Consider the following 72,089-nt stretch of genomic DNA (forward strand, 5'->3'; position numbering starts at 1 on the left):
ATAACTTTTTGTCATTACATCACACCAATCATCTACACTAAACAAATTCGCTCGCAAGTTTAACTCTCTACAAAAAAAAGTACAGCCATTTTTTATGCTCCTTATAAGATTTGTGACCTATATTACATTCTTATGACACTAAAAAAAAGGGCCACCGGGCCATAATTTTTCCCAAGTTAACAATACCATCACTATTAAAACATTCCAACCTTTCTAGCCAACATATTTTTCGATGATTTATAGTCTACACAACATTTTAAATTTTAGCTTCTTTTTGGCCCATACAGAAAATAAGCATTGAATATTCCCAAAAATTAGTGCACGTTCAATAGATACGTATACAATAAAGTACATGCAATAACATTGTTAAACAAAGTCTGCCAAGGAAAAAGTTGTGAACCAGGATATCCTTCTTCATCTGTTGGCTCTTTCAATTAATTGGTCTTCTGACACTTGCATGCTCCCACTCATCTTTTAAAATAAAATGAGCACAAAAGACAGTCCAATTTACGAACAATAATTTGCAACAAACATAAATAAAAAACATTAAATTAACCGGTATCTATGTACAGTATATAGTAACATTAAGTACCATCGACAAGCAGACACCACTACTATTGTGTGATAGAAACATCCTTGCCAATATAACAATGCTCAACAAAGTCAATTCAGAAGGCAGAATCAAATCTTAGCAAAGGCATGTTACAAAACTTGAATATCATACCACTCCATATGTACTCTAGCGTTCACAGATTGATGACCTAACCAGTTCTTACACTGGTGCTCAGCCATGTGTAGATCGCCGGCAACAATGTGCAAAAGTTCTGTATCATTTCACTACATGTACTAATCCTGCAGGAGGCTAAATTAGAATGATATAAACTGCAAATGAATGTAGTGTGTTTAGTCTTACTTGAAAGAAATGACAATGTATACTTTCCATCTTGCAGGGATGTAATACTCATGGTGATAGCAGATGTATCATTTCCAAAATGATCATGCGTAGAGCTAGCTATCTTGTGAATCCAAATTTATAGCCACAAATAGTATATACATATGTACCATATCTCGCCGCGCGGGTATGGCTAGTAAATTTACTACACTAAGATTGGTAGTCTAGTAGTATAATTTAGTACCTCGAAATTCCACAAGGGCATGTGAAACCAGAAAGTTTTGTTGTCTGCCAGGACAAGCAAGACTTGTCAGATGAGTGTAGTAGTGTATTATAAACACATCAAAGCTTGTGCCTTGAATCTTCCTCAGGCCAGTCCCTAGCAATGCATAATGTACTCAAATTGACATTAGCATCTGAGTATCTGAATTCATGCTTCTGGAGTGGAATCCAGGACAGTGCTCGCTGCTACAAATCAAATGGGGGATCCCAATTAAGCACACTGATTGAACAAGCACGAACTAAGGGAAACCATGGGATCCACAAATTTTAGAAAAATGATGCAAGTAAAAATAGGGTTTGTATGTGTCACCATTAAGGGTTGGCCCGTCATTATGAGCAGATCCTGGACTGTCTTTGGGCTCCCTGAGAAGGAACGGGCTGGAGCACTTGAAATTGGAAGGCATAAGAAGAGAACGGAATCTGCGGTTTGCAGGGGAATTTCAGTGAGGCGCTGCCATGCGTCAAACACCGTTGTGGCAATCCCACACATCGATTTTCCAACTTGCCACGGACGCCAATATCTTCGTGGGCGAGGCCCTTAGATCTTGCCCTCTAGCGATATACTTCATGCGGTCCCTCGACCCAGCTGAAGAGGCCAGCTAGGCCGACCTCGTGGCCAAGCTCGGCTCCAGACAGCTCAGCTTGGGGGTTGATTCTGTCACCTGGAGCTTAGCAGCCTTACAAAATTTATCGGTCAAATCGCTTTACAATTAGCTCACCGAGGGCAACTCGCTGGACATAGCCAGGGGGCTATGGAAGGCTACCCTGCCACTCAAAATTTTTAAAAAAGTTTGTGGCAAATGTTTAGAAACTGCTTACCGACGTCAGATAATGTGGCCAAACGTAACGGACCGACCGATGGCTCTTGTCCGTTTGCGGACTAGGGGAGGACGCGAACCATGTTTACTTTCACTGCTTCCTAGCTAGGTTTGCGTGAAACGCCGTTAGAGAAACGTTCAGTCGGAACTGAAATCCCCTCTCGGGAGGGAACCTGCTTTCCTCGTTGCAATGACAGCGGGGCGCTTATGCAAGGATCGCTTGGCGATGCGTAGGGGCACTTTTGTGGTCTTTATGAACGACCCAAAACAAAATTCGATTGAGAAGAAATTCCCCGCTCATCCAGCTGATGTTATTTTCAAATGTCATCTCTTCTTATAGATATAGACACCGTTGGGGAAGCAACATGATGCTGAGCGCATGCTGGAGATCATGGAGAAGATTAAAAGCACCCTCACGCTGGCTCGGCAGACCACACCGACAGATTGTGCTTTTGGTGTCTTCGTCCGCGAGGGAGGTAGGCCTGATGATCACCTAGTTTAATCCTGTTGTGCCTATGCTTCTGGCTGTTTCGAACATGACGCGTATTTGGACAGTGTTGTGTCGTTTATTTTGGTTTATGGGTTTGTAAGCTTAAAAACCTTGTTTGGATGCTGCATGATGGCTTTATTAATTTAAAACCGGACATTTCTAGTGTCTTCGTTTAAAAAAAAAAAGCACCGCCGCACAAGCCGTCTGGGCAGGGGCCTAGATAGTGTTGTGCCTGCCTGTTTTTTTTAGAACATTGTGCCTGCCTGCTGCGTGCAGACTCTGCAGAGGGGCCTTCGTGTAAGTACGGGCCGGGCTTCGTGAGGGCAGGCTGCATTGTAAACTAGCGCAGCCTGCAGTACTTTGGAATGAACCTTTTTTCCAGGGTTCCTTATTCGGCGCGCAGGTCTCCCGCAAGCGACCTGCCGCGCACCCCCCGTCACACCTGTCTTTTCTTTCTTTTTAAATATTCTGTTTTCCTTTCTATTTTTTATTTTTCTTCTCGAACATTTTTTCGTCGAATTCCAAAAATGTTCATCAATGTCAAAAGATGTTCAGCAATTCAATTTTTTGTTCATCATTTTCAAAATTTCTTCATCCATTTTTCAAATACAAGTTTTGTTCATCAAGTTAAAAAAATATTCATCGATTTCGATTTTTTTCAGAAAATACAAAGAAATGTTCATGCTTATTAAAAAAATACTCATAAAAATGCTCACAAGAATAAAAAATGATCATTAAAATTCAAAAAAGGTTCATTCCTTTGAAGCCACAAACATTTTTTAATTCAGGAACTATTTTTGAATATTCACAACTTTTAAAAAATTTATTACTTTTTGTAATCCTGAAATATATAATAAAACAAAAAGTAGAATAAAAAAGAAAAATTAAAACGAAAGGGGGGTGGGGGGCAATGGGCCGTCCCGGCCGCCCCGCGCATGGGTGCGGGGTGCGCGTTTCCGCATCCTAGGGCGCATATAGGTTGCCAAATAGGACCTCCCCTTTGTCCCCGTTTCAACGAAAACTGAAGCAAGACTGAAAAAAGGAAAATTGAAGCTGAATGCAGCACACAAATAGCTTTTCTTATTCTTAGAACAATTTGTATGCTCCTTTGAAGCATATCGCAGGATATATATTTAACAGATTCATCCTCACTATGCTATTAATCTTGACATGCGGCCTATCCATCTCGTCATGATGTTTTTTCTATTAAAACAGTATCATTTTTTTCCCGGGAGAACTGTGTCTAGCATTTACCGGTTGCCCATCTACCTCTTGATCTTCCAATGCAGCAGCTCAATTTGTAGAACTAGCGCAGCAATGTCAAGAGACATGACCATTATTTACCTTCTTTGGGAATGAAATCGTTAATACCAACTTCAGGTGCACCACACATCATCATCCACTTCGAATCCTGGTCGACGCGGATGGGTTAGGGAGGAGAGTAGAGAGGAAGAGCGGCGGCACGCGGGGGTGGGATGATTGCATCTCGGAGCTCCCCAACGCACCACGGCTGCCGCTTAAGTAAGCAATGCGCACCGGTGCTCTAGCTCACGGGTGCCCAACCTCTGAGAGCAGCGTGCAGCCCGTGTCCTCCTCACAGTGATTCTATTATCATTGCTCATTCCATTAAAATTATTGCCGTCATTAGTTAGTCAAAAAACGTGTAATACATCGGTGAAACTGCTAGCAGGCTGCCACAGTACAGATGGCTGTCCGAAGTTGGTCAGTGGTGCACATCTGAAACATGCAAAATCCTAGACAACAGTTTCCGCATAACAATTTTCTTACACAGTACTAATGACGGCTTTGACATGTTTCAAAAAACTATGGGACAAAAAGCTTGAATCACCTTACCTCCCTTATTACAGTTCCAAACTAAATCGTCACTTGAAAGTTCAAATGCAATACACTGAGAAATTTTAGTTTCAAGACACATCGTGCCCTGAAAATTAATTGTTAAACACCGATGGTTGAATAATCAGCAACTCACACAAAGATAGAACAACTTCTTCCGTTCTTGGAATAGCTTGGGAAGGCAGGACTGTGCCTTGATCTAGGTATTACTGTGCTGAAATTCTGCTCAGCTCCACTATCCTTCCTAGAGTCCCTGTGATTTCATCCGGTTCAGAATTGGATGAAGGGAACCATTGTGAGGAAGAGCTCGTCACCTCCGGCCCCAAAGGAGTTCACCAGTATTTCCTATAACATTGAGTATTGCTCGCGCATGATCCCTTAGCAAGTGACCCATCCAACACTTCACCAAGCCATCCAGCTTCCCATGACGGTCACGAGTGCATGGCTGGCTGGCTGCATGAGGTGATCTGACTTTGAAGCACGGAAACACGACGTGGCGGCAGAGTAGGATAGATATATACAATGATTATGAAGACAAAAGGGTGCGTTCTACATTTACGCTTATTCCTGGTGCCTTCTATGCCTATCCCTAACAAGTTTAAATCGTAGAGATACAACAAATAATGCACGAAATGATATCGGATGATTCTAAGACCAATTTTTTTTTGACAAATAAGGCAGTTCATCTTTTACTAAGGGAATCCTTGCTCTTTGTAAGAGACTTGGGTGATAGGCATTGATATGAACTCAGTAGCCCTCCGGTAGATCAATAGCCGAGGATCCATTTGTTATAAGTTTGGTCCTTAGGTAGGTCGGACACACGGAAGATGTAAATAAACTATGCATTTATTTGCCTTTGCATCAATGCACGTATCTAACACGCAATTTTGTAGTACAAAGTTCATGAAAACGAAGTTGTTCCCACCAGCTAACTTTGGTGGCATGCATGTGAGGTTTCGTTCGCATTTAGGTAGTTCAGGTAGGCCCTTGTTTTTGAGGTTAAGAGTGCCACCCACCTAATACGGACCGAAGTACATATCACCTAATCCTCATCTGCGCCAAAGTGAATATGCAAGCCAATGTCTTTCAAGCATTTGTTCATCAGAAGGAACTTTGTCATGCAGAACCATGTTTTGCGCTATTACTGTCTGAGTTGCTAAAAATGTTGCACAGAGCAGAGTCTTTCCAATTAATACACATCTGAAACATGTAAAAACAGTTTCAGTGATCCTTTCTGAGCTATGGACGGCCAAAAATACAATAAATTCTATAAAGATGCAGTTGAGCGCTCTCTAGAAGTGAAGTTCATCCTCAGGTTCAACGCACAACACCGGACCGGACTATATCACGTGTCCTGGCAACATGGCTGCAGAAGGCACACGATTCAGTTCCAAGCATCTGAGCGAACGAATCCATATACAATACATACATCACAAGTTCCAAGGATCGGTCCGTCAAAATGTAGGTTCTTCAAAGTGAAAAAGATAGAAATAAGAGAAAATAGGTACTCCACTTCAGAAAATTGGGAGACTCCAAAATGGATAATAGAGGCATCGAAGGTATGTAAATCAAACTGATCAAAGGGCTGAATCATAGATAAAAGCACAATAGTTTTTCTTACATAGTACTACTGACGGGTTTGACGCATTTCAGGAAAACCCACTGTTTGTACCTTGTCGTATACAAACTACGGGACAAAAAACCTGAAGCGTGCCACTAGCCTGTTATTACAGTTCCAAATCTGAAGCATACCTAGTGGTCAATCCGGACTTCAAATACAATACACTGAGAAATTTCAATATATAGATGACATACAGCGAGGGAAGTCTTGGTGAACATGCACCAGCAAATTACACAAGCACAGAACAGCTTCTTCATCTCAATGGAATCTGCAAGGGAAAGCAATTCTTCTTTATTCTCATTATATTGCATGGGGATCCCTAAATGATGAACGGATGAAGGAATTGAGAAAAGAATCATAGTGTGAGAGATCAATAATTTGTATGTTCAGAAAAAGTATATATGATAAGTCATGGATACAATAACAAATTTCCTCTAAATGATTAGAGGTAACTAATCTGCTCAGCTGATATGAACTAGTATCATTTATGTTCTTATTAAACGAGTAAAGCACAATTTTGTGAGTTCCTCATGGTGATTGCTTATGATTCATATTCATGTGGTCCACAGAAAATTAAAGTGAGAAAATGTTTCACAGCAGAAGAAAATTTGGTGAAATCGTAAATAAATAAATAGAAACTTACATTTTTACTAGCGGCGCCTGCATCATTGGCGAAGGCGATGAAGTATCAGGGGTATATGCTTGGTACAGTCTTGTTCTTGTACCATAGTCATAAATTCTACAGGCATGTCCATGAGGACTATCTGTTGGAGTGAGGTTAAATTTTGAAATCCTGCTGGAACAACGAGCATACTTTTCAGACCAGTGAGCTGCATATAATTAAGGATCGGCATGGTCCCAGCCTCCACATCAATGCAACTGAGCTGCTCCATGTCAGCTAAGTACAGTTTCTCGAGCTTTGGAAACCAACCTGTCCTGAAAGTCATGATCTGCCCCTCATAGACTCTGTAAAGGTGAAGTTCAACCAGATGCGATAAGTTTGCAAATGAAGGAATTGGATCTGCTTGCAACCTGGACCACCCCATGCGTAGGTCTCTGAGTTTTCTGAAACCGCTGAATATTGTTGGGATAACACCTCCGTGCAACTTGCCTTTCAGGTAAAACCATTCCAGATTTGGCAAAGGATCTAAGTTTTCCAGATCAAGAACTTCTTCCTTCGCATATGAGATTATATCAAGATTAGAAAGGTGCGACAATCTTGTGATGGAGGTCCATAATTCCTTAATGTGCTCACGCTTGACTTTTGTTATTTCAAGTCTTCGGAGTAACGTCAAGTTGCAAAGATTGACGACTAAATCTTTGTTTGCTTCCACATATCCCAGTTCTTGCATATCCTTTAGAAGACAAATCCCGGAATGAACTTTAGGGCCTTGGAAGCAATCAAATATTCTTGCATCATAATCATGGATGACAGAAATTCGCAGAAACCGGAGCTTAGTCAGCTTCTTTATTTCAACCGGCAGTTCCACCACACGAGTTGCCCGAAGATCTAGCATCTGTAGTTTGGTCAACTTACACGATGCTTTGGGAACCACTTCCAGATTTGTGTAAGACAAATCAAGGTAGTGCAAATTGAACAGAGTGGTCACAACATCAGGGAGCTTCGTTATCTCTGCAAATTGTAAGGACAAGACTCTTAGCAATTTGAAATTTCCAGTAGCAGTTTCTACCCACAAGGATGATACGTATTGATCGAACAAAATGAAGGATCGTATCTTTTCTCCACCATCAAGGGTATCTTCAATGCTGTCAGCTTTCAGTACTGAAACACGTCGTGCTTCTCCACTATGCATTGTATCACGATAGTTATCCAGAAGAAGAGAGAATTTCCCACTTGCACACACTTGCTTACAACTATATCTCTTACAAGGTCATGCATTTGGAATATTTGTGCCATGCCATCAGCATCCCTGTGAACCACTTGAAGAAGCGAACGCTGAGCGATTTCATTGAGATATTCGTTCCCTACTTCCTCCATAGTTATACCTGGCCCCCTTTCTTCTATGAATCCTTCCGCTATCCATAACCTAATAAGGTATTCTCTTCGAATCAGATAGTCTTCAGGAAATATACCACAGTATAGAAAGCAGTTCTTCAGATTTCCTGGTAAATGGTTGATGCTAAGGTCCAGGGCATTCCTCACGGAGCTGAGCTCTGCATTGTTACCTATCTGCCAATCCAGCTGATGATAGAAGCATTTCCATTCATTTTCAGATAGCCTCTTGCGCATCAGCAAACTTCCAATGGCAACAATAGCTAGTGGCAACCCTTCACACTTGTCCACAATCTTTTCTGCCCAATAAATTAGACTCTGGGGACATGTTTTCCCTTCTAATCTTGGAAAGGCTTTTCTACAGAAGAGGTCCCATGCTTCTTCCTTTCCAAGAGTTTTAAGCTGAATGCCATGCTCATCATCAGCCAATGAAGCAACATCTTCATTTCTTGTAGTTATGATGATCCTGCTTCCGTTTTTGCTTATACCCAGTGCATGATTCAATAATACCCACGTTTCTGCTCCGGTGCTCCCCCCTGGGCTGAACGCGAGTGGGAAAAACACAAGGACGGTCCAGATGCGTCGATGGCGGTTCGTAATTAGGGGCACGATGGTCATTTCAGGTGGGTGTATAGTGCGCATAGACAAGTCGTAGAGCCCTGTATGAGCCCGCGCCGGCCCGTGTACTATTGTACACTGGGCGTGTACGTGTATTATACGCTGGCGGTTGCGTTTCCCCGCGGTCGTGCGCGTGCACGTGTTCGTGGGTAGTTTCCAAAAAAAGCCCCCTAGTATAAGAGGAGGGGAACGGGCACCGGCCGCATCACCCACCCCATTTCCCCCAAATCGCCTCCCTCTCCCTCCTCTCTGCTCTGCCTCATCGTCTCCCTCACCGACCACCCCACCTGCTCGCTCACCACCGCCACGTCCCTCTCTTCTCCTGCTTGCTTCTGGCTCGGATGGAGCAAGGCCGTCGCGAAGCCGCCGTCGCGGGCGGAGATCTGCAGAAGACGGGCGCGGAGACCGTGGCAGGTGCCGTGCAGACCCTCGTCGGCAGCGCGGGTGCAGGAGCTGCTGCATCCCCACGCGCTGGATCGGTCACTGCGGCGGTGGATCTGGAGGAGAAGAAGGTGGTCGTGGCGGACTCAGCCGTGCCGGTGCTTGGCGTGACGGCGTCGAGCGGCCCGTCTGATGGACCTGCGGAGGCCGGCGGCGAGCACATGGACCTGCAGGTAATCCTTGCCAGCAGTCCCCTCCGTTGCTAGTTACCCCCGTTAAGTAGTAGTTTTGGGTGTTAGTGTTTTTTGTCGTTGCTAGTTGCTGCATCCCCTTCTGATAGTTAGGGTTTTTAGATGTTTGATTGATTTATATGGTGAAGGTTAAGTTTCGATTCTGTGATTGAATCATCCAGTAGATCAAGTAGTTAGGGTTTTTTAATGAGATGTTAAGTTGGGGATTTTTGTATTGGATTCAATTAGAGGCACAGATATGTTGTATCTGTGATTGAATCACATCCAGTAGATGTACTAGTTAGGGTTTCTTAATTAGATGTTTAGTTGATTCTGTGATCGAATCATCCAGTAGATCAAGTAGTTAGGGTTTTTTAATGAGATGTTAAGTTGGGGATTTTTTGTATTGGATTCAATTAGAGGCACAGATATGTTGTATCTGTGATTGAATCACATCCAATAGATGTACTAGTTAGGGTTTCTTAATTCGATGTTTTAGTTGATTCTGTGATTGAACATTGTGTAGATCAAGTAGTTAGGGTTTTTTAATGAGATGTTAAGTTGGGGATTTTTTGTATTGGATTCAATTAGAGCCATAGATATGTCGTATCTGTGATTGAATCACATCCAGTAGATGTACTAGTTAGGGTTTCTTAATTAGATGTTTAGTTAGTGTTTATTTGTATTGGATTCATTTATAGCCTCTGATATGTAGAATGTGTGAATGAATCACATCCAGTAGATGTAGTAGTTAGGGCTTTTTAATTAGATGTTTAGTTGGGGATTTTTTGTACTGGATTCAATTAGAGCCACTGATAAGTAGAATTTGTGATTGAATCACATCCAGTAGATGTAGTAGTTATGGTTTTTAAGGTTTATTTGTATTGGATTCAATTATAGGCAGATATATACAGAATCTGTGATTGAATCATCTAGTAGATGTAGTAGTTAGGGTTTTTTAATTAGATGTTTACTTAGGGTTTTCTTGTATTGGATTCATTTATAGCCAGTTATATGTAGGATGTATGACTGAATAATCCAGTAGATGTAGTAGTTATGGTTTTTTTAATTAGTTGGTTAGTTAAGGTTTATTTGTATTATTCATTTATATATAGACAGTTATATAGATTCTGTGATTGAATGATGTAGTAGATGTACTAGTTAGTGTTTCTTAATTAGATGTTTAGTTAGGTTTCTTTTGTATTGGATTCATTTATAGGTAGAGATAAATGTAATTAAATGGTGTGACTGAATGATGCAGTAGAAGTAAGAGTTATGATATTTTAATTAGATGTATGAGTTAGTGTTATTTGTAGTGGATCCATTTATATCCAATGATATATGTACGTAAATTTTGTGATTCAATGTTCCAGTGGTTGTAGGAGTTAGTGTTTTTTAATTAGATGTTGGAGTTAGGGTATTTTAATTAGATGTAGGAGTTAGGCTTCACCATTTCACTTATTCTGACTTATGAGTGATCATTGAGAACTGCTCTGAACTAAATATTTATTAAGATTTACAAATGAAATGAAAACCTGACATGTTTGTGAAGTTATATATATAAAGGTCCTATTTGCATTGTCTGTCAAAAACTACTATATCATGGGTTAATAAGAGAGGAATGATATTCATTTATACCTTCATATGCATGTTCAAAAGCAAAAACTGAAATTGTATGTCAATATGAATGAACTTGTATTTTCATAAACCAATTGTTTAGTATGTATATAGCTTCATATATAGTGTATGAAATATAGTTAGGAGCTTTCCATCATTATGCAAAATCAACTTGTTTGTAATGACATTATTTGAACTGCAATTCAATTCCTTGTAAATGACTTGCTTGGTTGACAATATAGCAGAAGGAGGATCTTGTTGGCAAGAAGAGGAAGTGGGACTCATCTGGCTACTACCCTTATGAAAGTGATGAGGATGAGCCGTACGAGGTAAGGCCTAGCTGAAATGTTATTTGTGCATTGACTTAGTGTTAGATGTTTGTAGTATTTGAATGCATAATGTATTAATGTCAGTCATTAATGTGTGCAGTATCAATCTGGAGATGATGTGGTCGAGGGGAACGTCAAGTCGTTTGAAGAGAAGGAGGTGCTGAAGATCAGGGCCCAAGGATCTGCTAGGTACTACAACTTGAGGTCTGGCAAGTACCGGTGCCCCTACTGCAGCTGGCCCAAGCCCAGGTCTAGGTTGCTAGAGCATCTGATGGAGCATTGTCGGGCTACATCCATCAGCAGTCATGACTACAAGTCATATACAAAAACATAAGCCAGTTTTTGAACATACATGATTTTTTCCACCACCTCCAAATCACCCAAATTTTCTTGTACATGGTGACCCACATGTGCGAAACATGGCTATGAAATAAAATTTGGAAAATTAATATTTACAAGGCCCCCTTGAGGTATAGACCGATGGTTTGACCAGTCAGTCTAGAGGGCATTATAAATTACTAAAAATTCAAAAAAAATATAAAACCTTGGAAAACTAGCTTTGTTTTTGCAAGAGATCATGTGTGCCAAAATAGGGGTGACTTGGAGGTGGTCGAAAAAATCATCGCATTCCGGAGGGGCCATTTGGTCAACTTAAGCCAGTTTTTGTATATACGTGATTTTTTCCACCACCTCCAAATCACCCAAATTTTCTTGTACATGGTGACCCACATGTTCCAAACATGGCTATGAAAGAAAATTTGGAAAATTAATACCTTACAATGCCCGCTTGAGGTATAGACCGATGGTTTGACCAGTCAGTCTAGAGGGCATTATAAATTACTAAAAAATTCAAAAAAATATAAAATCTTGGAAAACTAGCTTTGTTTGTGCAAGATATCATATGTGCCAAAATAGGGGTGATTTGGAGGTGGTCCTGACATGTGTGCCAAATTTGACATGTGACATATGCAAAAAAATTGACACGTGACATATTTTGTTTCAAACTTGTGTGCAAAATTAGACATTTGACATATGCAAAAAATTGAATACAAATTAAAAAAATTACTTTGGGTATCCTCACATGGTGGAAATGTTTGGTCCAAATATTTTAAATATTTTGTAAAATTTATATTTAATTTAAAATTTGAAAAATTAATGCTTCAAACTTGTTTGCAAAATTTGACATGTGACATATGCAAAAAAATTGACATGTGACATATTTTGTTTCAAACTTGTGTGCAAAATTAGACATTTGACATATGCAAAAAATTGAATACAAATTAAAAAAATTACTTTTGGTATCATCACATGGTGGAAATGTTTGGTCCAAATATTTTAAATATTTTGTAAAATTTATATTTAATTTAAAATTTGAAAAATTAATGCTTCAAACTTGTTTGCAAAATTTGACATGTGACATATGCAAAAAAGTTGACATGTGACATATTTTGTTTCAAACTTGTGTGCAAAATTAGACATTTGACATATGCAAAAAATTGAATACAAATTTAAAAAATTACTTTGGGTATCCTCACATGGTGGAAATGTTTGGTCCAAATATTTTAAATATTTTGTAAAATTTATATTTAATTTAAAATTTGAAAATTTAATGCTTTAAACTTGTTTGCAAAATGTGACATGTGACATATGCAAAAAAATTAGACATGTGACATATGCAAAAAAAGAAATAAATAATAAAAATGCCAGCCTACCCAACCGCATTTATATGAAACCCCATGACCTGCATATGACTAGTAACCCATTGGGCCAGGATGCAGGCCCGCGGTGAATGTATATAAGTTGCCGGTAGGCCCAACGGGGCAGAGAGAGATTGGTTAGGGAATGAGCTGCCTGCTTTAGATAGGAACTTGAGATGATTAGCTCAGGTGGGTTTATAAACCGGTGCGAGCTCCTCTCCGTTGGCGAGGTGGGACTAAACTCCCACCACCCCGAGACAGTGCCCGCCGCGGCTTTGATTTGGGCCTAATTTGGGTGGGCCGTACCAGGCCGGCCTCACACGCGGTTATCAGCTGGAGAGGGGAAAAATTCCCCATTTCATCTGGCAGATACGAACCCTAGGTATTTGCTTCTGTTCCCCATTCACTCCGTGAGCTCAAATCTCACATCTGGCGTCGCCAGCGATGGGGGCCAAGAAGGGAAGGAGGTCGCGGTCGGCAAGTGATTGCCGCCGCGCGCAAGAAAAGTGGGAGGAGGCAGTTGGGAAGTTCTGTCAGGGCGATCTGGAGAAGAGGGCGAATGTGGAGGAGATCTGCAGCTGGTTTCCCAGCTTGCAGATGTTCATCGACCACGATAGGGGTCTCATCAAGGTGCTTACGGGAAATGAGAAGAAATCGTTGTTTGGTCCTGCTCGAGGAGTTGTTCCAGTCCAGGTTTTCCTCTGGGCTATGAACGAAGTACTCCCCGGATCCGCGTCAGCGTGCGAGGTGGTACATGTACCGCTCGCGCCGCCACGCCCCTCCTATTCCAATGCCAGATCTTGTCGGAGTGTTGCTCGCAGTGCCTGCTCCGGTTGATCAGTCCAATGTTCACTCTGTCAGTGATGTGGAGCAGAGCAAGGATGACAGTGATAGTGAAGATGTGGAGCATAGCGAGGATGAGAGTGATAGCGAAGATGTGGAGCAGAGCAAGGATGAGAGCGGGGAAGAGGAGGTTGTTCTGCTGCTGGACGACAGTGCTGGAGAGGAGGAGCAGGATGATGTTGTCCAGGAGCAGCCGGCGGACGTGCAGATTATGGGCCAAGGATCCCGCAGCTCGGAGACAGGACCATGCCGATTGAAGCGGAGACCTACATCCGTATGGGAATTCGTCACTCAGAGCGCATCAACAAGTTGAAGGACAAGAAAATAGAGTGATGGCATGTCAGTGTTTTCAGTTAGTCTATCTGAGTGAGTCAGTTTGGACCCGTTTGATAGCATACTATGTTCTAAGTTCTTTGAGAATACTTCAGTATTTGAGATTATGTTAGTTGTATTTACAGTGAGCTGTTTGGTTGCCCCTAATAAATGTGATTTTACTACTGCAGTATTGGGAAAATATAGTTATTTCTCTGCATGAAAAATGTAGCCTCTTTTTAAAAAACAGAGTTTGTGAGTGCTTAAATGCAATGGCTATGCAGCACAATTTACAGCATACCAAACAGTTGTATGTATTGTGAATACTCCAGAAATCTCTGTTTTAGTCAAACCATGTTATCTCATATGTATACGCAAGAATACTGTAGTTTTTAATACGTTGGTTCATATAGTACCATGTTACCAAACCCAGAGAACTACAGTAAGTGTTAAGTTATGTAATGATGAAGTTTAGATAGTGCAAATGTGATGTGTTCAAACTGTTAAGTTATGTAATGCAGTTGTTAATGTAATGCATGTGTTATCCTTTTATTTTCATAAATAATCCCATTTCTACTTTCTCTATAATAAAACTAATGAGCCATTGGATTGTTGATTGATCTATTTTTCAGACAAAGGAGCCACAAAAAAGTGCTGGAGGTGGGAGCAAGACTGGGGTGGAGAATCAACGGGGCAAGACTGGAAGGATAAAAAAGAAGACTCTACTTCCTGCTGAAGATGTGGCCTTTACTTTGTTGCGATGTTTTAGTAGTTGTTGCTATTATTTTGCGGTGCTCATGAACTTTGTAAGCCTAGGATGATGGGTTAGGCAGACTGCAGGCCATGCTGGATTTTGGTTATATAGGTTTATGCTGGCTTGAAGTGAAAATAGAGCATTATTATTGATATATGGATTAGCAACTTCTTCAACTCTAAGGTTGCGTTAATTTGGTTCTAGATTCTAATACATAGCTTAACCCTGCAAGGTTATCATAATCTCACATTTGTGTTTGGAAACAATCCTAGTTAGCCTAAATTACTGGTTGCAATGGAAATGTGTGCATTGCCATGATGTTTACGTATTTCATTTCTTATATATATTTCAAATATTTTAAAATCAAATCTATTTCTCCTCTTTATTAATTCCGACAGCTTTACAATTCAAATTATGCAAGATAATGCGTTCTCTTTCATTTCACTTGTTAAATAAAATATTTATTTTTAGTTTTATCTTTGAAAAAATTTAAATCACATATATATTTTTCTGTATTACTTGTTCTAACAGTTAGAAAATTCATGAATGTGCGAAAAATTGTTGTGTTATATTCTTTTATGAGGTGATTTGAAGAACAACAAATAATGGTGACAAATGCAAAAAGTGAAATATGACAAAAAAAGCCCGCCTACTAGTTGCATACTACACAATTCAACGGCCAGCATAAGACCAGCAACCCAATCATTTATTGGGCCAGGATGCAGGCCTGCCAGATTGTGATAATAGGCAGCTAGTAGGCCCCACTGGGCAGAGACGGACGGGGTTAGGCATGTGCTGCCCGCTTTAGAAAGGAACTTGAGAAGGGAAGCTCAGCCCGCTATATAAACCGGTGCGAGCTCCCCTCGCTTGGCGAGGTGGGACTAAACTCCCAGCACCGCTGGGATGTGCCCGGCGCGACGCTCGCTTGGGCCTAATTCGGGTGGGCCGTCGCAGGCCAGCCTCACCCGCGCGCAGATTAGTACCACATTTAAAACCGAACTGCTTCAATGTGTTATATTTCACTTATTCAATGTGTACCAAAAATTAATGTCTTATAGTTCATTTATTTAATGAAATATTTATTTTCTTTTTATATGTACAATAATTTAAAATCTAATATAGTTTTACTCCTTCAGTTATTCTCGCACTATTAAAATTCAAAAAATGCAATATAATATGTTTCATCTTTATTATAATATATCTTTTCTGTTTTCTATTTCAAAAAAGGTATATCAAATATATTTTTTTCTTTGTTATGTCTTCTTAGAGTTTTAAATTTGAAGTATATGTTTTGTATTTTATTTCTTATTATAGTTATAAAAATCAAAATTCCATGAATGTATGTTGTCTTCTGTTTCACTTCTTAAATATAATTTTCATTCTATTTTCAAAATTCCATTTGGTTGACTCTAGAAAAACAACGTCCTTCGGGCTCCCCCTCCGGCAGACCCGAATGATGGTGATTGCATATTTGGTATGTGCTGACCTGCATGAAATGACACCAAACTTTGGCACCATGTGAGGATGCCCAATGTAGGCCCCCATGCAACATGTGAGCCATTCCTGACACCGAACGAACGTTGCGTCACGTCCGGGCAGCGTTTCGGGTTCTTTTCGCCGGCAAAATCCTAGTAAATGCATTGAGTGCCGGAAATCGATGAGAATTGGCATGCATGATGTCCATGGTCTTCCCATTGTGTGAAAAAAATTGGGACCATTTGGTTGAGTCCAGAAAAACAACGTCCTTCGGGCTCCCCCTCCGGCAGACCCGAATGATGGTGATTGCACATGTGCTATGTGCTGGCCTGCATGAAATGACACCAAACTTTGGCACCATGTGAGGATGCCCAATGTAGGCCCCCATGCAACATGTGAGCCATTCCTGACACCGAACGAACGTTGCGTCACGTCCGGGCAGCGTTTCGGGTTCTTTTTGCCGGCAAAATCCTAGTAAATGCATCGAGTGTCGGAAATCGATGAGAATTGGCATGCATGATGTCCACGGTCATCCCATTGTGTGAAAAAAATTTAGGACCATTTGGTTGAGTCTAGAAAAACAACGTCCTTCGGGCTCCCCCTCCGGCAGACCCGAATGATGGTGATTGCACATGTGCTGTGTGCTGGCCTGCATGAAATTACACCAAAGTTTGGCACCATGTGAGGATGCCCAATGTAGGCCCCCATGCAACATGTGAGCCATTCCTGACACCGAACGAACGTTGTGTCATGTCCGGGCAGCGTTTCGGGTTCTTTTCGCCGGCAAAATCCTAGTAAATGCATCGAGTGTCGGAAATCGATGAGAATTTGCATGCATGATGTCCATGGTCATCCCATTATCTGAAAAAAAATTAGGACCATTTGGTTGAGTCGAGAAAAACAACGTCCTTCGGGCTCCCCCTTCGGCAGACCCGAATGATAGTGATTGCACATGTGCTATGTGCTGGCCTGCATGAAACTACACCAAAGTTTGGCACCATGTGAGGATGCCCAATGTAGGCCTCCATGCAATATGTGAGCCATTCGTGACACCGAACGAACGTTGCGTCATGTCCGGGCAGCGTTTCGGGTTCTTTTCGCCGGCAAAATCCTAGTAAATGCATCGAGTGTCGGAAATCGATGAGAATTGGCATGCATGATGTCCATGGTCATCCCATTGTGTGAAAAAAAATTGGGGCCATTTGATTAACTTGAAATAATTATTTGATATCAAAATTTTGTAATATGAGAAAAAAGAAAAAAAAAGTACATGAAACGAGCCCCTCGTCGCTCAAAGAGAGGAGCACCTGTGATTTGTTACACAAATCCCGGATCGGAATCTACAAAAAAACTCGAGCGCGGGAAGCCTATCCCTTTAATTTAGGAGCACGTACTGCCTCTCCTCAACCAAGGAAGGCAAAGATCACGGACGCACTTTCCCTGGTGGTTACGACGACCTAGGAGATCCTCCTCCTCCTATATAGTCTCGGCATCGTCTTTCATGTCGTCTACGACGGATCCTACCGTCGAGTCGACGACAGCTGCGTCCCTAGCATCGGCCCAACTCCAGCAAGATCGTCGAGAACAACCAGATCGTCAGCGCGTGCTGGCCGTCATGGACGAATTGTGTCCACGTTACAACGCGGACAACTTCCATCTTCATCGAGCGATCCAGTATGTTGGCAACCGTACCGCATCCATGATGCTTTTCTTTGTGCGTATATTAGATTAGATAAGATCCAGTATCTTCGCATTACATCTGTTGGAGTAGATGTTTTTTGTTTGTGCGTGTATTACATTAGATAAGCCTATGACACTAGATTTGTTTGTGTGTGTATTAGATTAGACAGCCCTACGATTGCAAGTTTCTGCATGTTGTTTCTTGTCTTTCACTTGTAGGTTGGATTGATGAATAAACAACAATTTTAAATCAGTGTTAGTTATAGCATAGTCACTTTAAGTTATAGCAATGCCCTAAGACATGCATGTTGCAACTATGAGACGCCCACTAATATTGTATGTGTTGCACGTTTGTTTGATGCATGTTTCAGTAGGCATAATTTCGTTTTTTTCTTTTCGATTTACTGTTAATTAGGCATTGTCACCGATTCTTATATCTATTTGTACAGTACCATATGAAAATAAATGATTAGATAAATAATGTTACTTTTGATTATGAAGCTAATTGGTTAAATAAGTACTTGTTAAACTGTCATTTTATGTGTTGCACATGTCTCTACTGAATGTTTCAGTATGAATAAATTATGTTCTATAGTTTTCTATATACTGTGGGATAGTGTATTCCATTATTATGTTGTATGCAACAATATGTTAGGAAAAAAGTTGATTACATAATTTATGGGATTGTAACCAAGTATATTTTTTAACAGGATGGATGAACTGAACGGAGAAATTGTTTGCGCCGTTGAAAAATGGTGCAAACTTATTGCCGGTCTATCTTCCGGTCAACAGGCCGCACTTGCTGAAACACCACTCCGTAGCATGCTTCAGATACCTTCACTGAAGATGCGTACACTGCTGATCAGGTACATGGTTGAGATTTTTGATCCTAGTGTTGGGGAACGTAGTAATTTCAAAAAAATTCCTACGCACACGCAAGATCATGGTGATGCATAGCAAGAGAGGGGTGAGTGTTGTCTACGTACCCACGCAGACCGACTGCGGAAGCGTTGACGCAACGTAGAGGAAGTAGTCGTACGTCTTCCCGATCCGACCGATCCAAGCGCCGTTACTCCGGCACCTCCGAGTTCTTAGCACACGTACAGCTCGATGACGCTCCCCGGGCTCCGATCCAGCAAAGCTTCGGGGATGAGTTTCGTCAGCACAACGGCGTGGTGACGATGATGATGTTCTACCGACGCAGGGCTTTGCCTAAGCACTACAACGATATGATCGAGGTGGAATATGGTGGCAGGGGCACCGCACACGGCTAAGGAACGATCGCGTGGATCAACTTGTGTGTCTATGGGGTGCCCCCTGCCCCCGTATATAAAGGAGCAAGGGGAGGAGGCAGCCGGCCAGGGTGTGGCGCGCCAAGGGGAGTCCTACTCCCACCGGGAGTAGGACTCCTAGTTGGACTAGGAGAGAGAGGGGGAAATAGGAGGAAGAGAGGAAGGAAAGGGGGGGCGCCGCCCCCCTTCCCTTGTCCTATTCGGAGTAGGAAGGGGAGGGGCGCGCGGCCACCTCTTGCCTCCTCTCCTCTTCTCCCTTAAGGCCCATGTAGGCCCAATAACCCCCGGGGGGGTTCCGGTAACCCCCGGTACTCCGGTAAAATGCCGATTTCACCCGGAACAATTCCGATGTCCAAATATAGGCTTCCAATATATCAATCTTTATGTGTCGACCATTTTGAGACTCCTCGTCATGCACGTGATCACATCCGGGACTCCGAACTAACTTAGGTACATCAAAATGCATAAACTCATAATAACTGTCATCGTAATGTTAAGCGTGCGGACCCTACGGTTCGAGAACAATCTAGACATGACTGAGACTCATCTCTGGTCAATAACCAATAGCGGGAGCTGGATGCCCATATTGGCTCCTACATATTCTACGAAGATCTTTATCGGTCAGACCGCATAACAACATACGTTGTTCCCTTTGTCATCGGTATGTTACTTGCCCGAGATTCGATCGTCGGTATCCAATACCTAGTTCAATCTCGTTACCGGCAAGTCTCTTTACTCGTTTCGTAATACATCATCCCGCAACTAACTCATTAGTTGCAATGCTTGCAAGGCTTAAGTGATGTGCATTACCGAGAGGGCCCAAAGATACCTCTCCGACATTCGGAGTGACAAATCCTAATCTCGAAATACGCCAACCCAACATGTACCTTTGGAGACACCTGTAGAGCTCCTTTATAATCACCCAGTTACGTTGTGACGTTTGGTAGCACACAAAGTGTTCCTCCGGCAAACGGGAGTTGCATAATCTCACAGTCATAGGAACATGTATAAGTCAGGAAGAAAGCAACAGCAACATACTAAACGATCGGGTGCTAAGCTAATGGAATGGGTCATGTCAATCAGATCATTCAACTAATGATGTGATCCCGTTAATCAAATAACAACTCTTTGTCCATGGTTAGGAAACATAACCATCTTTGATTAACGAGCTAGTCAAGTAGAGGCATACTAGTGACATTATGTTTGTCTATGTATTCACACATGTATTATGTTTCCGGTTAATACAATTCTAGCATGAATAATGAACATTTATCATGATATAAGGAAATAAATAATAACTTTATTATTGCCTCTAGGGCATATTTCCTTCACCTAGCAAGGGCAGATTCATTGTACAAGACTTGGTTGGCGAAGTGTCTCTCGGTCCCGTGGATGTTGAGTGCATCTTGGCCTTGGAGAACCACAGACTGTCGGCAGAAGGTATTCTCGGTGAGGAAGGTGAGGATGTTAAAGATCGAGTGCCGTCTCAATTCCTGAGCAAGACCACAGGTAACATAGTTATCGATGATCTGATTGTGGACATCACAAAAAATAAATCTGCCGACGACGATTTCCTTCGGAGAGTTGTCCTCATGTTGCTTGGAACAGTTCTTGCTCCCATGTCAAGCAAGACTGTACCAAAGCAATATTACGCATTGGTGGAGGATGTGAAGCGTATATCCAAGATTAATTGGAATGCATTCACCCTCCGGGTTCTGCTGGACTGCCTTCGCAACGTGAGGAAAGGCAAACACCTCCGCCAATGGCCGAGAGGGAACTTAGCTCTCCTGCAGGTACACCTTTCAGACTTGTACCATTGCAAAAAAAGTATGATTGCTAATTTACCTGCTGTATAGTACTAAATGTAATTTTTCATATTCATGCAGTACCTGTACTGGAGAAGGTTCAGCCTCTGGAAGGTGAATGCGCATTCAATCCTAGCTTGTCCATGGAACCTCTAATGAGAAATTGGACTGAAGCTGCAGCCTCAAGGAGAGACAAGTTTGATTATGACCACGGACATGGCCGTGGTAACATCAAGGTAATTCATTACGTTGGGTACTTCTTAAATCTTTTATATAACATAATTAGTTGTATTAATATTTTTATTGATCACATATACTTGTATTTCACATGCAGATTGAAGACAACATAACCAAGGAGTATAGGGCGCAGGAGCGCAAAGTACCCGAACCAGAAAAGCCAAAAATGAAGCCCGCCGTTGGTGCGGTAAAGAAGTCCAAGTTAGCCTCAAACGCGGACGAGATGATGAACCTCATCATGAAGCGGTGTATGGATTACATACGCAGCCAAATGAAGGAAATACCGGAACAAGTAGCTGAGGTGACACACCCTTAATTCTATGTTTACAACATTTTTGAAGTTGCAAAACCATGCCGACATTAATTAATATTTTTTATGTAATGCAGAGATTGTTAGAGAAGTTGAACCAAAATGGTGTGATGTACAAGCCAGCGGCTGCTCCGGCTTCCGGCAACAACGATGCAGACCTAGAAGTGGATTCCTTTGAGAATGGTCTGCCAGAAAAAAAAGAATTCGTGTACAAGGATGACTCTGACGGTCTAGAGCCGACGATTGATTTGACACAGCCTGACGAGCCTGTTGTCAACAAGAACAACGATGATGAGGTAGTATGTTTTTATTTATTTCTCTTCATTTATCTCAATTATGCATCTTCATTTTCGTTAACTGAACCTATCACATTGTTTCTTTGTTAACCAGAAAACACCTGCCAAGTTAAATGTTGACAAGACAACGGAGTGCGGCGCAACACCGGAGAACCCTTGGATTGTAGGTAATTCTCCTCGAGCAGAATCGTCCGACATTGACATTTCTGCAAGTTCTATCGACAGGATGGTGGGTAAGAGCAAGGGGAAAAAGTCTGCAGCAACCGCAAAAGAAGACGATGTTATATCCGGGAAGCGCCGACGGACTGTTCCCAAGTAATTTGAATCCCCCTTTAAACTTGACAAGCCCAGCAAGCGAAGCGCTCGTGGTACTAAGCCATCCGGCAACACTACCACAACTATAGGTACCGTTAGTAGCTATCTTAGTGCTTAATTTACTACCATTTCATGTACTCACCGTTCATGACATTCGTAATTTATCATGCAGCTTTGTTTAGTAACAATGACGTGGAAGGCTCTGCTAAGGACGATCTCACACCGGAACTCATTGATGTTGTTGTTAGGTTTGTGGAGGCAGCTACTCAGTCTGAGAAGAATATGAATAAAAGAGTTTACTATAATGAACGTGGCACCTCTGTGACTGTGGAGAGTATACGACCGGTACTTGAGCATACATGGCTGGCGGATGACGTAAGATCTATTACCATGTCCTGCTATTTAAGTGCATAATCTAGGTGTCACCTATGAAAATAAAATGTTCTATTATTTTACACAGATTATCGATGCTTATCAGACACATTTGGCTGTGCGCGTTGGTCATGATCGGCACCTCTGTCCAGCCTGGAGGTCCAAATACCTTGTTGATCGTGCTAAGGCACGAGACAACCCTAAACCGTCGATATACAACATGGATAGTGCGTTGAGCAGAGCTGGAGCAGTACGTAGGGTTCTGGACAAGTATACCGTCCGTGATAAGGTACGATATGTTCTTACTAGTTCATTAACACTCATTTCAACAAGCATAATTGCATCTGATTACAAATGTGCTCCACATTTTAGTCGTTTCTCCCGTTGAACATCGGCAATACACACTGGATCACCGTGGTGATGCACAACCGCAAGAAAGAATTCTGAGTTTTTGATTTGCTCTATCCTCTCGAGTTCTCTCTCGACACTGTGAAAGCACTGGTACTCTCCCCAACATTGAGCATTCTTCATATGAAATGTCATATGGTTTCTCACTACTACTTTCTTTCAAATAGCGACTAGCAGTAGCAATTGATATGGAAGAGGCAAACCATATTACACCTGGCAAATATCCAGACGTCACTAAGTGGCCTATCTTACCTCAGATCGACATGCCACTACAAGAGGACGGGTGAGTTACGCTTCATCATTTTCTACTTACGAAATACATGTTCGTGTGCACGGTGACTAATGTTTGCATACATATTAGGAACTCTTGTGGCCATTTTGTGATTCAAGTTATGGAGCATTGGGACGGGGATCGATGGACCACCGATTTTACCCAGGTAATTTATCCTCTCTTTTCGTACACTTGTACAATTGTCGTATAATACCAACTTCTATTCATTAAACATTGTTCTAAAAATTGCAGGCCACGGTTAATGCAAGGAGAAGGCGTCTTGTCACCGAGTTGGTTCTCTCACCTACCAACACGCTCGAATGTGTGAAGAACAAAATCCGCGACATCGCAAAGAAAAGCAAGGCGTGAAGACATCATACATGATTCAAGATTCTAGTTTTAGCCGTTTGTTTTAAGTCCGGAAGCACGTTTCCCGGCATGGACAACTTTGATTTTCAATCATTCATGTAATAAGCACGATACCATGGATTTTGTGTGGATTTTTGGTTGCTCACACATACTTGTGTATGTGTAATACAGTCAGACTATACGTTTTGTACCAATAAATTTTTGCTTCCCTTCATTTGTTCTACCTTAATGTTTTTTGTTGCTGTGTTCATTCTTTTCTTCCATGGAAGAGTAATTCATTTCCTTTTTACTTTTGCATATTTTTTTGATTTGATTTGGCATTATTCAACAATAAGAAAAAAATGATAAATTCTTTTTTGTTTGCCTGAGAATCAACCTCGACTGTCGTGCCATCCGGTGTGGGATCCCGCGCTCGAGACAATGACAGATCCGGTCCCCGCGCGGGTGACCTAGTCGATGAGCGCCAGTTGGCGCGGGGCGACGCGCCAGGTCTGGACCCGCCCAACCGCTCGGTGGAGACAGCCCGCGTGTCAGACGCAGACGGGCCACTCGTGGATCCTACAGTTGGTGGAGTAGGCAGATCCGCCTAGGATCCCGTGTGCATGATTGCCGCTGGATCTCTCGGGATCGGCATCCGCAGGTGGATCTTCCTCGTGTCTTGCGCCAGACTCCCTTGGCGTTATCTGTTGCTTCAAATCACGTTGCACAGTTCTTTTTTGCTACATTTTTGTTAGCCTTTTCCTTTTCTACATCATGAAGATCAGGATCGGTAGCACCATCAATCACATGATCAACTACTCTTTCGCCCCCTTGATCAGTACGATTTAGAGCTCCGGTGGGGGCAAAAGAATTTCAGTGCTTAGCCGAGAACCCGCATTAGGATGCAGGTCAAACAAGAGCAAACTATTTCGAAAGTGATATAATTTATTGGTTAATATAATATATTTAGACCTTACACAAATAAACTGGCCACAATGCAGATAGGGCTTGATCATTCAGTTCAACAATAAACCACAAAACATACTTAAAATTCATCACAAATCTCCTTCAGCTTCTTGATCTTATCAACGTACCCATGTTTCTGTTTGAGAAAATCTGCAATAATATACTCCAGTTTTTTCTTCTCTTGCTTCAGCTGGTCCCTCTCTCTCATCACTTGGTCTCTCTCTAGCACCACCCGGTCCCGGTCTTTCTCAGCCTTTACCCTCAGGACCTGATGTAGATTGGCACGACCATGGTCTGCCATCTTATTCTTCTCCAGCTCCTCTTTGAGATCGCTAAGTGACAATCTTGCATTGCCCAACTGCGTGAGAGCATCCTCCTTATCGGCCACCAGTTTAGCAAAGTCCATTTTGAAAAATCTCAGCTCTTCCTCCGTCCTCCTCTTTTCTCCAATTAACATGCATTTGTCTTCAGCATTCTTAATATTCTGTCTCAACTTCTCGTCATACATGCTCCATAGTTTTCTCAGGCAGAACCATAGTTTTCTCAGGCAGAACTTCGTAGCCACTGACCACTCCGGGTCTACCCATTCCACATAGTTACATTTCACTTCTTCCTACAGTATGAAAAAATATGGTCTCAATCATATATGCACAAATGCAATACAATTACATGCAATGCACTAAAAATATGGTCTCAATCATATAAACACAAAATGTAGCATGCAATGATATACAAAACATAAATACAAGTATATGCTATTAGGCCCCAATTAACTACAAGTATATGCTATTATATGCTAAAACAAATATTAGACCATGAAAAAGACAACATAAATATGGAATTTGTAAATGCACAAATTAATTTAAATTGTACGCAATTTTTGGCAGATCAATGGATTACCGCGAAGTAAGTCGAGCACGAGGTAATGTAAACATATATTTACAGTACGGAACAACATACCTTCTGACCACAGGCAAGAAAACGTCTGCCAGTGTCCAAGGAATCAAAAGCAACTAGCCTGACGCAAGGTTCTCGATGCAGACAACGAGAAGGCAGATCGTAAGCAATGCCACTCCATTCATAGCACGGGATAGTCGTACGAAGCTAAACGAAACAACAGAGATAATGCACAAATCGACGCCCTGCGTTAAATACCGGAAATGAAGAACCCTAACCCTAAGCCTAGCACTATCTGGAGATTATATAGTAGGAGCATACCTGCAGGCTAGTCACGGATTCGCCATCCGAAGAAGAGCTCGACTCGTTGCTCCACAAAACCATGGCGTAACGTGACCGGCGGCAAGACGTGGATCGGTGGCGGTGGCGGCGGCGGTCGCAGTGGATAGACAGTGTTGGAAATATGCCCTAGAGGCAATAATAAAATGGTTATTATTATATTTCTTTGTTCATGATAATTGTCTATTGTTCATGCTATAATTGTGTTATCCGGAAATCGTAATACATGTGTGAATACATAGACCACAACACGTCCCTAGTGAGCCTCTAGTTGACTAGCTCGTTGATCAAAAGATAGTCATGGTTTCCTGACTATGGACATTGGATGTCATTGATAACGGGATCACATCATTAGGAGAATGATGTGATGGAAAAGACCCAATCCTAAGCTTAGCTCAAAGATCGTGTAGTTCGTTTGCTGTAGCTTTTCTGAATGTCAAGTATCATTTCCTTAGACCATGAGATTGTGCAACTCCCGGATACCGTAGGAGTGCCTTGGGTGTGCCAAACGTCACAACATAACTGGGTGACTATAAAGGTACATTACAGGTATCTCCGAAAGTGTCTGTTGGGTTGGCACGAATCGAGACTGGGATTTGTCACTCCGTATGACGGAGAGGTATCTCTGGGCCCACTCGGTAATGCATCATCATAATGAGCTCAATGTGATCAAGTGGTTGATCACGGGATCATGCATTACGGTACGAGTAAAGTGACTTGCCGGCAACGAGACTGAACAAGGTATTGGGATACCGACGATCGAGTCTCGGGCAAGTAATGTACCGATTGACAAAGGGAATTGTATACGGATTGATTGAATCCTCGACATCGTGGTTCATCCGATGAGATCATCATGGAGCATGTGGGAGCCAGCATGGGTATCCAGATCTCGTTGTTGGTTATTGACCGCAGAGGCTTCTCGGTCATGTCTGCATGTCTCCCGAACCCGTAGGGTCTACACACTTAAGGTTCGGTGACGCTAGGGTTGTAGAGATATTAGCACACGGTTACCCGAAAGTTGTTCATAGTCCCGGATGAGATCCCGGATGTCATGAGGAGTTCTGGGATGGTCCGGAGGTAAAGATTCATATATAGGAAGTCCAGTTTCGGCCATCGGGAAGGTTTTAGGGGTCACCGGTATTGTACCGGGACCACCAGAAGGGTCCCGGGGGTCCACCGGGTGGGGCCACCTATCCCGGAGGGCCCCATGGGTTGAAGTGGGAGGGGAACCAGCCCCTAGTGGGCTGGTGCGCCCCCCCTTGGGCCTCCCCCTGCGCCTAGGGTTAGAAACCCTAGGGGTGGGGGCGCCACCCTTGCCTTGGGGGGCAAGGCACCCCCTTGGCCACCGCCCCCCTAGGAGATTGGATCTCCTAGGGCCGGCGCCCCCCCTTAGGCACCCTATATATAGTGGGGGGAGGGAGGGCTGCGCACCCAAGCCCCTGGCCTCTCCCTCTCCCTCCCGTGACACTCCTCCGTCTCCCAGCGCTTGGCGAAGCCCTGCCGAGATCATCGTTGCTTCCACCACCACACCGTCGTGCTGCTGGATCATCATCAACCTCTCATTCCCCCTTGCTGGATCAAGAAGGAGGAGACGTCTCCCAACCGTACGTGTGTTGAACGCGGAGGTGTCGTTCGTTCGGCACTTGGTCATCGGTGATTTGAATCACGTCGAGTACGACTCCATCAACCCCGTTCTCTTGAACGCTTCCGCTCGTGATCTACAAGGGTATGTAGATGCACTCCTCTTTCCCTCGTTGCTAGATGACTCCATAGATTGATCTTGGTGATGCATAGAAAATTTTAAAATTTTGCTACGTTCCCCGACAGTGGCATCATGAGCTAGGTCTATGCGTAGTTACTATGCACGAGTAGAACACAAAGTAGTTGTGGGCGTCGGTATTGTCAATTTGCTTGCCGTTACTAGTCTTATCTTGATTCGGCGACATCGTGGGATGAAGCGGCCCGGACCAACCTTACACGTACGCTTACGTAAGACCGGTTCCACCGACTGACATGCACTAGTTGCATAAGGTGGCTGGCGGGTGTCTGTCTCTCCCACTTTAGTCGGATCGGATTCGATGAACAGGGTCCTTATGAAGGGTAAATAGAAATTGGCAATTCACGTTGTGGTGTTGGCGTAGGTAAGAAACGTTCTTGCTAGAAACCTATAGCAGCCACGTAAAAACTTGCAACAACAATTAGAGGACGTCTAACTTGTTTTTGCAGAAAGTGTTTTGTGATGTGATATGGCCAAAGGTTGTGATGAATGATGAATGATATATGTGATGTATGAGATTGATCATGTTCTTGTAATAGGAATCACGACTTGCATGTCGATGAGTATGACAACCGGCAGGAGCCATAGGAGTTGTCTTTATTTACTTATGACCTGCGTCAACATAAACGTCATGTAATTACTTTACTTTATTGCTAAAGCGTTAGCCATAGTAGTAGAAGTAATAGATGACGAGACAAATTCAAGAAGATACGATGATGGAGATCATGATGATGGAGATCATGATGATGGAGATCATGATGATGGAGATCATGGTGTCATGCCGGTGACAACGATGATCATGGAGCCCCGAAGATGGAGATCAAAGGAGCAAATGATATTGGCCATATCATGCCAGCATGTGATGTTTATCATGTTTTACATCTTATTTGCTTAGAACGACGGTAGCTTAAATAATATGATCCCTCGTAATAATTTCAAGAAAGTGTTTCCCTAACTGTGCACCGTTGCGAAGGTTCATTGTTTCGAAGCACCATGTGATGATCGCGTGTGATAGATTTTAGCGTTCGAATACAACGGGTGTAAGCCAGATTTACACACGCAATACACTTAGGTTGACTTGACGAGCCTAGCATGTACAGACATGGCCTCGGAACACAGAAGACCAAAAGGTCAAGCATGAGTCGTATAGAAGATACGATCAACATGAAGATGTTCACCGATGTTGACTAGTCCGTCTCACGTGATGATCGGACACGGCCTAGTCAACTCGGATCATGTTATACTTAGATGACTGGAGGGATGTCTATCTGAGTGGGAGTTCATTGAATAATTTGATTAGATGAACTTAATTATCATGAACTTAGTCTAAAATCTTTACAATATGTCTTCTAGATCAAATGGCCCACGTTGTCCTCAAATTCAACGCGTTCCTAGAGAAAACCAAGCTGAAAGACGATGGCAGCAACTATACGGACTGGGTCCGGAACCTGAGGATCATCCTCATAGCTGCCAAGAAAGATTATGTCCTAGAAGCACCGCTAGGTGACGCACCCGTCCCACAGAACCAAGACGTTATGAACGCTTGGCAGACATGTGCTGATGATTACTCCCTCGTTCAGTGCGGCATGCTTTACAGCTTAGAACCGGGGCTCCAAAAGCGTTTTGAGAGACACGGAGCATATGAGATGTTCGAAGAACTGAAAATGATTTTTTAAGCTCATGCCCGGGTCGAGAGATATGAAGTCTCCGACAAGTTCTTCAGCTGTAAGATGGAGGAAAATAGTTCTGTCAGTGAGCACATACTCAAAATGTCTGGGTTGCATAACCGCTTGACTCAGCTAGGAGTTAATCTCCCGGATGACGCGGTCATTGATAGAATCCTTCAGTCGCTTCCACCGAGCTACAAGAGCTTTGTGATGAAATTCAATATGCAGGGGATGGAAAAGACCATTCCTGAAGTATTTTCAATGTTGAAATCAGCAGAGGTAGAAGTCAAAAAGGAACATCAAGTGTTGATGGTGAATAAAACCACTAAGTTGAAGAAAGGCAAGGGTAAGAAGAACTTCAAGAAGGACGGCCAGGGAGTTGCCGCGCCCGGTAAGCAAGCTGCCGGGAAGAAGCCAAAGAATGGACCCAAGCCCGAGACTGAGTACTTTTATTGCAAGGGAAGTGGTCACTGGAAGCGGAACTGCCCCAAATACTTAGCGGACAAGAAGGCCAGCATCACGAAAGGTATATGTGATATACATGTAATTGATGTGTACCTTACCAGTACTCGTAGTAGCTCCTGGGTATTTGATACCAGTGCGGTTGCTCACATTTGTAACTCAAAGCAGGAGCTACGGAATAAACGGAGACTGGCGAAGGACGAGGTGACGATGCGCGTCGGGAATGGTTCCAAGGTCGATGTGATCGCCGTCGGCACGCTACCTCTACATTTACCTACGGGGTTAGTTTTAAACCTCAATAATTGTTATTTAGTGCCAGCTTTGAGCATGAACATTGTATCAGGATCTCGTTTAATACGAGATGGCTACTCATTTAAATCCGAGAATAATGGTTGTTCTATTTATATGAGAGATATGTTTTATGGTCATGCTCCGATGGTGAATGGTTTATTCTTAATGAATCTCGAGCGTAATGCTACACATATTCATAGTGTGAATACCAAAAGATGTAAGGTTGATAATGATAGTCCCACATACTTGTGGCACTGCCACCTTGGTCACATAGGTGTCAAACGCATGAAGAAGCTCCATGCAGATGGACTTTTAGAGTCTCTTGATTAAGAATCATTTGACACATGCGAACCATGCCTCATGGGTAAAATGACCAAGACTCCGTTCTCAGGAACAATGGAGCGAGCAACCAACTTATTGGAAATCATACATACTGACGTGTGCGGTCCAATGAGTGTTGAGGCTCGCGGTGGCTATCGTTATGTTCTCACCCTCACTGATGACTTGAGTAGATATGGGTATGTCTACTTAATGAAACACAAGTCTGAGACCTTTGAAAAGTTCAAGGAATTTCATAGTGAGGTTGAGAATCAACGTGACAGGAAAATCAAGTTCTTGCGATCAGATCGTGGGGGAGAATACTTGAGTCACGAATTTGGCACACACTTAAGAAAATGTGGAATAGTTTCACAACTCACGCCTCCTGGAACACCTCAGCGTAATGGTGTGTCCGAACATCGTAATCGCACTCTATTGGATATGGTGCGATCTATGATGTCTCTTACCGATTTACCGCTGTCATTTTGGGGCTATGCTTTAGAGACTGCCGCATTCACTTTAAATAGGGCTCCGTCGAAATCCGTTGAGACGACACCGTATGAATTATGGTTTGGGAAGAAACCTAAGCTGTCGTTTCTAAAAGTTTGGGGATGCGATGCTTATGTCAAGAAACTTCAACCTGAAAAGCTCGAACCCAAGTCGGAAAAATGTGTCTTCATAGGATACCCTAAAGAAACTGTTGGGTATACCTTCTACCTCAGATCCGAAGGCAAGATCTTTGTTGCCAAGAATGGGTCCTTTCTAGAGAAAGAGTTTCTCTCGAAAGAAATAAGTGGGAGGAAGGTAGAACTTGATGAAGTATTACCTCTTGAACCGGTAAGTGGCGCAGCTCAAGAAAATGTTCCTGAGGTGCCTGCACCGACTAGAGAGGAAGTTGATGATGATCATGAAACTTTAGATCAAGTTGCTACTGAACTTCGTAGGTCCACAAGGACACGTTCCGCACCAGAGTGGTACGGTAACCCTGTCTTGGAAATCATGTTGTTAGACAATGGTGAACCTTCGAACTATGAAGAAGCGATGGCGGGCCCGGATTCCAACAAATGGCTGGAAGCCATGAAAACCGAGATAGGATCCATGTATGAAAACGAAGTATGGACTTTGACTGACTTGCCCGTTGATCGGCGAGCCATAGAAAATAAATGGATCTTTAAGAAGAAGACAGACGCGGATGGTAATGTGACCATCTATAAAGCTCGGCTTGTCGCTAAGGGTTATCGACAAGTTCAAGGGGTTGACTACGATGAGACTTTCTCACCCGTAGCGAAGCTGAAGTCCGTCTGAATCATGTTAGCAATTGCCGCATTCTATGATTATGAGATATGGAAAATGGACGGCAAAACGGCATTCCTTAATGGTTTCCTTAAGGAAGAATTGTATATGATGCAGCCGGAAGGTTTTGTCGATCCTAAGAATGCTGACAAGATGTGCAAGCTCCAACGCTCGATTTATGGGCTGGTGCAAGCATCTCGGAGTTGGAACATTCGCTTTGATGAGATGATCAAAGCGTTTGGGTTTATGTAGACTTATGGAGAAGCCTGCATTTACAAGAAAGTGAGTGGGAGCTCTGTAGCATTTCTCATATTGTACGTGGATGACATACTATTGATGGGAAATAATATAGAATTCTTGGAAAGCATAAAAGCCTACTTGAACAAGTGTTTTTCAATGAAGGACCTTGGAGAAGCTGCTTATATATTAGGCATCAAGATCTATAGAGATAGATCGAGACGCCTCATTGGTCTTTCACAGAGTACGTACCTTAACAAGATATTGAAGAAGTTCAAAATGGATCAGTCAAAGAAGGGGTTCTTGCCTGTATTGCAAGGTACGAGGTTGAGCATGGCTCAATGCCCGACCACGACAGAAGATAGAGAAAAGATGAGTGTCGTCCCCTATGCCTCAGCCATAGGGTCTATCATGTATGCTATGCTATGTACCAGACCTGATGTAAACCTTGCCGTAAGTTTGGTAGGAAGGTACCAAAGTAATCCAAGCATGGAACACTGGACAGCGGTCAAGAATATCCTGAAGTACCTGAAAAGGACCAAGGAAATGTTTCTCGTTTATGGAGGTGACGAAGAGCTCATCGTAAACGGTTACGTCGATGCTAGCTTCGACATAGATCTGGATGATTCTAAGTCACAAACCAGATACGTGTATATTTTTTGAATGGTGGGGCAGTAAGCTGGTGCAGTTGCAAGCAAAGCGTTGTGGCGGGATCTACATGTGAAGCGGAGTACATGGCAGCCTCGGAGGCAGCACAAGAAGCAGTCTGGGTGAAGGAGTTCATTACCGACCTAGGAGTCATACCCAATGTGTCGGGCCCGATGACTCTCTTCTGTGACAACACTGGAGCTATTGCCCTTGCCAAGGAGCCCAGGTTTCACAGGAAGACCAGGCATATCAAGCTTCGCTTCAACTCCATTCGTGAAAGTGTTCAAAATGGAGACATAGAGATTTGTAAAGTACATACGGACCTTAATGTAGCAGATCCGTTGACTAAACCTCTCCCTAGAGCAAAACATGATCAACACCAGAACTGCATGGGTGTTCGATTCATCACAATGTAACTAGAATATTGACTCTAGTGCAAGTGGGAGACTGTTGGAAATATGCCCTAGAGGCAATAATAAAATGGTTATTATTATATTTCTTTGTTCATGATAGTTGTCTATTGTTCATGCTATAATTGTGTTATCCGGAAATCGTAATACATGTGTGAATACATAGACCACAACACGTCCCTAGTGAGCCTCTAGTTGACTAGCTCGTTGATCAAAAGATAGTCATGGTTTCCTGACTATGGACATTGGATGTCATTGATAATGGGATCACATCATTAGGAGAATGATGTGATGGACAAGACCCAATCCTAAGCTTAGCTCAAAGATCGTGTAGTTCGTTTGCTGTAGCTTTTCTGAATGTCAAGTATCATTTCCTTAGACCATGAGATTGTGCAACTCCCGGATACCGTAGGAGTTCCTTGGGTGTGCCAAACATCACAACGTAATTGGGTGACTATAAAGGTACATTACAGGTATCTCCAAAAGTGTCTGTTGGGTTGGCACGAACCGAGACTGGGATTTGTCACTCCGTATGACGGAGAGGTATCTCTGGGCCCACTCGGTAATGCATCATCATAATGAGCTCAATGTGATCAAGTGGTTGATCACGGGATCATGCATTACGGTACGAGTAAAGTGACTTGCCGGTAACAAGACTGAACAAGGTATTGGGATACCGACGATCGAGTCTCTGGCAAGTAACGTACCGATTGACAAAGGGAATTGTATACGAATTGATTGAATCCTCGACATCGTGGTTCATCCGATGAGATCATCGTGGAGCATGTGGGAGCCAACATGGGTATCCAGATCCCGCTGTTGGTTATTGACCGGAGAGGCTTCTCGGTCATGTCTGCATGTCTCCCGAACCCGTAGGGTCTACACACTTAAGGTTCGGTGACGCTAGGGTTGTAGAGATATTAGCACACGGTAACCCGAGAGTTGTTCGGAGTCACGGATGAGATCCCGGACGTCACGAGGAGTTCCGGAGGTAAAGATTCATATATAGGAAGTCCAGCTTCGGCCATCGGGAAGGTTTCTGGGGTCACCGGTATTGTACCGGGACCACAGGAAGGGTCCCGGGGGTCCACCGGATGGGGCCACCTATCCCGGAGGGCCCCATGGGCTGAAGTGGGAGGGGAACCAGCCCCTAGTGGGCTGGTGCACCCCCCTTGGGCCTCCCCCTGCGCCTAGGGTTAGAAACCCTAGGGGTGGGGGCGCCACCCTTGCCTTGGGGGGCAAGGCACCCCCTTGGCCGCCGCCCCCCCTAGGAGATTGGATCTCCTAGGGCCGGCGCCCCCCTTAGGCACCCTATATATAGTGGGGGGAGGGAGGGCTGCGCACCCAAGCCCCTGGCCTCTCCCTCTCCCTCCCGTGACACTCCTCCGTCTCCCAGCGCTTGGCGAAGCCCTGCCGAGATCACCGTTGCTCCCACCACCACGTCGTCGTGCTGCTGGATCATCATCAACCTCTCCTTCCCCCTTGCTGGATCAAGAAGGAGGAGACGTCTCCCAACCATACGTGTGTTGAACGCGGAGGTGTCGTCCGTTCGGCACTTGGTCATCGGTGATTTGAATCACGTCGAGTACGACTCCATCAACCCCGTTCTCTTGAACGCTTGCGCTCGTGATCTACAAGGGTATGTAGATGCACTCCTCTTTCCCTCGTTGTTAAATGACTCCATAGATTGATCTTGGTGATGCGTAGAAAATTTTAAAATTCTGCTACGTTCCCCAACAGATAGAACGCGCGTGGAGATCGCGAGGGAAGAACCGCCCCGACCAGGTGGCCAGCGCGGCCCATTTAAACGGGCTGTAATCAAAATAAAAAATGTTAAATGGGCTCGGCAACGGGAGCGGCCGTGTGTCGCGCCGTCTAACGGCATCCATCAGCCCCCCTCCAAGTCATCGCGACAAGCGGCCCGAGTTACACTACAAGCCCTAAAATGGTGGGTTTTTCTTTTCTTTATGAGGTGAAAATGGTGGGTTTTTGGTACGAAGTCTATACTATAGACCAACGTGAGCTGGTATCTTCCATATCTAAATGGTGCTGAACCAAAGGAGTGAAAAAAATTAATTATTACCACACATAATTACATCTTCTATATCTAAACAACCAGCCACCACTAACCTATTTCTCTTAACATGCAAGTTTGCCACATCGTCATTCAACATGTATGGAGAAAGGTCCACTACAACATGCAAACAAAAGATTCCCGCAACAACATATACATTTTACACGTAACCATTTCTCTATGAATATATTGCAAAACATTCCCGCAACAACATGCCGGGTATCGTCTAGTTTTCTAATATAATATAATTTGAGTGGACAACACAAAAGATGACATCATTACAATGGCTAAAATGCTATCCATTTTCCAGGATTAGATTCCCTAGTGACCGCCTCCTGTTTAGTCCATATATGCTACAAGCACTATCTCAAGGTACTGGCCTCTTGCAATATTATATATCATGTATCATGTATGCAGTAACACATTGCAAACACCTCACTATTAGATCACTGGATTCATCCTAACATAACTCTAGCAACTGTTCTACTCTTCTTCGCCCACCACGCTTCTGCACACGATAACAGGATAAGTTAATGAATGACAAATTAAAAACAATTATAACCTACAATGCGTACAAAAATTTACTTCTTATTTAGTTTGCATTTCTTGCTGCGTTTAGTGTGCCCTAGCAATTTGCATGCACCGCACCTGATTCTGATCTCGTCGTACGAAAGTGGCCTACCATTTTTCGACATAGGGCGGTTCTCATCTACCTTAGTTGCACCTTTCGTTGATACTTTAATTGGATCTTGAACTTCAACTATGTTGCCTTCACCATCGTCTACATATTCAATTGCACAAGTACTAAGATCAGCCATTTTCTTACTCAAATTTTCCTTTAGCTGATCATACTCATGGCTCTTAGCTATCACGGTCTTCAAACTCTCCTGTAAATGATCCCACAAAGCTGGGTGTTTGCATGCTGCATGCATAGCTTCTGAAGCCAACACACTGACCTGGCTATATTTCATTCTTTCAGCTACTCCAGTCCATCCAAATCCCAATAGATCACTTGTGCGCCTCGCGGGCAGTCCCAACCTTGCGTCTTTTGTGAACCGCACAAGAACTAAACACTTTGGTATTTCATATATATTCAAGTACTTCAGTACATGGAATATGTGCTTGCAAGGTAGGCCCTTTCGAATCATTCTTCTGCAGCTTCACCTTATAGTTTCTGCGGAATTTACTGGAGTGTACTCCACCCAAAAACGGCTCTTCCAGTTATTCTTCCAGGCCACGATGTACTGCTGTGATCCGTCTCCGAGCTTTATTTCTACAATCTCCATGCCGCCAATTTTCCTAAGATCAGCTTGCAACATATAGAAGTTTGCTGGAGTGAAGACGTGAGAAGCAGCTATCTCAAGTTCCCTCGAGCTAGTAACTGCCACCGGTACACTCTGTGAGGCCGTGCAATCATCTCGTGCCTCATTCTCACGGATACATACAACGGCGTTCTCATAGTGCAAAATTATATCCACCATGGTCATTTCACCGTCTAGGTGGAGGTGAAGGCATGAGTTTAGACTTTCACTCCTCTGGTTGCTTTTCATGCCAAGCCAAAAACCCTCTGTCAGATAAGCCGCGGCCCACAGTCTCCTCTTCTTATACATCCGTCTCAACCATGTTACTGTTTTTTCCGACTGCCATCTTTTGGAAAACGCGTGACATCCCTCCTCAAACGTGGCCGTGGACGTGTTGTATTACAGAAGAGTTCAGAACTCCTTCAAGGACTTGTGACTGAGGTGAATATTCATATTTTTTCTATATGCCACGTACATATACGGTGCCACACGTCTGGCAAGACTTGGCGAATTGCCTTGATCATCGCAGCGTCGGCGTCCGTGATAACACTCTTCGGCATCTTTTGACACATGGACCTCAAAAAAGTCTCTAGCAGCCACACATATGTCTCTTCGGTCTCGTCCGAAACTATGGCACAAGCAAAAACAGTGGTCTTCCGGTGATGGTTAAGACCAACAAAGGGTATGAATGGCATACCATACCGGTTCATCTTGTATGTGCTGTCAAATACAAGCACGTCGCCGAAGTCCTCATAGTCATGACGAGACTGGGAGTCACACCAGAACATCCTATTCATATGCCCTTTCTTGTCTAACTTGTACTCGAAAAAGAAGCTAGGATCCCTCTGTTTCCTACTGGCCATGATGCCTATGACTGTGGCAGCATCACCTTTTGAAAGCAGCTTCCTCTTCTCCCTGGCACAAAGGTTGTATATTTCACGCCTGGTAAAACCAACACTGCCATACCATACATGTTTGCTAATGAACGAATCCATCATGTCGTGAATTCTAATCCCTGCAGCTCCCATGGACAGTATCTCAGCTCTCTGGTACTCTTTGATTTTTCTGTGGGACCAAAGAAAAGGCACCTCGTTCGGTCCTGCCAAGATATGGCTATGCTTGTCCTCAAAACTATCAACATACCAAACCCCACGCTTTTGGTCAAACTTCACAGTCAGGTGCACTTCGCAGTGGCAGCGTGTCTCGGGTCTGAGCCTACGGTTGTGTCCTTCCTCGGTTAGCAACCTGCTATCACATTTTCCTTGTCTGGAACAAACAAACCGCCTATAATGCATTTGACGTGACTCGGTTTTGGTATACCTGACCCTATTATTTCTAATGCTGAAACCATTTTCTCTAGCATAGCTGTTGTAGAAATCATACGTAGCCTCATGAGACGTAAAAGTCTTTTGTATTATCTGCATGAACATATCCCTCTTATCATCTGCACTAGCAGTATCTTGGACATTCTTTTTCCCCTCAACTTCTGTCACCTACACAATCATAACATAGCCATGAAAACAATTTTCTATGGTATAACATTACTTCCATACAACATTCATTACATACATACCTCACTCATGATGACCGACGATTGCAACTCCCCAGAATCAGGTGCAGCTAATGATTAGACATCAAGGCCTGTCTCCGTGTCGGATTCACCGTAAGTCGTACGCATTATGACATTCGGAAATGAGCTGAAAAATATAACACAAATACATAAGTACTTATAATATAATATTCCAGGATTTATTCAACTTGCATGAATGCCAACAAAAAATTCCACCTCCATACCTGACTAATTTAATCCTCATTCAAGATCTCCGAGTTGTTTTCCTCACCATCATCATGCTCATTATTTTCCTGACCATCATCATGTTCATCCATCTATAAATTTTCACAATATAATATTGTCGGATGCCACCAAAAAATTACAACATGATAATGCGACTCACATTAAGATCTTCCAATACGTTCCCATTCTCTGACCTATCTCCACGATCTGAATTTTCATCATCTGACCAATCTTCTATCCAGTCTTTCATCACTTCTTCAAACTCCATGTCATACATCATATTAGTTAACTCATCGTCCGCCATTTCCTACAACAATTAATATGTATCATCGCATGTGCAAACATTATAAATGCTGACATATACAACACTTAGCACACGATCACGGATGTTAAATAAACTACCCCAACCGGAGAGCGCCCCAACTGAGGGCGTTCAGTTCGTGGACACAACCGACGCCAATGACCTCTGATCAGCCATGGATCCTCCCCCTCTCCACACCGAGCAGCGTTAAGGTACGTCCCACGAATCCAGTACGTGATCACTTTGGATCGCGAGAAGCTGTGCTACCCGTGATAACATGCGCCGCCGGATTCCTAGCCCACGGCACCAGTCGTGATTACTTTGGATCGCCGGATACCTAGTTAAGCCGCCGCATCAAATAACGGATCCGTCGTGCACCCAACCGACGGCAACTGACGCTAGGTTAACCCTAGAAAGAAGAAACCCACTTTAGCCCGCGTGATCACTGTGTATATCACGACGAGCAGCACTACCAGAACAAGATCTGCGATGGCCTGGACCGCCAGAAAGCTAGGTTACCCGCCCCGCTAGGTTAACCACTATGACGAAAACAACGGCAGTTCGTTTGATGCTGCCGCGAGCGAGACAAACGTGAGGAAACGAGATGCGGTACCTGCGAGCGCTGGAGGTTGACGACGGTGCCGCGCGCGCTGTCGGACGAGATCGCCGGCGATAAGATCGCGGCCGCCGATATTCCTAAAGAACCTCACCAGAATGATGGAGGAGTTGCGTGAATGATGGAGTTGCGTGATTGATTGAGCTGCGTGATTGATGGATCGGCCGTCGGCAGGTCCTACCTGGTCATGGGGTCGTGTCATCCTTTTTTTTCGGGATGTCACCGTATACATACGTATGGGTCATACGGGTTATACGGGGCTTGGATATGGGCTACGGGGCTTGGATATGGGCAGCGGCGGGCCGGAGAAAAAAATAGATGGCGGGGGTCAAGAATACCCCTAGGAAATTGAGTTAGGGGGGTGCACCCGAGCAAGGCTCTAATACCCAGGCATCTCGACCCCACATGTCGTCCAAGACAATCAAATACCTTTTGTCCTGCAAGAAGTCGGTTAGTGTTTGTACCAAGCTTGCAGCATCCCTAGTGCCAACCTGACGAGGGATGTCCTTTTCCTTCTCCTGGAGCTGCTTTAATAGTTCCCTCAACAGATGTTCAATGTTGTAACTTTGAGAAACTGAAATCCATGCAGAACAGTCAAAATTCTGCTTAATTTCATCCTTTTTATAGACCTGGCGGACAAGAGTCGTCTTGCCTAAACCACCCATACTACAGACAGAGACGATTGTTCGTTCTTCTTGCCCGTGTATCAACTGTTGTACGAGCCATGATGTTTCTTCTTCAATCCCGACCACCTCATCCTCGATGTTTATACATGTTGAGTCCAGAGCATGTTCCAGCTGACCATTCTGGCTTGTGTGGTTAACTTCTTCTACATTGATTGCAATACCATAACGATCTCTCCTGTTTGTGAGCTTTGAAAGGCGGACCTCAATCTGCTTAAGCTGTTCAGTAATGCTTCGCCAACCACCCGCATGTTTGGAACGGCGCCATAGTTTCTTCAGTGAACTACAACCTTGTGTATTTGATTGTCCAAGCAGGTATTCATACCCGTCAATTACATCCTCAGCGTCATGTGAAACCCTCTTTACCTCATCAAGCCACGCATCAAAAGCCAGATTACGTGATGAGCACATTGTTACTTGGATTAGAAAAGCTTTCATAACTCTAAATTCAATCTCAAGCTGCTTCATGTTGTTCTCAGCTTCAAGTAAATCCGATGCTTCTTTTCCTATTGCATTTATAGCATCTCGCCCCAAATTAGCAGCAATTTTCCCAAGCACAACATAAACAACAGCCTCTGCCATCTTTGCTAAGTTTCTTCCTAATATTAAATGCAGTGCTCTTCTATGTCACTTTCAAATCCTGTCACTGTGGAAAAGAACCATTAGATAAATATAACTAGTACGATTAATATAAGATGATAATGTAAATGGCACATATATAGCATGCAGAATTAGCGTATGGGATTGTCAAGTTTGCATTTAGTTCAGATACACTGAACACAGATGTAGGTTGTGAAATACTACTACCAAGTACATTGAACACAAAGGTATGATGATTAGAGAAGGGGGGAGATAGTACAAGCAATCTGCATCATTATCAAAGTCTTTCTTCCTCGTTAGCTTTGTCTAAATGAAAATCTGGAAGTAACGTTCCAAGTAAAAATAACCTTGCAACTCTGTTTTGGGAGCTTATGTTCCTCAGCAATCTAGCATCTACAGGCCATGCCAATAGGCAATAGATGGAGGGTTAAAACTTGCAGAAAGATGGTGTCCCCTACATCATTTGGCACCACATAAATTGGCTGAGTCTGGCCCAGCAAAACAAGATAGGAAATGTACTAGCCGTGTCCTTCTGATCCTCGACCTTGCAAATCTATTCGAGTTTTCAGTTCTCTCTTTAGCTTAGATCTGACCGAAATAGCCTTAGCTTAGATCTGAGTCAACCGAGAGTAAAATATGTAGGCCAAGATGGGAAAACTTCTGATCTAGTGGAGTCAGCTTAGTTAAAACAAATGCAGACTTCATAGGCAATGAACAAGCCAGAGAAGAAATGCTAGGATGTAAATTTGGGAAGCAAATTTCAGAGAGATCCTTGAGAGGACGATTACAGAGATACTACAAGGGAAGGCACACAATATCTCACCAGCGGAATGATGGTCTCCCAAGCTATGGATCACGTCATTGCCTCATGTTTCTTGTGACAGCAACTAGCTACATCTAGAGCACCAGTGGAGCTCTGCATTTCTATCCATTTGTGTGGTGAACTGGTCCATTTGAACCACACAGTACTAGTACTACTACTGAGACAGTGTACTTAGGGCCTCGAGCTGGTCAGGCGCCTCGGATTCGCAAAAAGCTTACATATTAAATGCTTGGCCCAACGAAGGACAAAATTAAAATAAAAGAGAACCAGTTGATCATTTTTAGACTAGTCACAACGGGAGTAATTTAGAGGGTGCTTGGATCCAAAAAACTATTTTTAGTCTGACTAAAAATAGTCTCTTTTAGAGGCTAAAGTTCCAAGCACCCCTGACTAAAGAGAAGTTAGGACTAGTCTTGAGGCTAAAAATTTTTAGTCATAAGAAACCTACTAAAATATGTATTAGCCCTCTCTTTCATCATTTAATGCCTCTCCTTTAACACATGTGAGTTCTGGATTGGAGGGTTTGGAGGATAATAAATGCTCAATAACTTGATTTTAGTCTCTTTAGTATTTGGATCCAAGCATGGGTGGGGCTAGCAAGTTTTAGTCCCACTACTTTTAGTCATGGGACTAAAACGTATCCAAGCACCCTCTTAACTAGTAACATCACATATTTCAATACAAGATTGCTTATGTGGCAGCTAATTAATGAGGAGAGAGGGGTTTGTGGTAACTTAGCTAGTTACTGTAACATCACATATTTCAATACAAGATTGCTTATGTGGCAGCTAATTAATGAGGAGAGAGGGGTTTGTGGTAACTTAGCTAGTTACTGTAACATCACACATTTCAATACAAGATTGCTTATGTGGCAGCTAATTAATGAGGAGAGAGGGGTTTGTGGTAACTTAGCTAGTTACTGTAACATCACACATTTCAATGCATAATGAGTCTATAGCCTAATAAATGAACTCTTTCATGATATCACTTATATGTTACTACCCACTATGAAGGTAGTAACATAGACTAGTAACATCGGCAAGTTACTACTCTACGTTACTCCCCACTGTGAGCAGTCTTAAGGGTCATATGTCAGTACCTCTTGTTATGCGGTATAAATAATTAAATCTATCTTTCATAAAAAATAAATGTAAATTTGCCACTTCCACCAAATAATACTCACAAAAAGCCCCCCACCAACTGAGTTCACATGTCACTAAGATAAAATGGTGTCATTTTATAAATACAGTGTCTGAATGTTAGTACTTGCTTGGCATGGTACATAATTAAACTAAGCGCCGTTTTCTATGTGTCTAGATCTTGGTATTGTTGCATTGAGGTTTTTTTGTGTGCCTAAAACCAAGTTAGAGTTCTTTTTGGTCGTACGACATGACGCCTAAGCAAAAAAAATGTTTCTAACTTTGACCATCAGTTTGCCACGAAAAATCCGCGTATATGCTATGTGCCACGAAAAGTATTTTAATGACATAGTAATATACATTTAGTTGATCAAATCAATGGTCAAAGTTAGTGTAGAACTGCACTTGCCCAAAAACTTAAACTCATAGGGAAAGGTGGGCTATGCATTTAGCGGGGCGACGGCGAGGTGGATCGGAATCGGATTGAGCTGCGGGGGGTTACCTGCGAGGCGAGGGGAAGGGACGCGGCCGCCCAAGTCGGCGCTCCCGAGTGCATCTCCGTCTGCTGAATCATCATCCCCTCAGTCACCCCGTCTACGCCGCCATTGCCTTGCTCCTGAATCCTGAGTGCCGGCCGTGCACGCCCAACGTCTCCATCGTAGCTCTGCTCATGCCCTCCGTCCGCCATCTGTCGGCGCCGGCTACAGTCCTTGGCCTCAATGACGAGCTGCCCACCACGCACTTGGTGAAATGCCCCAGCAGACGAGGAGGAAGAGGATTGAGAGGTGGAATGCCATGCCACCTTGGACCGCCAGATGCACGTTTGGGTAAAACCCATGCCACGTCACCCAGAAAACCGCTCGTCCCTGGTTTTTGAAGTGACCAAAATGATACGATAGGTGCCAAACGTCACGATTTTAGTACCATCGAATCATGTTTACGCATCTCGTAAAAAAAACATGTTCACGCATCTTGAAGCACAAGAGGCTGCCACGCCAGCCGCATCCACCCGTTCGGTCATAGCAAGCCCAGACCGAACAATTTCATCCATGTCACCCCCCCAAAGATTCCCACTTCTATTTCGCCCCATGTCACCCCAAAGATTCCCACTTCTATTTTGCACCCCCCCCCCCCCCCCCCCCTCCCCTTCCTCCCCAACCACGCAGCAACGCCGGTGAATCGATCAGTTGTCGGCAATGAGCCCTGGAGGCCGTGGATCCGGGAACATGAGTGGTGCACCCCCTGCAGCAACCGGCCTATGTCGCGCCGTGTGTGGAGGTGCACCGTCAGTCACGCATGGATGGGCTCCTCGCCGCACGGCGGTCGCATGAGCAGGAGCACCAGGGTCTCGGCGGAATGCTCCCCCGCCGCCGCGGCAAGAAACGAGGCCTCCTCCTTCTGTGCGCTTCTTGCCATTGCCGAGGCCTGGGCCGTCACGCTCCCACTTCCCGTTGTAGTGAGCGAAGGGCCAAGCGTCGCATGCTCTCCCATGCCGCCAAGGTGGGTGCCGAGGCCTCCTTCGTCGATCCGCCGCACTCCAGGGCCGCGCCTATCGGCTCGAGCACGACTAGTCGCCGACGAGAAGAGTTGGGAAGATGGCGATGAAATGCCGGGGAGGGGGGAGTGGCGCGTTGAAGGAGAGAGGATGATCGGGCATTTGCCACCGGGCTCCAGGTCCGCGCTGGGGAGCTAGAGCCACCGAGTCACCAAGACTCAAGGCTGGACGAGATCCGAATTTGGAGTTGATATGTTCCTCGACGATGATGTTGGAGCAGCTGGTGATGTCCTTGGAGTACTCGGCAATCTTGGCCACCGAGTCACCAAGACAACGTGATCGCCGGGTTCATGCTCTGCGCGCCCAGAATCATGAGGAACACGCAGGGACATGCGGTGTTTTGAAACGTTTCTGCACTGCTACCGTTTTGGGTACGACGAAGCTCCAGATCATTGCGGAAGCCGCTCCCAGGCCTAATCTCATCTCTATTTCTAATGAGTGTGCTCTATATTTTCAGTACTACCAGTTTGGTCAAAACTACCATTCTGATTCGCATGCCCAAATTATAGCACTAAATCACAGTATATTTTGCCACTTAATGGTTGCCATGTCCAGTCCAACAGCTAATCGAGGTAGATGTAGTATGTGCTCTATATGACAAAATTCATGTGATTTTTTGTGGCACTTTTTTATTTTTTGAAAATCATGAAAACTTTGTGTGAGTGATTGTTTGTTTCCAGCTTGTATCCATGTTGTCGTCATTAGTTAATGCTCCAGATGTAAACTTACATATATTTGACATCTCTAAACTTCAAAACTTTTTAGATCTTCTAAACTTAAGTTGTTAGGTGGCTACTTTTAGTTTAGAAATCTACTTTTTTAAAGTTGTGTTGCCGATTACAACTTGACATGTTTAGGGGGGAACCTGACTTTTGATACATTTTGCCATGACTGTTTATGGCAAAAAAAATGTAACTTGCCATGTTGTTTTTCATACAATTACCATTGCCTAGGTATCAAAAGTTGTTGAACTTGCCATGGCAACTAAACTCGGTAAATTTATAGATGTGTTGTTTTGCCATGGCAACCAAAAGCATGTGCTACAATTAGAAATGTATGTAGGTAGTTCATGTCGGTAAATTTATGTTGTTTTTCATACAATTACTTTTTTGCCAGTTTTCTTTGTTTCTTTTTGTTTTCATTCTATATTTTTTTAATATGTCAACTACATTTTTCTAATACTATTTTAACACTTTTTAATACAAATTTAACATTTTTCTAATATGTGTTCAACATTGCTTCTATAAAAAAATTAAATACAAAATTAAAAAAATTTGAATACATGGTCAACATTTTTTCCTTCGGTTTAGTTTGTTTATTTTTTTGGTTTTTTTTCATTCTACATTTTCTTATATACTTGTTCAAAAAAAATTCAAATACTTGGTCTATATTTTTTAAATAATTTTTCAACATTTTTATATACATGATCAACATTGTTTTAAATATTTGTTCAACATTGTTTTCAAATACTGTTTTTAACATTTTTTGCAAATACCTATTGAACATTTTTTGCATACTTGTTCAACATTTTTCGAATACCTATTCAACATTTTCATATGCTTGATCGACATTATTTTAAATACTTGTTCAACATGTTTTCAAACACTTATTCAACATATTTTTCAACTACCTGTTTCAAAAAAATTCAAGTACATGTTCAACATTTTTATAGACATGATCAACATTTTTTCAAATACTTGTTCAACATTTTTTCAATTAAATGTTCAACACTTTTCAAATGTTTTTGAATAGTATTTTAAATATATATTTAGAATATTTTTAAAATATAAATAAAAGTAAAAAAAGAAAGCAGCAAATGAAAACATAATAGTATGAAAAAAAACTAAACCAAAATCAGGCTGCTGGTTCCGCGCGCACGGGCCGGCCCATCTGGCATTTCCTTGAGCGATTGGTCGCTCCCCTCTCGCTGAATGCGAGAAATATGGGCGCCGGCGTGCCAGCGAACAGAAATGTTTGATCGGAACTCCAAGTAGACTGAACGAAAACGTTCGGTGTGTTTTTAGAAAGGGCACTACTAGGCGCCGGTGCACGAGCCTAACTTTAGGCCGGTCATACCAGCATTTTCCGATAGAATAACGCGTAACCGTATGATTCCATCATTTTCTTTTGTCAGGCGTCTTCTTTTACAAAAAAAAATCCATCACGCCTTCATGAATGAGTATGCGCCTGGCCTTGAAGCACCGCCCGGCGCACCTGCCTGTTGCTGCCCTCCCCGCTGGTCGCCAATTGTCATCGTCACTGCCAGCCATCGGTCGCTGTGTCGCTGCCAGTCGTCATGGTGGAAGGAAAAATATAGTTGGATCCAACAAAAATAAAATATGATGAAAACAAAAGATTTGAAGCCGTTTTCAGTTAAAAAATGATGATAGCAAAACAATTTACTAGATTCAGCTTCCAGTGATGATAGCGCTCGGGTGGCTAGTTTTAGCATCTCTGCATCTCCCACTCACTGGGGTCAGAGTGCCAAGCAACAAAGTTCGGAAGAAGCAAAAATCTTCCAGCAAAAATCTTCTCCGCGGGTCAAAGTCGGCTGTAGCACGCGTGCTCAGATACTTTGAGAGTGAGGTGGAGTATATGCAACTAATCCCTCCATTCCTAAATATAAGTCTTTATAGAGATTCTACTATGGACTACATACGAAGCAAAATGGATGAATCTACACTCTAAAATGCATCTACATACATTTGTATTGGTTCATAATGAAATTTTTATGAAGACATATATTTAAAAACGAAGGGAATATATTATATTTACCAGCTATAAGCTTGACTATACATAATATGACACGATTATATAGGCAGGAGCTGGCTATACAATTAACCATGCTCTTGGTCACACAAATAGTAACCTGTTGCAGCTCCTCCGACAAGTTAGCCTGGTAGATCCAGAAGAGAACACAGCCGCTGCCTCCTAATCCTACAAAACAAAAGTTAGGGTTCATGTCTCTTGCCGGCTCCGTCGTAGTTCCGCCTCGTCTCCAGTGGCCTTAGAGCCATGGGTTGCGGTGGATCCTAGCAAAGGTTGGTGGGAGGACTTCACTTTTAGTCGCTTCTTTCAGTTTGTCAGGGTTTGGGTTCTACTCAGAAAGACGAGACGGTGGTTGTTCCTTGAAGATTGGAATAAAGATCTCACCACCTAGCCCTGTTCTGGCAGTGAGCCTAGTATCGTTGGTGAGCGTGTGAAAGTATGTGTCCGGCGGATCTGTCTTGGTGGATTTGCTCGGATCTCGTCGTTGTCCGTCCACATTCGTGTGTCTTCGGTTTGAATTTTTCCAATCTACATTATTCTTCATCGGTGGTGGATGTTGTTCAGGTGCGCTGGTCCTATGGGGTCTTGCATTACGACTTTCTGACTGTCTGTTATAACAAGTTGTGTCTGACTCCGGCAATGGAAGGGTGATGACGGCGACGCGCATTTGGCTTGCTTCAGTGCTTGTAATCTTTGCTAGATGGTACAAATCTGATAATATTTATTATTTTTTTATGTTCGTCGTATTATCATGATTGAAAATAAATATATTAGAAGTCACTGCCCCACAGTACATAGCGGTGCCGCGTACGTGCCGTGCAGTGGAGAGGTGTCTTTTTTTTTTTTTTTTTTTTTTTTTTTTGCGGGGTGGAGAGGTGTCATTCCAGGTGTCGTTCTAGTTTGCAGGTGTCGTTGCAGAGGAGCTCGCCGTGGCAAGCCTTCGCAGGCAGCGCCAAATCGCGCCGCTCTACCACCTTCCCTTCTCCTCTCGTCGTCACCATTTATTCCCGGCAACTCAAAGGGGTCACAGTAACTAGCCAAGCTAGCTAGCCAGCCAAAGCAGCAGCCTTCCCCGGTTAACTCTCGCGCGGATTGCTAGAGATCGATCGAGCGAGGCCGACGCCGGCCATGAGCGACCAGTCCCAGCCCGTCCGCACCGGCGACGTCTACCCGCCCTCCGCCGCCGCCCACGACGCGCGCCGCCAGCGCGACGAGGTCCTCACCACCCATGATGATCAGCAGCAGAAACGCGAGCTCCGGGTCACCGAGACCGACGAGCCACACGCCGGGAGACGCGTCGTCACCGCAACCGCCGGCGGCCAGGTAACAACCGCGCGTCTATACTATATACTCCTCGTGTGCATGCACGCGCGCGCTCCATGAACTTGCACGGCGACGTGATGTCCGTCCGTACGCGCGTGACACGCACGCAATATGCATGCATGCAGGTGATGGCGCAGTTCACGGTGCCGGTGCCGGGCGCCGGCGTGGAGGAGGCGACGGACGCGGTGACCATCGGCGAAGCTCTACAGGCCGCGGCGCAGACGTCGGCGGGCGAGAGGCCGGTGGACCTCGCGGACGCGGCAGCGGTGCAGGCCGCCGAGACGCGCGCGACCGGGCTGGGCGGCGTCGTGCCGGGCGGTGTGGCGGCCGCGGCACAGCAGGCCGCGGAGACCAACATGAGGCCTGGCCTCGCGGAGGAGGAGAAGGTTCGGCTGAGGGACGTGCTGGGCAGCGCCGCAGCGGTGCTGCCGGCCAACAAGGTGGCCACGAGGGAGGACGCCGTTGCGGTGGCGACAGCTGCGAAGCGCAACGCCCCTGCGGGAGGCGGTGGAGGAGGCAAGGGCGTCGCCGACGCGGTGGCCGCGGCCGCCGATATGAACGAGAAGAGGATGACGCGCACGCGGCAGGCTTAATTAGGCTACTAGGTAGCAGGCTAGCAGCCTAGCAGAAGAGCGTGCGTGCCACTGTAATAAGTTGTACTGCGTAGTTCCACTTTCACCACGCACCTACGGTACGTACGTAGTAATGTACTTCTCTATCCGTGCTGTAATCTACAGTGTACTATACGCTTTTTTCATTAGTATTACTTCTCTATCCGTGCTGTAATCTACAGCGTACTGTAGGCTTTTTCCATTAGTATTATGTACAACGTCGTGATCGGATCCCTGAAAAAAAACGAAAAAAAAACATCATGATCGGATCCCGCAAAAAAAAGGACCCGATGACGTAAATCAACCACATCCACATTGTGAACCAATTTGTGGTTGGGTGATTAGAAGGATTATGTTATCCCCGCCCATCAAGTTCAAGTAGCCCATTAAGGTTCAAGTCTTGATGCATTAATGTAATTATTTTAAAACTTTTTATGCATTAATCTAATTATTTTAGAATTGCGATACGTATTTAGTGAGAGGAGATGTTCCTGTTGGCGATGAGGTGGCTACGGCTATTTAAAAACATTTAAAATGATATACCGCTTCAGTCTTTTGGAGATATTCATAGAGATTGAACGTGCGTGTGTGAGTGTATGAGATAGGATGTTCCTGTTGGCGATGAGGTGGCTACGGCTATTTAAAAAAATTTAAAATGATATGTCACCTCAGTCTTTTGGAGGTATTCATAGAGATAAGATGTGCATGTATAAGTGTATGCGCGTATATATGAGCGTTTATGTATGTATTATCTTAAAAGAAGAGACATGTATATAAGTGTTTATGTCTGTTAAAAAAAATTATGAGCGTTCGCGTTTGTACCGTGTTAAGAAAATAAACTTCTATTTTTAAAGTATTTTTTTCTAATTAGGAATGAATTTACAGCGTATTATACGCTTTTCAGGAGTATTATATATGTACTTCTTCCATTCCAAATTATTTGTCGGATGTATCTAGATGTATTTTAGTTTTAGATATATTCATTCCTAATGAGGTTATGGCAGACTGTTTTTAGTCCCACCTCGCTCCCGTAACAAGCCTTTTACCATCTTAAATATGTTATTTCTCAAACTATCACAAGCACTTGGTCTTCATTGAACTCTATGTGTAAAATTTGTGGCCGCAATATGAGTCTTCATCGGTTTAAAAATCATTGATGACTCATATTGACAATTCAGATTATACACATAAAGATCATTGATGATTAAAGTATTTTTTATGTTATCATATTGACAATTTAGACTGTAAAGAAATATAAGATCATGCTCTAAATGCTCTTATATTTTTTTGCGTTCAGTATGCACCATTCAAAACGACGCCATCAACTTTCAACCATTTCTGCCTTCATTTGCTATTTTTCATGCATTCAATGATTTGTTTTGAGAACTAAATGACCTGGAAATTGAAAAGCACTACAAATGAACTCTGAAAAAGTTGAAACTTGGCAGTATCATTATTTCACCCACATAGATTGTTGAAAAAAGTAGAGAGGGTTACGGCAAAAACTAGATGCACTTCGTTTACAAACTGGACAATCTCTTTCGAAGTATTCAGGTTTCTGACGAAATTAAACTCATCTGTTACAAAGGTATTTCATTTTTTTAAACTTATTATAACTCCAGACTTTTTGTGCATTCAGTATGCACAATTCAAAGCGACGCCATCAACTTTCAACCATTTCTGCCTTCATTTGCTATTTTTCATGCATTCAATAAATTGTTTTGAGAACTAAATGAACTGGAAATTGAAAAGCACTACAAATGAACTCTGAAAAAGTTGAAATTTGGCATGGTATTATCATTTCACCCACATAGATTGTTCAAAAAAGTAGAGAGGGTTACGGAAAAAACTGGATGCACTTTGTTTACAAACTGGACAATCTCTTTTGAAGTATTCAGGTTTGAATTAGAGCCGGTTTGAATTAGTGCCGGCACTAATGTGTACATTAGTGCCGGTTCGTGGCGGCGATCAATAGTACCGGTTCGTGGTGAACCTTTAGTACCGGTTCATACCACGAACCGGTACTAAAGAGGCTGTGTCAGCCTGTGGTCAGGCTATGGCCCCACCATCACCATTTAGTGCCGGTTCGTACCACGAACCGGTACTAATGAGGTTATGGCAAGCTGTTTTTAGTCCCACCTCGCCAAGAGAGAGGCAGTATGAGCGGTTTATAAGCCGTGAGTGCACAGACAATGACGAAGAGTTGCAATGCTCACCTACATGTTGATTAGTTTCAAGCCTTGCGGAATAGCATAGATTGCACTGAGCTATGTGCAGTGCAGTCTACACTATTCCGAATGGCTTGAAGCAAATTAACCAGCATTGCACCTCTTTTTTATTTTTAATAACTTATTTAAACTTCGGACTTCTTTTGTGTTCAGTATACAACATTTAAAGCGACGTCATCAATTTCCAACATGTTCTGACATCATTTGTTGTTTTTCGGCCATTTACCTAATTGTTTAGAGAGCTAAATGATCGTGAATTTGAAAATCACTACAAAATGAATCCTGAAAATGTTGAAACTTGGCATGGTATCATCATATCACCCGCATGCGCGAAAGAGTAGAGTGGGTCACGGCAAAAACTGGACGCACTTCGTGTACAAACTGGACAAACTTTTTCCGAGTATTAGGGTTTTTGGAGTCTGGAGTGGGTATTAATGTGCATCCCACCAATCAGGAAGAATCACACGGATCGTGTGTTTCTTTCTAGCTCTTGCGAGTCGTTGGATCAAGGGTGTGTTTCTTCCTAGCTCATGTGAGTCGTTGGATCGAAACTACCACAATCACTTTGTGAGCCAGACGACCCTATATATAGCCCACCTCTCGCCTTCCCTGCATAAGTCTTTCAGTTCATCGACTACATACATCTACCAGTTCATCGACTGCATACATTTACCAGTTCATCGACTGAATACAAATTATTCGGATTCGCCATCATACGTCCAACCGTGCATTTGATATGCATATATATGCATCACAAGCCACGGTTGGGCTGTATGATGGCGATACCGATTGGTTTGTTCTAGATCCGACATAAAAGGTTTGATACAACTTCTTTTTTGTGACATAAGAGCTATCTCTCCTCCTACCTATTTTAGTTACACAACTACCTATTTGTGCCAAATTTTCACTTTTGCTGTTGCTCTTGCATCATAAGCATCCATGTTAACTGGACTTACAAGTAATGCAATTTAACCAAACTATCTTGTGATCTTCGCCAAGAGAGAGGTAGTATGAGCGGTTTATAAGCCGTGAGTGCACAGACAATGACGAAGAGTTGCAATGCTCACCTACATGTTGATTAGCTTCAAGCCTTGCGGAATAGCATAGATTGCACTGAGCTATGTGAAGGAAATATGCCCTAGAGGCAATAATAAAGTTATTATTTATTTCCTTATATCATGGTAAATGTTTATTATTCATGCTAGAATTGTATTAACCGGAAATATAATACATGTGTGAATACATAGACAAACTTAGTGTCACTAGTATGCCTCTACTTGACTAGCTCGTTAATTAAAGATGGTTATGTTTCCTAACCATGAACAAAGTGTTGTTATTTGATTAACAAGGTCACATCATTAGTTGAATGATCTGATTCACATGACCCATTCCATTAGCTTAGCACCCGATCGTTTAGTATGTTGCTATTGCTTTCTTCATGACATATACATGTTCCTATGACTATGAGATTATGCAACTCCCATTTGCCGGAGGAACACTTTGGGTCCTACCAAACGTCACAACGTAACTGGGTGATTATAAAGGAGCATTATAGGTGTCTCCAAAGGTAGATGTTGGGTTGACATATTTCGAGATTAGGATTTGTCACTCCGATTGTCGGAGAGGTATCTCTGGGCCCTCTCGGTAATGCACATCACTTAAGCCTTGCAAGCATTGCAACTAAATGAGTTAGTTGCGGGATGATGTATTACAGAACGAGTAAAGAGACTTGCCGGTAACGAGGTTGAACTAGGTATTGGATACCGACGATCGAATCTCGGACAAGTAACATACCGATGACAAAGGGAACAACGTATGTTGTTATGCGGTCTGACCGATAAAGATCTTCGTAGAATATGTAGGAGCCAATATGGGCATCCCGGTCCCGCTATTGGTTATTGATCAGAGACATGTCTCGGTCATGTCTACATTGTTCTCGAACCCGTAGGGTCCGCACGCTTAAGGTTACGATGACAGTTATATTATGAGTTTATGCATTTTGATGTACCGAAGGTTGTTTGGAGTCCCGGATGTGATCACGGACATGACGAGGAGTCTCGAAATGGTCGAGACATAAAGATTGATATATTGGAAGCCTATGTTTGGATATCGGAAGAGTTCCGGGTGAAATCGGGATTTTACCGGAGTACCGGGAGGTTACCGGAACCCCCCAGGAGCTATATGGGCCTTAGTGGGCTTTAGTGGAAAGGAGAAAGGGGCAGCCCAAGGTGGCTGTGCGCCTCCCCCCTTCCCCTAGTCCTATTAGGACTAGGAGAGGTGGCCGGCCCCCTCTCTCTCTTTCCCCCCTCAAGGAGTCCTATTCCAACTAGGATTGGGGGGGGGGGGGGTAATCCTACTCCCAGAGGGAGTAGGACTCTCCTGGCGCGCCTCCTGTGGCCGGCCAGCCTCCCCCTCTAGTCCTTTATATACTGAGGTAGAGGCACCCTAGAACACACAAGTTGATCCACGTGATCTATTCCTTAGCCGTGTGCGGTGCCCCCAGCCACCATATTCCTCGATTATACTGTAGCGGAGTTTAGGCGAAGCCCTGCTGCTGTAGTGCATCAAGATCGTCACCACGCCGTCGTGCTAACGGAACTCTTCCCCGACACTTTGCTAGATCGGAGTCCGGGGATCGTCATCAAGCTGAACGTGTGCTCGAACTCGGAGGTGCCGTAGTTTCGGTGCTTGATCGGTCGGATCGGGAAGACGTACGACTACTTCCTCTACGTTGCGTCAACGCTTCCGCAGTCGGTCTGCGTGGGTACGTAGACAACACTCTCCCCTCTCGTTGCTATGCATCACATGATCTTGCGTGTGCGTAGGAATTTTTTTTGAAATTACTACGAAACCCAACAGTGGCATCAGAGCCTAGGTTATTTATGTTGATGTTATATGCACGAGTAGAACACAAGTGAGTTGTGGGCGATATAAGTCATACTGCCTACCAGCATGTCATACTTTGGTTCGGCGGCATTGTTGGACGAGACGACCCGGACCAACATTACGCGTACTCTTACGCGAGACCGGTTCCCCCGACGTGCTTTGCACATATGTGGCTTGCGGGCGACTGTCTCTCCAACTTTAGTTGAACCGAGTATGGCTACGCCCGGTCCTTGCGAAGGTTAAAACGGAGTCTATTTGACAAACTATCGTTGTGGTTTTGATGCGTAGGTGAGATTGGTTCTTGCTTAAGCCCGTAGCAGCCACGTAAAACTTGCAACAACAAGGTAAATGACGTCTAACTTGTTTTTGCAGGGCATGTTGTGATGTGATATGGTCAAGACATGATGCTGAATTTTATTGTATGAGATGATCATGTTTTGTAACCGAGTTATCGGCAACTGGCAAGAGCCTTATGGTTGTCGTTTTATTGTATGCAATGCAATCGCGATGTAATGCTTTACTTTATTACTAAGCGGTAGTGATAGTCGTAGAAGCATAAGCTTGGCGAGACGACAACGATGCTACGATGGAGATCAAGGTGTCACGCCGGTGACGATGGTGATCACGACGGTGCTTCGTGTTGGGTTTCGTAGTAATTTCAAAAAAATTCCTACGCACACGCAAGATCATGGTGATGCATAGCAACGAGAGGGGAGAGTGTTGTCTACGTACCCACGCAGACCGACTGCGGAAGCGTTGACACAACGTAGAGGAAGTAGTCGTACGTCTTCGCGATCCAACCGATCAAGCACCGAAACTACGACACCTCCGAGTTCGAGCACACGTTCAGCTCGATGACGATCCCCGGATTCCGATCCAGGAAAGTGTCGGGGAAGAGTTTCGTCAGCACGACGGCGTGGTGACGATCTTGATGTACTACAGCAGCAGGGCTTCGCCTAAACTCCGCTACAGTATTATCGAGGACTATGGTGGCTGGGGGCACCGCACACGGCTAAGGAATAGATCACGTGGATCAACTTGTGTGTTCTAGGGTGCCTCTGCCTCAGTATATAAAGGACTAGAGGGGGTGAGGCTGGCCGGCCAAGGTGTGGCGCGCCAGGAGAGTCCTACTCCCTCTGGGAGTAGGATTCCCCCCCCCCCCCAATCCTAGTTGGAATAGGATTCGCGGAGGGGGAAAAGAGAGAGAGGGGGCCGGCCACCTCTCCTAGTCCTAATAGGACTAGGGGAAGGGGGAGGCGCGTAGCCCATGTGGGGCTGCCTCTTCTCTTTTCCACTAAGGCCCATCATGGCCCATTTAGCTCCCGGGGGGTTCCGGTAACCTTCCCGGTACTCCGGTAAAATCCTGATTTCACCCGGAACACTTCCGATATCCAAACATAGGCTTCCAATATATCAATCTTTACGTCTCGACCATTTCGAGACTCCTCGTCATGTCCGTGATCACATCCGGGACTCTGAACAACCTTTGGTACATCAAAATGCATAAACTCATAATATAACTGTCATCGTAACCTTAAGCGTGCGGACCCTACGGGTTCGAGAACAATGTAGACATGACCGAGACACGTCTCCGGTCAATAACCAATAGCGGGACCTGGATGCCCATATAGGCTCCTACATATTCTACGAAGATCTTTATCGGTCAGACCGCATAACAACATACGTTGTTCCCTTTGTCATCGGTATGTTACTTGCCCGAGATTCGATCGTCGGTATCCAATACCTAGTTCAATCTCGTTACCGGCAAGTCTCTTTACTCGTTCTGTAATACATCATCTCGCAACTAACTCATTAGTTGCAATGCTTGCAAGGCTTATGTGATGTGCATTACCGAGAGGGCCCAGAGATACCTCTCCAACAATCGGAGTGACAAAACCTAATCTCGAAATACGCCAACCCAACATGTACCTTTGGAGAAACCTGTAGTACTCCTTTATAATCACCCAGTTACGTTGTGACGTTTGGTAGTACCCAAAGTGTTCCTCTGGTAAACGGGAGTTGCATAATCTCATAGTTATAGGAACATGTATAAGTTATGAAGAAAGCAATAGCAACATACTAAACGATCGGGTGCTAAGCTAATGGAATGGGTCATGTCAATCAGATCATTCTCTTAATGATGTGACCCCGTTAATCAAATAACAACTCACTGTTCATGGTTAGGAAACATAACCATCTTTGATTAACGAGCTAGTCAAGTAGAGGCATACTAGTGACACTTTGTTTGTCTATGTATTCACACATGTATTATGTTTCCGGTTAATACAATTCTAGCATGAATAATAAACATTTATCATGATTATAAGGAAATAAATAATAACTTTATTATTGCCTCTAGGGCATTTTTCCTTCAGTCTCCCACTTGCACTAGAGTCAATAATCTAGATCACATCACCATGTGATTAACATCGATAGTTCACATCATCATGTGATTAACACCCATAGTTCACATCGCCATGTGACCAACACCCAAAGGGTTTACTAGATTCAGTAATCTAGTTCACATCGCTATGTGATTAACACCCAAGGAGTACTAAGGTGTGATCATGTTTTGCTTGTGAGAGAATCTTAGTCAACGGGTCTGCCACATTCAGATCCGCATGTATTTTGCAAATTTCTATGTCAACAATGCTCTGCATGGAGCTACTCTAGCTAATTGCTCCCACTTTCAATATGTATCTAGACCGAGACTTAGAGTCATCTAGATTAGTGTCAAAACTTGCATCAGCGTAACCCTTTACGACGAATCTTTTTTTTCACTTCCATAATCGAGAAACATATCCTTATTCCACTAAGGATAATTTTGACCGCTTCCAGTGATCTACTCCTAGATCACTATCGTACTCCCTTCTAGTTGCATCGTATACAACTCTTCTTTAGTAAATCCATTAAGGAATGCAGTTTTGTTTATCCATTTGCCAGATTTCATAAAATGCGGCAATTGCTAACATGATTCGGACAGACTTAAGCATACATACGAGTGAGAAAATCTCATCGTAGTCAACACCTTGAACTTGTCGAAACCCTTTTGCGACAATTCTAGCTTTGTAGATAGTAACACTACTATCAGCGTCCGTCTTCCTCTTGAAGATCCATTTATTTTCTATGGCTTGCCGATCATCGGGCAAATCCATCAAAGTCCATACTTTGTTCTCATACATGGATCATATCTCAGATTTCATGGCTTCAAGCCACTTTGCGGAATCTGGGCTCACCATCGCTTCTTCATAGTTCGTAGGTTCATCATGATCTAGTAGCATGACTTCCAGAATAGGATTACCGTACCACTCTGGCGCGGATCTTACTCTTGCTGATCTACGAGGTTCAGTAGTATCTTGTTCTGAAGTTTCATGATCATCATCATTAGGTTCCTCACTAACTGGTGTAGGTGTCACAGAAACAGTTTTCTGTGATGTACTACTTTCCAATAAGGGAGCAGGTACAGTTACCTCATCAAGTTCTACTTTCCTCCCACTCACTTCTTTCGAGAGAAACTCCTTCTCCAGAAAGTTTCCAAATTTAGCAACAAAAGTCTTGCCTTCGGATCTGTGATAGAAGGTGTATCCAATAGTTTCCTTTAGATATCCTATGAAGACGCACTTCTCAGATTTGAGTTTGAGCTTATCAGGATGAAACTTTTTCATATAAGCATCGCAACCCCAAACTTTAAGAAACGACAGCTTAGGTTTCTTGCCAAACCATAGTTCACACGGTGTCGTCTCAACGGATTTAGATGGTGCCCTATTTAACGTGAATGCAGCTGTCTCTAATGCATAACCCCAAAACGATAGTGGTAGATCGGTAAGAGACATCATAGATTGCACTATATCCAATAAAGTACGGTTATGACATTGGGACACACCATTATGCTGTGGTGTTCCATGTGGCATGAGTTTGTGAAACTATTCCACATTGTTTTAATTGAAGACCAAACTCGTAACTCAAATATTTGTCTCCGCGATCAGATCGTAGAAACTTTATTTTCTTGTCACGATGATTTTCCACTTCACTCTGAAATTCTTTGAACTTTTCAAATGTTTCAGACTTATGTTTCATCAAGTAGATATACCCATATCTGCTCAAATCATCTGTGAAGTTCAGAAAATAACGATACTTGCCGTGAGCCTTAACACTCATCGGACCGCATACATCAGTATGTATTATTTCCAATAAGTCAGTTGCTCGCTCCGGAGAACGGAGTCTTAGTCATCTTGCCCATGAGGCATGGTTCGCAAGCATCAAGTGATTCATAATCAAGTGATTCCAAAATCCCATCAGCATGGAGTTTCTTCATGCGCTTTACACCAATATGACCTAAACGGAAGTGCTACAAATAAGTTGCACTATCATTATTAACTTTGCATCTTTTGGTTTCAATATTATGAATATGTGTATCACTACGATCAAGATCCAATGAACTTGTTTCATTGGGTGTATGACCATCGAAGGTTTTATTCATGTAAACAAAACAACAATTATTCTCTGACTTTAATGAATAATCGTATTGCAATAAACATGATCAAATCATATTCATGCTCAACGCAAAAACCAAATAACACTTATTTAGGTTCAACACTAATCCCGAAAGTATAGAGGAGTGTGCGATGATGATCATATCAATCTTGGAACCACTTCCAACACACATCGTTACTTCACCCTTAACTAGTCTCTGTTTATTCTGCAACTCCCGTTTCGAGTTACTAATCTTAGCAACTGAACTAGTATCAAATACTGAGGGGATGCTATAAACACTAGTAAAGTACACATCAATAACATGTATATCAAATATACTTATGTTCACTTTGCCATCCTTCTTATCTACCCATCACTTGGGTAGTTCCGCTTCCAGTGACCAGTCCCTTTGCAGTAGAAACACTTAGTCTCAGGCTTAGGACCAGACTTGGGCTTCTTCACTTGAGCAGCAACTTGCTTGCCGTTCTTCTTGAAGTTCCCCTTCTTCCCTTTGCCCTTTTATTGAAACTAGTGGTCTTGTCTACCATCAACACTTGATGCTCTTTCTTGATTTCTACCTTCGTCGATTTCAACATCACGAAGAGCTTGGGAATCACTTTAGTCATCCCTTGCATATTATAGTTCATCACGAAGTTCTACTTACTTGGTGATGGTGACTAGAGAATTCTGTCAATCACTATTTAATCTGGAAGATTAACTCCCACTTGATTCAAGCGATTGTAGTACCCAGACAATCTGAGCACATGCTCACTAGTTGAGCGATTCTCCTCCATCTTTTAGCTATAGAACTTGTTGGAGACTTCATATCTCTCAACTCGGGTATTTGCTTAAAATATTAACTTCAATTCCTGGAACATCTCATATGGTCCATGACGTTCAAAACGTCTTTGAAGTCCTGATTCTAAGCCGTTAAGCATGGTGCACTAAATTATCAAGTAGTCATCATATTGAGCTAGCCAAACGTTCATAACGTCTGCATCTGCTCCTGCAATAGGTCTGTCACCTAGTGGTGCATCAAGGACATAATTCTTCTATGCAGCAATGAGGATAAACCTCAGATCACGGATCCAATCCGCATCATTGCTACTAACATCTTTCAACACAATTTTTCTCTAGGAACATATCAAAATAAACATATGAAAGCAACAACGCAAGCTATTGATCTACAACATAATTTGCAAAATACTACCAGGACTAAGTTCATGATAAATTTAAGTTCAATTAATCATATTACTTAAGAACTCCCACTTAGATAGACATCCCTCTAATCTTCTAAGTGATTACGTGATCCATATCAACTAAACCATAACCGATCATCACGTGAGATGGAGTAGTTTTCAATGGTGAACATCACTATGTTGATCATATCTACTATATGATTCACGCTCGACCTTTCGGTCTCCGTGTTCCGAGGCCATATCTGTATATGCTTGGCTCGTCAAGTATAACCTGAGTATTCCGCGTGTGCAACTGTTTTGCACCCGTTGTATTTGAACGTAGAACCTATCACACCCGATCATCACGTGGTGTCTCAGCACGAAGAACTTTCGCAACGGTGCATACTCAGGGAGAACACTTCTTGATAATTTAGTGAGAGATCATCTTATAATGCTACCGTCAATCAAAGCAAGATAAGATGCATAAAAGGATAAACATCACATGCAATCAATATAAGTGATATGATATGGCCATCATCATCTTGTGCTTGTGATATCCATCTCCGAAGCACCGTCGTGATCACCATCATCACCGGCGTGACACCTTGATCTCCATCGTAGCATCGTTGTCGTCTCGCCAAGCTTATGTTTCCACGACTATCACTACCGCTTAGTAATAAAGTAAAGCATTACATCGCGATTTCATTGCATACAATAAAACGACAACCATAAGGCTCCTGCCAGTTGCCGATAACTCGGTTACAAAACATGATCATCTCATACAATAAAATTCAGCATCATGTCTTGACCATATCACATCACAACATGCCCTGCAAAAACAAGTTAGACGTCCTCTACTTTGTTGTTGCAAGTTTTACGTGGCTGCTACGGGCTTAAGCAAGAACCAATCTCACCTACGCATCAAAACCACAACGATAGTTTGTCAAATAGAATCCGTTTTAACCTTCGCAAGGACCGGGCGTAGCCATACTTGGTTCAACTAAAGTTGGAGAGACAGTCGCCCGCAAGCCACCTGTGTGCAAAGCACGTCGGGGGGAACCGGTCTCGCGTAAGCGTACGCGTAAGGTTGGTCCGGGTCGTCTCGTCCAACAATGCCGCCGAACCAAAGTATGACATGCTGGTAGGCAGTGTGACTTATATCGCCCACAACTCACTTGTGTTCTACTCGTGCATATAACATCAACATAAATAACCTAGGCTCTGATACCACTGTTGGGTTTCGTAGTAATTTCAAAAAAATTCCTACGCACACGCAAGATCATGGTGATGCATAGCAACGAGAGGGGAGAGTGCTGTCTATGTACCCACGCAGATCGACTGCGGAAGCGTTGACACAACATAGAGGAAGTAGTCGTACGTCTTCGCGATCCAACCGATCAAGCACCGAAACTACGGCACCTCCGAGTTCGAGCACACGTTCAGCTCGATGATGATCCCCGGATTCCGATCCAACAAAGTGTCGGGGAAGAGTTTCATCAGCACGACGGCGTGGTGACGATCTTGATGTACTACAGAAGCAGGGCTTCGCCTAAACTCCGCTACAGTATTATCGAGGACTATGATGGCTGGGGGCACCGCACACGGCTAAGGAATAGATCACGTGGATCAACTTGTGTGTTCTAGGGTGCCTCTGCCTCAGTATATAAAGGACTAGAGGGGGGAGGCTGGCCGGCCAAGGTGTGGCGCGCCAGGAGAGTCCTACTCCCTCTGGGAGTAGGATTCCCCACCCCCAATCCTAGTTGGAATAGGATTCGCGGAGGGGGAAAAGAGAGAGAGAGGGGGCCGGCCACCTCTCCTAGTCCTAATAGGACTAGGGGAAGGGGGAGGCGCGCAGCCCATGTAGGGCTGCCTCTTCTCTTTTCCACTAAGGCCCATCATGGCCCATTTAGCTCCCGGGGGTTCCGGTAACCTTCCCGGTACTCCGGTAAAATCCCGATTTCACCCGGAACACTTCCGATATCCAAACATAGGCTTCCAATATATCAATCTTTACGTCTCGACCATTTCGAGACTCCTCGTCATGTCCGTGATCACATCCGGGACTCCGAACAACCTTCGGTACATCAAAATGCATAAACTCATAATATAACTGTCATCGTAACCTTAAGCGTGCGGACCCAACGGGTTCGAGAACAATGTAGACATGACCGAGACACATCTCCGGTCAATAACCAATAGCGGGACCTGGATGCCCATATTGGCTCCTACATATTCTACGAAGATCTTTATCGGTCAGACCGCATAACAACATACGTTGTTCCCTTTGTCATCGGTATGTTACTTGCCCGAGATTCGATCGTCGGTATCCAATACCTAGTTCAATCTCGTTACCGGCAAGTCTCTTTACTTGTTCTGTAATACATCATCTCGCAACTAACTCATTAGTTGCAATGCTTGCAAGGCTTATGTGATGTGCATTACCGAGAGGGCCCAGAGATACCTCTCCGATAATCGGAGTGACAAAACCTAATCTCGAAATAAGCCAACCCAACATGTACCTTTGGAGACACCTGTAGTACTCCTTTATAATCACCCAGTTACGTTGTGACGTTTGGTAGTACCCAAAGTGTTCCTCCGGTAAACGGGAGTTGCATAATCTCATAGTTATAGGAACATGTATAAGTCATGAAGAAAGCAATAGCAACATACTAAACGATCGGGTGCTAAGCTAATGGAATGGGTCATGTCAATCAGATCATTCTCTTAATGATGTGATCCCGTTAATCAAATAACAACTCATTGTTCATGGTTAGGAAACATAACCATCTTTGATTAACGAGCTAGTCAAGTAGAGGCATACTAGTGACACTTTGTTTGTCTATGTATTCACACATGTATTATGTTTCCGGTTAATACAATTCTAGCATGAATAATAAACATTTATCATGATTATAAGGAAATAAATAATAACTCTATTATTGCCTCTAGGGCATATTTCCTTTACTTCGGAGATGGAGATCACAAGCACAAGAAGAGGATGGCCATATCATATCACTTATATTGATTGCGTGTAATGTTTATCCTTTTATGCATCTTATCTTGCTTTGATTGACGGTAGCATTATAAGATGATCTCTCACTAAATTATCAAGAAGTGTTCTCCCTGAGTATGCACCGTTGCGAAAGTTCTTCGTGCTGAGACACCACGTGATGATCGGGTGTGATAGGTTCTATTGGGGAACGTAGCATAAATTCAAAATTTTCCTACGTGTCACCAAGATCTATCTATGGAGTCATCTAGCAACGAGGGAGGAGTGGATCTACATACCCTTGTAGATCGCGCGCGGAAGCGTTCAAGAGAACGGGGTTGATGGAGTCGTACTCGTCGTGATCCAAATCACCGATGATCCTAGCGCCGAACGGCCGGCACCTCCGCGTTCAACACACGTACGGAGCAGCGACATCTCCTCCTTCTTGATCCAGCAAGGGGGGAGGAGAGGTTGATTGAGATCCAGCAGCACGATGGTGTGGTGGTGGAAGTAGCGGGATTCCAACAGGGCTTCGCCAAGCGCTGCGGGAGGAGGGAGATGTGTCACGGGAGGCAGAGGGAGGCGCCAGGCCTTGGGTATGGTTGCCCTCCCTTCCCCCCACTATATATAGGGCCAAGGGAGAGGGGGAGGGCGCAGCCTTGCCCCTTCCTCCAAGGAAGGGTGCGGCCAAGGGGGGAGGAGTCCATCCTCCCCAAGGCACCTCGGAGGTACCTTCCCCCTTTAGGACTCTCCCTTTTCCTCTACTCTTGGTGCATGGGCCTCTTGGGGCTGGTGCCCTTGGCCCATATAGGCCAAGGCGCACCCCCTACAGCCCATGTGGCCCCCGGGGCAGGTGGCCCCACCCGGTGGACCCCCGGGACCCTTTCGGTGGTCCCGGTACAATACCGGTGACCCCGAAACTTGTCCCGATGGCCGAAATAGCACTTCCTATATATAATTCTTTACCTCCGGACCATTCCGGAACTCCTCGTGACGTCCAGGATCTCATACGGGACTCCGAACAACTTTCGGGTTACCGCATACTAATATCTCTATAACCCTAGCGTCACCGAACCTTAAGTGTGTAGACCCTACGGGTTCGGGAGACATGTAGACATGACCGAGACGACTCTCCGGTCAATAACCAACAGCGGGATCTGGATACCCATGTTGGCTCCCACATGTTCCACGATGATCTCATCGGATGAACCACGATGTCAAGGACTTAATCAATCCCGTATACAATTCCCTTTGTCTAGCGGTACGATACTTGCCCGAGATTCGATCTTCGGTATCCCGATACCTTGTTCAATCTCGTTACCGGCAAGTCTCTTTACTCGTCCCGTAACACATCATCTCGTGATCAACTCCTTGATCACATTGTGCACATTATGATGATGTCCTACCGAGTGGGCCCAGAGATACCTCTCCGTTTACACGGAGTGACAAATCCCAGTCTCAATTCATGCCAACCCAACAGACACTTTCGGAGATACCCGTAGTGCACCTTTATAGTCACCAGTTATGTTGTGACGTTTGGTACACCCAAAGCACTCCTACGGTATCCGGGAGTTGCACAATCTCATGGTCTAAGGAAATGATACTTGACATTAGAAAAGCTTTAGCATACGAACTACACGATCTAGTGCTATGCTTAGGATTGGGTCTTGTCCATCACATCATTCTCCTAATGATGTGATCCCGTTATCAATGACATCCAATGTCCATGGTCAGGAAACCGTAACCATCTATTGATCAACGAGCTAGTCAACTAGAGGCTTACTAGGGACATGGTGTTGTCTATGTATCCACACATGTATCTGAGTTTCCTATCAATACAATTCTAGCATGGATAATAAACGATTTATCATGAACAAGGAAATATAATAATAATCAATTTATTATTGCCTCTAGGGTATATTTCCAACAGTCTCCCACTTGCACTAGAGTCAATAATCTAGTTCACATCGATATGTGATTAACACTCAAGGTCACATCCCCATGTGACTAACACCCAAAGAGTTTACTAGAGTCAATAATCTAGTTCACATTTACCATGTGATTAACACTCGATGAGTTCTGGGTTTGATCATGTTATGCTTGTGAGAGAGGTTATAGTCAATGGGTCTGCAACATTCAGATCCGTATGTACTTCAAAAATCTCTATGTCATCTCCTAGATGCAACTACTACGCTACATTTGGAGCCATTCCAAATAACTGTTCTACTTGGAGCTATTCTAAATTGTTGCTCCATTATACGTATCCGGTATCTCTACTCAGAGCTATCCGGATAGGTGTTAAGCTTGCATTGACGTAACCCTTTACGACGAACTCTTTTACCACCTCCATAATCGAGAAAATTCCTCAGTCCACTAGTTACTAAGGATAAATTTGACCGCTGTCCTGTGATCCATACTTGGATCACTCTTGTACCCCTTGATTAACTCATGGCAAGGCACATTTCAGGTGCGGTACACAGCATAGCATACTGTAGAGCCTATGTCTTAAGCATAGGGGACGACCTTCGTCCTTTCTCTCTATTCTGCCGTGGTCGAGCTTTAAGTCTTAACTTCATACCTTACAACTCAGGCAAGAACTCCTTCTTTGACTGATCCATCTTGAACACCTTCAAGATCATGTCAAGGTATGTGCTCATTTGAAAGTACCATTAAGCGTTTTGATCTATCCTTATAGATCTTGATGCTCAATGTTCAAGTAGCTTAATCCAGGATTTCCATTGAAAAACACTTTCCAAATAACCATATATGCTTTCCAGAAATTCTACATCATTTCTAATCCATAAAATATACTCATCAGAAATTCTATAGTGCTCCCACTCACTTCTTTGGAAATACAAGTTTCTCGTAAACTTTGTATAAACCCAAAAATCTTTGATCATCTCATCAGAGCATACATTCCAACTCCGAGATGCTTACTCCAGTCCTTAGAAGGATTGCTGGAGCTTTGCATACTTATTAGCATCTTTCAGGATTGACAAAAACCTTTCGGTTGTATCACATACAACCTTTCCTCAAGAAAATCATCGAGGAAACAATGTTTTGACATCCTATCTGCAAGATTTCATAAATAATGCAGTAATCGCTAATATAATTCCAACAGACTTTTAGCATCGCTACGTGTGAGAAAGTCTCATCGTAGTCAACTCCTTGAACTTGTCGGAAACTTCTTAACGACAAGTCAAGCTTTCTTAATGGTGACATTTACCATCATTGTCCGTCTTCCTTTTAAAATCCATCTGTACTCAACAGCCTCACGACCATCGAGTTGTTCTGTCAAAGTCTACACTTTGTTTTCATACATGGATCCTCTCTCGGATTTTATGGCCTCGAGCCATTTATCGGAATCCAGGCCCACCATCGCTTCTCCATAGCTCGTAGGTTCATTGTTTTCTAGCAACATGACTTCTAAGACAGGATTACGTACCACTCTGAAGTAGTACGCATCCTTGTCATCCCACGAGGTTTGGGAGTGACTTGATCCGAAGTTTCATGATCACTATCATAAGCTTCCACTTCAATTGGTGTAGGTGCGACAGGAACAACTCCCTGTGCCCTGACAAACACTAGTTGAAGAGACGGTTCAATAACCTCATCAAGTCTCCACCATCCTCCCACTCAATTCTTTTGAGAGAAACTTTTTCTCGAGAAAGGACCCGATTCTAGAAACAATCCCTTATTGCTTTCGGATCTGAGACAGGAGGTATACCCAACTGTTTTGGGTGTCCTATGAAGATGCATTTATCCGCTTTGGGTTCGAGCTTATCAGCCTGAAACTTTTTCACATAAGCGTCGCAGCCCCAAACTTTTAAGAAATGACAGCTTAGGTTTCTCTAAACCATAGTTCATACGGTGCCATCTCATCGGAATTACGTGGTGCCCCTTTTAAAGTGAATGTGGTTGTCTATAATGCCTAACCCATAAACTATTGTGGTAATTCGATAAGAGACATCATGGTATGCATCATATCCAATAGGGTGCAGTTATGAAGTTCGGACACACCATCACACTATGGTGTTCCAGGCTGTATCAGTTGTGAAACAATTTCCACATTGTCTTAATTCTGTGCCAAACTCGTAATTCAGATATTCATCTCTATGATCATATCATAGATCTTTCATCCTCTTGTCACGACGATCTTTCAACTTCACCCTGAAATTACTTGAACCTTACAATAATTCAGACTCATGATTCATCAAGTAAATATACTCAACATCTACTCAAATCATCTGTGAAGTAAGAACATAACGATATCCACTACACGCCTCAGCACTCATTGGACTGCATACATCAAAATGTATTACTTCCAGCAAGTTGCTTTCTGGTTCCATTTTACTGAAACTGAGGCTTTCAGTCATCTTGCCCATGTGGTATGATTTGCATGTCTCAAGTGATTCAAAATCAAGTGAGTCCAAACGGTCCATTTGCATGGAGTTTCTTCATGCATATATACCAATAGGCATGGTTCGCATGTCTCAAGTGATTCAAAATCAAGTGAGTCCAAAGATCCATCAACATGGAGCTTCTTCATGCGTTTTATACCGATATGACTCATGTGGCAGTGCCACAAGTAGGTGGTACTATCATTACTATCCTATATCTTTGGCATGAACATGTGTATCACTACGATCGAGATTCAATAAACCATTCATTTTAGGCGTAAGACCATTGAAGGTATTATTCAAATAAACAGAGTAACAATTATTCTCCTTAAATGAATAACCGTATTGCTATAGTCATAATCCAATCATGTCTATGCTCAACGCAAACACCAAATAACAATTATTTAGGTTTAACAGCAATCTCGATGGTAGAGGGAGCGTGCGATGCTTGATCATATCAACATTGGAAACACTTCCAACACATATCGTCAGCTCACCTTTAGCTAGTCTCCATTTATTCCGTAGCTTTTATTTCGAGTTACTAACACTTAGCAACCAAACCGGTATCTAATACCCTGGTGCTACTAGGAGTACTAGTAAAGTACACATCAACACAATGTATATCCAATATACTTCTATCGACCTTGCCAGCCTTCTTATCTACCAAGTATCTAGGGTAATTCTGCTCCAGTGGCTGTTCCCTTTATTACAGAAGCACTCAGTCTCGGGTTTGGGTTCAACCTTGGGTTTCTTCACTAGAGCAGCAGCTGATTTGCCGTTTCATGAAGCATCCCTTTTTGCCCTTGCCCTTCTTGAAACTAGTGGTTTCACCAACCATCAACAATTGATGCTCCTTCTTGATCTCTACTTTCGCGGTGTCAAACAACGCGAATATTTCAAGGATCATCATATCTATCCCTGATATGTTATAGTTCATCACGAAGCTCTAGCAGCTTGGTGGTAATGACTTCGGAGAACCATCACTATTTCATCTGGAAGATCAACTCCCACTCGATTCAAGCGATTGTTGTACTCAGACAATCTGAGCACAAGTTCAACAATTGAGCCTTTCTCCCTTAGTTTGCAGGCTAAGAAAATCGTCGGAGGTCTTATACCTCTTGACGTGGGCACGAGCCTGAAATCCCAATTTCAGCCCTCGAAACATCTCATATGTTTCGCGACGTTTCAAAAACGTCTTTGGTGCCTCAACTCTAAGCCGTTTAACTGAACTATCATGTAGCTATCAAAATGTGTATGTCAGATGTTCGCAACATCCACAGACAACGTTCGAGGTTCAGCACACTGAGCGGTGCATTAAGGACATAAGCCTTCTATGAAGCAATGAGGACAATCCTCAGTTTACGGACCTAGTCCGCATAATTGCTACTATCAACTTTCAACTAAATTTTCTCTAGGAACATATCTAAACAGTAGAACTAAAGCGCGAGCTACGACATAATTTGCGAAGACCTTTTGACTATGTTCAGGATAATTAAGTTCATCTTATGAACTCCCACTCAGATAGACATCCCTCTAGTCATCTAAGTGATTACATGATCCGAGTCAACTAGGTCGTGTCCGATCATCACGTGAGACGGACTAGTCAACATCGGTGAACATCTTCATGTTGATCGTATCTTCTATACGACTCATGGTCGACCTTTCGGTCTTCTGTGTTCCGAGGCCATGTCTGTACACATGCTAGGCTCGTCAAGTGAACCTAAGTGTTTCGCGTGTGTAAATCTGTCTTACACCCGTTGTATGTGAACGTAAGAATCTAACACCCGATCATCACGTGGTGCTTCGAAACAATGAACTGTCGCAACGGTGCACAGTTAGGGGGAACACCTTCTTGAAATTTTAATGAGGGATCATCTTATTTACTACCATCGTTCTAAGTAAACAAGATGTATAAACATGATAAATATCACATGCAATCAAATAATAGTGACATGATATGGCCAATATCATATAGCTCCTTTGATCTCCATCTTGGGGCTCCATGATCATCTTGTCACTGGCATGACACCATGATCTCCATCATCGTGTCTCCATGAAGTTTTCACGTCATCTATTACTTCTACTACTACAACTAACGGTTAGCAATAAAGTAAAGTAATTACATGACGTTTATGTTGACACGTAGGTCATAAATAAATTAAGACAACTCCTATGGCTCCTGCCGGTTGTCATACTCATCGACATGCAAGTCGTGATTCCTATTACAAGAACATGATCAATCTCATACATCACATATATCATTCATCACATCCTTTTGGCCATATCACATCACATAGCATACCCTGCAAAAACAAGTTAGACATCCTCTAATTGTTGTTTGCATGTTTTACGTGGCTGCTATGGGTTTCTAGCAAGAACGTTTCTTACCTACGCAAAAACCACAACGTGATATGCCAATTGCTATTTACCCTTCATAAGGACCCTTTTCATAGAATCCGATCCGACTAAAGTGGAAGAGACAGACACCCGCTAGCCACCTTATGCAACTAGTGCATGTCAGTCGGTGGAACCAGTCTCACGTAAGAGTACATGTAAGGTCGGTCTGGGCCGCTTCATCCCACGATGCCGCCAAATCAAGATAAGACTAGTAACGGTAAGCATATTGAACAAAATCAACGCCCACAACTACTTTGTGTTCTACTCGTGCATAGAAATTACGCATAGACCTAGCTCTGATACCACTGTTGGGGAACGTAGCATAAATTTAAAATTTTCCTACGTGTCACCAAGATCTATCTATGGAGTCATCTAGCAACGAGGGAGGAGTGGATCTACATACCCTTGTAGATCGCGCGCGGAAGCGTTCAAGAGAACGGGGTTGATGGAGTCGTACTCGTCGTGATCCAAATCACCGATGATCCTAGCACCGAACGGACGGCACCTCCGCGTTCAACACACGTACGGAGCAGCGACGTCTCCTCCTTCTTGATCCAGCAAGGGGGGAGGAGAGGTTGATTGAGATCCAGCAGCACGACGGTGTGGTGGTGGAAGTAGCGGGATTCCAACAGGGCTTCACCAAGCACTGCGGGAGGAGGGAGATGTGTCACGGGAGGGAGAGGGAGGCGCCAGGCCTTGGGTATGGTTTCCCTCCCTTCCCCCCACTATATATAGGGCCAAGGGAGAGGGGGAGGGTGCAGCCTTGCCCCTTCCTCCAAGGAAGGGTGCGGCCAAGGGGGGGAGGAGTCCATCCTCCCCAAGGCACCTCGGAGGTGCCTTCCCCCTTTAGGACTCTCCCTTTTCCTCTACTCTTGGCGCAAGGGCCTCTTGGGGCTGGTGCCCTTGGCCCATATAGGCCAAGGCGCACCCCCTACAGCCCATGTGGCCCCCCGGGGCAGGTGGCCCCACCCGGTGGACCCCCGGGACCCTTCTGGTAGTCCCGGTACAATACCGGTGAGCCCGAAACTTGTCCCGATGGCCGAAATAGCACTTCCTATATATAATTCTTTACCTCCGGACCATTCCGGAACTCCTCGTGACGTCCGGGATCTCATCCGGGACTCCGAACAACTTTCGGGTTACCGCATACTAATATCTCTATAACCCTAGCGTCACCGAACCTTAAGTGTGTAGACCCTACGGGTTCGGGAGACATGTAGACATGACCGAGACGACTCTCTGGTCAATAACCAACAGCGGGATCTGGATACCCATGTTGGCTCCCACATGTTCCACAATGATCTCATCGGATGAACCACGATGTCAAGGACTTAATCAATCCCGTATACAATTCCCTTTGTCTAGCGGTATGATACTTGCCCGAGATTCGATCGTCGGTATCCCGATACCTTGTTCAATCTCGTTACCGGCAAGTCTCTTTACTCGTCCCGTAACACATCATCCCGTGATCAACTCCTTGATCACATTGTGCACATTATGATGATGTCCTACCGAGTGGGCCCAGAGATACCTCTCCGTTTACACGGAGTGACAAATCCCAGTCTCGATTCGTGCCAACCCAACAGACACTTTCGGAGATACCCGTAGTGCACCTTTATAGTCACCCAGTTACGTTGTGACGTTTGGTACACCCAAAGCACTCCTGCGGTATCCGGGAGTTGCACAATCTCATGGTCTAAGGAAATGATACTTGACATTAGAAAAGTTTTAGCATACGAACTACACGATCTAGTGCTATGCTTAGGATTGGGTCTTGTCCATCACATCATTCTCCTAATGATGTGATCCCGTTATCAATGACATCCAATGTCCATGGTCAGGAAACCGTAACCATCTATTGATCAACGAGCTAGTCAACTAGAGGCTTACTAGGGACATGGTGTTGTCTATGTATCCACACATGTATCTGAGTTTCCTATCAATACAATTCTAGCATGGATAATAAACGATTTATCATGAACAAGGAAATATAATAATAATCAATTTATTATTGCCTCTAGGGCATATTTCCAACAGGTTCTACGTTCAAATACAACGGGTGCAAAACAGTTGCACATGCGGAATACTCAGGTTATACTTGACGAGCCAAGCATATACAGATATGGCCTCGGAACACGGAGACCGAAAGGTCGAGCGTGAATCATATAGTAGATATGATCAACATAACGATGTTCACCGATGAAACTACTCCATCTCACGTGATGATCAGACATGGTTTAGTTGATTTGGATCACGTGATCACTTAGAGGATTAGAGGGATGTCTATCTAAGTGGGAGTTCTTAAGTAATATGATTAATTGAACTTAAATTTATCATGAACTTAGTACCTGATAGTATCTTGCTTGTTTATGTTGATTGTAGATAGATGGCTCGTGCTGTTGTTCCATTGAATTTTAATGCGTTCCTTGAGAAAGCAAAGTTGAAAGATGATGGTAGCAATTACACGGACTGGGTCCGTAACTTGAGGATTATCCTCATTGCTGCACAGAAGAATTACGTCCTGGAAGCACCGATGGGTGCCAGGCCTGCTGCAGGAGCAACGCCGGATGTTATGAACGTCTGGCAGAGCAAAGCTGATGACTACTCGATAGTTCAGTGTGCCATGCTATACGGCTTAGAATCGGGACTTCAACGACGTTTTGAACGTCATGGAGCATATGAGATGTTCCAGGAGTTGAAGTTAATATTTCAAGCAAATGCCCGGATTGAGAGATATGAAGTCTCCAATAAGTTCTATAGCTGCAAGATGGAGGAGAACAATTCTGTCAGTGAGCATATACTCAAAATGTCTGGGTATAATAATCACTTGATTCAATTGGGAGTTAATCTTCCAGATGATTGCATCATTGACAAAATTCTCCAATCACTGCCACCAAGCTACAAGAGCTTCGTGATGAACTATAATATGCAAGGGATGAACAAGACTATTCTCGAGCTCTTCGCGATGCTGAAAGCTGCAGAGGTAGAAATCAAGAAGGAGCATCAAGTGTTGATGGTCAACAAGACCACTAGTTTCAAGAAAAAGGGCAAAGGAAAGAAGAAGGGGAACTTCAAGAAGAA

General features: G+C 43.6%; 1 protein-coding gene and 1 pseudogene across 1 annotated transcript; one reads left to right on the forward strand and one right to left on the reverse strand.

Annotated features, from left to right (window-relative positions):
• Window positions 1-5,378: 5,378 nt before the first annotated feature.
• LOC123101144 (disease resistance protein RPM1-like) lies at window positions 5,379-40,271 on the reverse strand (annotated as a pseudogene).
• A 7,267-nt stretch (window positions 40,272-47,538) lies between these two features.
• On the forward strand, window positions 47,539-48,632 carry LOC123106376 (late embryogenesis abundant protein 3-like). The gene is made up of 2 exons (XM_044528564.1): window positions 47,539-47,846; window positions 47,972-48,632. Exons 1-2 carry the CDS (start codon window positions 47,652-47,654, stop codon window positions 48,437-48,439), a joined length of 663 nt encoding a protein of 220 aa, XP_044384499.1. The 5' UTR covers window positions 47,539-47,651; the 3' UTR covers window positions 48,440-48,632.
• The last annotated feature ends 23,457 nt before the right edge of the window (window positions 48,633-72,089 follow it).

The sequence above is a fragment of the Triticum aestivum genome, chromosome 5A, assembly GCF_018294505.1.
Source record: "Triticum aestivum cultivar Chinese Spring chromosome 5A, IWGSC CS RefSeq v2.1, whole genome shotgun sequence".
NCBI lineage: Eukaryota > Viridiplantae > Streptophyta > Magnoliopsida > Poales > Poaceae > Triticum > Triticum aestivum.

Bases quoted from the DNA above. Each gene is read 5' to 3' on its own strand.
- LOC123106376 (XM_044528564.1), top strand. From the start codon at position 47,652: ATGAGCGACCAGTCCCAGCCCGTCCGCACCGGCGACGTCTACCCGCCC. The intron at 47,847-47,971 runs GTAACAACCGCG...GCATGCATGCAG, and splicing joins CCGCAACCGCCGGCGGCCAG to GTGATGGCGCAGTTCACGGT.